The sequence below is a fragment of the Rhododendron vialii genome, chromosome 6a (assembly GCF_030253575.1).
Source record: "Rhododendron vialii isolate Sample 1 chromosome 6a, ASM3025357v1".
NCBI classification, from domain to species: domain Eukaryota; kingdom Viridiplantae; phylum Streptophyta; class Magnoliopsida; order Ericales; family Ericaceae; genus Rhododendron; species Rhododendron vialii.
The window spans coordinates 33,456,230-33,517,369 of record NC_080562.1 but is presented as its reverse complement, the minus strand read 5'-3'; the positions used below and the strand labels follow the sequence as shown (position 1 = coordinate 33,517,369).

Genomic DNA, 61,140 nt, shown 5'->3' with positions numbered 1-61,140 from the left:
GACCCTCCTAGCCACCCTATAATAGATATGTATGCTCATGGGGTTCGGGAATCCGGAACTGATATCGTCAACCGTAATCTTAAATGACAGAGTTCCTTCCAGAGCTATTTCAAACGCATGATTGTTCCTTAGTGAAAACGAGCAATGCTTGACCAAATTTTAAACTATTGTTTGGTTCTGAAAAGAGAGAATCCTTGGAGGGTTCTCATATTACAAAAATGGGGAAAAAAAACATACCAATACGTTTTCAAGGTTGATTTTTCAATACTTAAGCAACCACTACAAGTCTTCATCAGTACACCTCTGTTTTCGTAAAGGGGTCAATTTTGACAACTCCATAAATTCAAACAGATTTACTCACGTACGTTAAGTGTTGAATTCCTGTTCCTAAGGATTCTTAAAAATATAAGTACTTATTTATAATTTTCAAACTTAAAAATAATATATTTATAAAAATAAGTTTTTGATATTTTTTACACTGTTCAAAAGATCTGATCGAGATCTATCAAATAAGATTTATACTGAACAAATAAAATATTTCAATAAGTCCACTATTTTTAAAGTTAAAAATTGCAAATAAGTATTTATTTTTTAAGAACCCTTAGAGGAACTGGGCTGACCGTTTTGCTAACTAAATTAAGTACTTATTTTAAAATAAATACTTATTTTTTTGAATAAAATGTGATATATTGTGAAAAAATGACATGTTCGTAAAGGGAAAAATAAGTACTTAAAAAATAAGAATATTAGCGGAACGAGGCTACTATTTTTATCTACAAAAATAAAATCTCATTAATCATAAATATCAAAAGATGAAATCATTACGATAGGTACATTAAGTTCATTCAAACTCAAATCACTTTATGTATTAGATGGGTCATGATAGATCATAATCTAGTGTGAATCATTTCAAATACTCCTTCCGTCCTATTTTGTTGTATCCTTATTACTTTTGGAATGTTCCAAAATAATGTGCTTTTTTCGAAAAATTTCAATTTTGGATGTCCATATTACCATTTTACCCTTCATTTCTCCCTCCCAAATTCAAATCTTGAACTTGATTTGAAAGGAAAGTGAAGCAAATTAATGACATGACAAAAAAAGTTGACAAAAAATCATAAGTTGCAAAGGGGTAAAATGATAAAATTGACACAAAGTCAATGTAATTATGATCTTTCTTTAAATAACGTGAAAGTCAAAATAGGCGCAACAAATTGAGACGGAAGGAGTAAATCTTAATTCTCAAGTATGAGAATTAAATGAGTAATCAAGTAATCACTAAGTCAGACCACATTAAGTAATCACCAAGTCAGCCCACATTATTACACCACATTATTGGACTATCGTACGATTAATTCGTACCCAAAATCCACTTATGTCACGCTAAATTACTAATGCCACACCAAAATTTGCTAGTGCTGCACTAAAACTTACTAAAGGACATGTTGACAACTTTGTGAATACAAGAAGGGCATCAAAGCTAGCTAGAAAGCTTCTATTGAATATTCAGTAGCTACTCATTTGTATACAACAAAACAAAGCAGAACAAGAATGGGCAGTGGGAGAGCCTCTTGCTTACTGCTTTTGCAGCCATCCCTCTCCTCTCTACTAAAATGGAGAAGGTTTGCTTAGCGAGGCCTCCCTCTCTCCTCGATTCCCACCGTGTCGGTATCGTATTTGTGCTCTATCCTACAGCAATGCAAAACATAAAAACATGTATAACATCCCATAAGTTACGATCCTTCCTGAGTTTGGAAGAAATGAAGGTGGTTTTTCCTCAAAAGGAAGCCGACCAAATAGCATTCTCGCCTTCCCCACACCGCCTATGGACTTCCTTAATCCTCTCAACCGATCGACAAATCCCACTGCAGCTCCAGTCGAACGAAGCGACGCATATATTCCCCGCCTGAGCCCTCCACTCGCAATCTGCAGCAACAAAATTTTGCTCTTACCCACATATATTTTGCTCCCACACATAACAAAACTGAATTATTATTTGATAAAGCACTTGTAGATATTTGTTGATTCATCAGATGACATTGAGTGTGGTTCTTGAAATTGAAAGCCCTGTATTACTAGATACAGGATTACTTTCCATTGCAACTCTTGATTAATCAGTATAGAATTTGTGGTCCACTAATAGATACGGAATTTTTTCATATTTTCGCTTTTACTTAGGTGACCTCAATGGTATTTGTATCAAAACTTTACCGGGTGGAGTTCCACAACATAGTCTCCTGTCATCTACATGATGCACATCAAGTCCGATGAACCAAGATCCAAGCGAAACATCCTCATTCGCATACTTGTGCAGTACGTGCCTGAAATAATTACGGACAGTAAACATCAGAAATACATCAAGATAAAGTGTTAGAAAAACCTCTCAAATCTGCATATTGGTTTTCTGATGTTGCACTTTTAACCCCTAGTGAGAGTGGAACTTAACTGGTTCATTGAGATATAAGTAGCCAGATCTTTTGAAATGGCATATAGTTGTCCTGTAGCATGACGAAAATACTTGTTTCCGGTCTCCCCAAATTTCCAATACTCGGGTTCATGGTACCTCACGCCCCTGCTCCAAAGAGTGCACTATTAAGAAACTGAAAGATCAAACAGTTTCTGAACATCAAGTTAATTGCAAGAACTTCAGAACAAAATGTTGGCTTACTTTTGAGCAAGGACAGGACCAGATTTCATACATCCAATATACAACCGTGGCTTTTTCCGGTATCTCGCCAATGTTTCTCCTAGTGTTGCTGGAAAAACAACATGATATTAACCGATGTAATCATGTAACAGTACAAAATGAATTACCGGTGAACCAGCGAACCATCAACTAAGGTTAGTTACTAGTTAGACATAATATCATTCTCATGCTTTCATATCAAGCGCTAAATTACCTATATTTACATGAACGTCATCATCAACTTTGACGTAAAAATCTGCATCCCATAGAGCAACAGCTGCAGCAAAATACGTCTTCGTCTTGGCAGAAAGTTCGAGGTAGCCCTCAATGTGATCCTGCTCACATGATAACAGGAGTAAATGAGAGAAGTATATCCTTAAAAGTAAGCGTAGTTGTGCTGAAGAACAGGCAACAATAAAGTTACAAGAGAGTTGAAGAGACGAAGCATCACCAGCCTCAACAAATCACCATGCTTTCTGTCCTCTGCTTCGATAGCTCTGTCCAGTATACCTCCAACCGTGGCACTGATAATGGAGAAGCAGCAAACTATATCATTCAGCATGTTTTAAAACTAAACTATATCCAATGTTGAATAGCCAAACTTTTAAGCCGAATTGGACTATCTTCCAAATAATCCCTGCTTGTCCAATGTTAGGTAGTGGGATAGGAGGGTGGCAATCCATGCCGTGGCCACTGGCCAGCATTGCCGGTTGCCATGGCTATTTGAACAAAAAGCAGGCTAGTCCCACACCTTATCCCGATTACAAACAAAAGGCACAATGAATGTGCATTATGCATGGAATCGGGAGGAGTCGCAGTGTTAAAACTATATCATCGTAACTAGTAAGTCAAATATGCAATTTCATCCTAAAATGGGGAACAAGTTATTAAATTCAAAGAGTTGTTTATTGTCATCAAAATGGCTTACTAATGTGCATTGACGACTGCATTATACATATAACTAGGCAACACAGGCTTCTCTGCCCCAACAGGAGTACTCAATTCTATCTAACATAATTCAAAATTGGCAGAAGCTTGGCTACCTTAACCCAGATAAAGTCTTAAAGATATTCAAGAATAAAAACGACGTCTAAAGACAACTAGACCCCTACCTATGACCAATGACAAAGCGCATAATCACACCCTTCTCTTCCTCCAACTTCTTTCTCCTTTCACCTATTTTCGAAATGAAATACATCAGATATCACTTCCAAAGAAGCAATCAAATAGGACAATAGAATGCAGAACTTAGAAGGAAACAAAAGAACGAAACTAATTCATGAACCTTGTGGCATCCAAGTCGCACGAACTGAATCTCTTCTTTTCCGGCTGCTAAAGGCCGTATTTATTCCAACCACCATAAAATATCTTCTTTTCCCAGATAATTCAATGTCCTTCAACTCTTCCATAGGAGAGCCAGTGAGAATCGACTCCTGTGCTGCCCTTGCAGCAGCTAATTCCATCTCCAAATTTGAGATAGTTTTATCCAGTGTTCTACATTCAGTTAATGTGGGACTATATCAGGTCTAATTCAAGATCCGCTAAAAATCAGGTCGAAGTATATGACCAAAGGAAAACTCAAATCAAAATAAATAAACAAGCAGTAGCAGAACTCACTGTATATCATGATGTGTCTTTGATACTTCCCCATTCATGTCCTTGGATACACGCCTTACAACCTTCATATCCAACTACAAGGAACCCAATGAGATCAACACAGTCTTAACTAAGAATCAAAATGAACACAATTGTATTTAGTTCGATCAGATGTCGTTATATAGGTTTTTGTTCATTTTTTGTCTTCCTTTTGGCTTGTAACCTTTACCCTTAAACCCTTTTGTACATTTATATTATTGAAATTAAGTTCCCCTTATCCCAAAAATAAAAAGAATCAAAATGAACACAATCATAGATAGTATAGCAAGTGATGCACAATGAAGTGCTGAACACAGGAATTGAAGTACTTACTGATTTTGGATCACAACCCTCTGAAACTAACTTTAGTTCTTCAGCTTCAACTGCAGTTGTCCTTGAAATACTTCTAGACTCGGGCGCTGCCCACATTCTGTTGCCATTTTTTAATCAATCAGAGACATAATTAGACCCCAAACCACCATGACTCACATCTTGCATTTCAGGTGTAAACTATGATATTGGTACTAATCGAAGCAAAATAGTGACGATTAGATGATTATTGCACGGCAGGGTTTTAAATCGCGGTATCAGGAAACAAAATAGTATCGGTGAACTTGTAAGTAAATAACGGTGTCGGAGGTCCAAAATCCCGTTACGTAATGGAGGATACGACACATAATGGCCTTCACATAAAACCCAGTTGATGTACATTTAGTGAATACCCCAGATGATAACTATTACCTCCATCCCAAAATGTTTGTCTAGCCCGCAAAACGAGAACTTAAAAATAATGTATTTCTTTCAAGAAAAAATTCAAACTTTTTTCATAAATTAAAAGAACTCAACGATATCTAGTGAATTATGGAAAAAGTTTTAAATTTTTCTTGTAAAAATTGTATTATTTTTGCATCATCGTTTTACGGACCGGACAAACATTGAAGGACGGAGGGAGTACATGTCATGGGTGACTTATGGAAAAAGGTACCAAAGCACAATAAAAGTTTTGGAGTGTGGAAAAATTTAAGTGTGGTGGTTGTCAGGGGCGTTGCCGCCCATATAAATGAACATGGGCAGCAGAAGAGCATCGTGCAGTAATTAGTAATTTTCCATGGTCCACGAAAACAACTATCGAAGTCAGAAAATGAAATGGACCTTCAATAATGGGATGGTGATGGAAAATTGCAGGAGACCACCAACCACATTTAATTTAACTAGAGTTTTTTTTCCATCGATAACCAAATTTGGGTATCAAGAGGAAAACGGCATCTATTGGGTTTACTGTTCACCTCAAGGGGCTATTTGTTTGATGGAATTTGCGTATCGGATTGAACTATATATATCTATAAAAGAATTTACGAATTCGGTATTCGGTTAAAAAATTTATGACCTGAATCAAATACCTATCGAATACAAGGCGAGCTACGCGTCTGGGGTGTGATACTACTGAATCATTGCAAATCCGTCTCCACTACGTATCCTAAGTGATGATATATATAGTATTCTTTAACTGTTAGTCTCGGCAAACAAACAAAATCTATAGGATTGTGCAGCACATAGCTAGAATTCCAAATCATATCTATTTGTTATCATTTGCCGAAGGTATGAGAAAGCTCAGGAGGACCAGTAATATGGTGTGCAATAAAAATTCGAAAGCCTCGAATTCTAGAAAAATGAATCTACTAATGACCATCTTTTTCAAATTTTCTTCTTTTTTTTTTTGGAAAGAGATTATTGAACGATACAAGAGGGTGTAAAGATTACGGCGCGCAATAATTTAGGAAAATAAAGAAATGATGAGTGATTGGTGTCCGGGATTGTGCACACCTAGGACTAATCCATACAGTCCCTTCCACAACCCAACAACCGTTTCAAATGCGTAAACGTGAGGTGAGGTAGCCCAAGAGTTACTGAGAAGGAGAATAAAAAATACAAACTTGTTTTTGGTGTTTTCAAGAAAAGAATTACCTTAATTACACAATTCAATAAGACGTGAAAAAATTATACATCAGGTGAATTGAGATCTTAGAAAGAAAAATTCCCCAACAATTTATTGCTGAAAAAAGACATGAATTGTGGAAGATATATCTATACAGAAACTGAATTACACATACATATATAGAGAGAGAGATGAATATATACATACCTGCTGGTGAAGAGCATTCCAGCACAGAAACTGCCAATACAGAGCAAAAAGGTCCATTTCTTGCACAAAACATCTCTCGAAGATTGCTCTCCTCTGCTCTTGACCGACATTTTATTGCAAAAAGATCTCTTCAGAATCCAAGAACCAATTGTTTTTATCAGCAAAAATCCATATCCAAAACAGAGAACAGACCCAGGAGCAGAGGAAGCCCTTAAGTACTCCAGAATTCAGCAACAAGAATCAATCAAGAAACAGAGAGCTTTTTTGGAGCGAAATTTGAGGAAGATATGCTGTGAGAGCGAAAGGGGTAGAGAGAGAGAGAGAGAGAGAGAGAGAGAGAGAGAGGATTATGCCCTGTTTTTGTTCCCTTCTTTATCCTTTGCTTTTGTTCCTTGCTCTACTCTCTGCCTATAAGTTCCCTCTGTCTCCCTCTCTTTCTCTCTCTCTCTCTAGATTCTCTCTCTCACACTACACTTTGCAGGGAAGGGACTTCGAGCACCAGAAGTGAGTGAGAAGAAGACCCACTAACCGCCCTTGTCATATACCGAATTTACTAAGAGGTCCCTCGTCGGACCTTATTATAGCAATGATCCATTGCAACAGTTTGCCATACCATACCGACATGATTGCTCTTTACAACTTTACAATATATTGCTTTCCAAAAAAATCCTCGTAAACGTAGCATTGGAGATTACAAACTTTTAACTTAATACCAGTGAGTTTAAGACCTTAAACTTCTATGTAGGGTGAATTACGAATATTGATGTTCAACAAATTTTTTTTTTTTTTTGACATTATTTTTTTACTTTCCAATTTTGCTAGTCAGGTCAGGAAGAATACGTAATGTAAAAAATTGACACAGGTACATTAATATATATTACTATAAAAAAAAGAACAAAAGGACAGGACAATTAACGTAGTTTATGCCAAATTATCCTTCATTATGCTCTCTCTTTGCGTTGATGTTGCAAATAATTAATCTAGACTAGCCTTTAAAAAAACAAAAAAGAGAAAACGCGAGAAGATGGAAATTAAATCTCTGATCTCGCGTATTAAAGTACTCCGTTATCTAAGTTCGAATCACCAATGAGATACTTATATTTACTTACAAAGCTACTAATGATGACAGACTTTTATACTTGACCCTAATAGGATGAACTGTTAATGGTCGAAAATTCAATAAAATATTTCCAATGATGGGTGTGTGTGGATCTGTACCGTGTAAGCCCTAGAAGGGTTAGGTGAGCTGCAATGTGCTCTTTTTCTATTCCATTCCATTATTAGCTGACAAAATTTTGGGGGCTGGCAGTCAAATGGTTGTTATAATTAGGAGTAGTTTATAAGGAAAATCTTTTAGTGAGCTTAAATGTGGAAACAATAACAAGATTTAAACTTGATGACAGATCGAGTGCCCTTGGATTTGACACTTTTTCCATGTGTTGTGGCATAAAAGCGTTTTCTACTCCAGCTCAAGAAGCACAAAAAAGGATACAGTTATCACTCGTGGATAAAAAAAAAAAAAGCCTGTAACTACTCTAAAATAGTGCAATTTAACTTGGGATCCATTCTTGTAACTTAATTTTCTTTTTCTGTTTTTGTGTGTTTTTTGTTTTGTTTTTAAAATTTTTGTTAGATTCACGTCGTGTTTCTTGGATTAATTAATCATTCGTCTCGACTAAAAATGTCTAAAAAGTATAAAATTATGACGGAAAGCAAAAAAATATTTCACTAAAGACGAAAAAAGTATCAAACAGCTATCTTATTTATCTAAATTGCAGTCTTATTTGAATTTTTTCAACATCGGTTCATACTTTTATACTTTTTCGATTCGCCTCGTCGATACGAACGACGATTAACCCCAAAAATTACGATGAAAAGCTAAACAAAAAGTTGCAAAAAATTTTAAAAAATATATCAAAATAAGTTTTAGACTTACAAGTTTACATAAACTCAGCCTTAGTTATAAACTGCTCCATACTCCATAACTTACAATTGCCAAATGAGAAAAAGTTATATTCGGATCACCCGATATATATATATATCATTAATTTAACTAGTGTATGGGCAATCAATACGGTGAAGCCACGTCAGCCACCAAACGTAGATTACAGCTTTTGCACACATAGGATGTGGTGGAGTCGTGGAAAACGGTGTTGGACATCACGCGGCGTTGTCCCAAAATCACCAAATAATTTTTCGACATTGTTGATCAAAGGCACGAGAAAAATAGGCCATGAAATACTTCCATGAGGGGCACCTTACCTTGTTCAATAATCTATCAGTCTCCCATCTATCGATTCCATCCCCACATGGATGCTGCAAAAGTTTCTACATGATTGGGACCCCAGCTCATGAGCTATCCTGACACGTCCCATTATTCGGTGAACCCATTGGCTTAAAACTTTTTCATGATTCTTTTCTCACCAACTCGAAACGGACATCCCGTATCACATTTCACGCTGACGAGGGCATTTCAGTCATTTACCAAAAATGGTAGCTGGGAGCTGAATTCTCTCTCGTCTACAATTGTAACTGGACTCCAGTTAGGGATGGTAATCTCGCCAGAAACGTTGGTTACCTGAACCAAACCGAATTGATTGGTTCGGATTTTAACTGAATTTTTAGCTATGGTTTTGGTTTTATTTTTTGATTTTGAAAAACCGGCCCGTTGGGTTATGGTTTTGGTTTCATGTGATAACCAGCACCGAAAACCGAACCAAACCATAACCATAACCAAATTGCATCAAAATTATGCAAATACCCTTATATACATAGCTATATATAATGATATAGAGCTGGAAGATTCATGCCTAGCTTGCTCGCGAGATATTTTTCATTTGTCTTATATTAATTTGTGATATATAGTCTAAATATTATGTGTTGTTAACATAATTAAACTCTTTGCTTTTTGGTTAAATTTGATAGATATGAATATTAAAAATTGGAAGCTGGAATTTGATTATGTTGTGTATTAGTTTGTTGGAAATTTTATGTTACTTTTGTGTTGGATAATGGATATTTAGTTCTTTGAACCTATGGTGTATTATTTAGTTGGGTTTTTTGTGTTTTTAACTCTATTAAGAAAGGTTGACCACTGATTTTGGTGAAAAATCGAATCGAATAAGTAACTGTGGTTCTGGTTATGGTTTAGATAAAATGAAAATTGCCGGTTTCGGTTACGGTTTCGGTTTTAGGCTTATGTTTCGGTTATGGTTTTGATTTTGCCAACAACGTACATAACCGAACCGCACCATTGCTATCCCTAATTCCAGTCCAATTCACTCAATTTCGGGCTTTTAGTATTTTGGATCCGGCTGTGACCACATGGGTTGTTATAGTGTTGTACTACTATAACCTCTCGTTTTTAACTTTTAGACATTAGTACAAAAGTTTTTAATAATTTTTCTTGAGATAATCAAGTTTTGGTGTCCCGGCACTCTTATTCACCCCATATTTCGGTGAGGTTTATATCCTTAACCAAGTCCCACATAAATATGTGGTGCACCAAAACAACCCAATAATTTTTTTGTCGTTAATTTGGAGTGATAAGATGGATTAGATTACTGAATGTCGGCGAAAAAAGTTACTACAAAATCTGATCATTCCTGCAAACTAGGTTAGTAATCTAGATTAAGGCGAACCTAATTACTTTTAAGGTTCAGAATTCATATGCGCTCGAATTTCAAAAAATACTCATTAGTCATTCCTATATGAAGTACAACAAAATTAATGATATAATAATTGTACATGGCAGTATCACAGAATTAGCCGGACAAAAATACCCGGCCCTGACATTACGCTACCAACCAATTTGCTCTCACTTGGGTGAAATATAGTCTAGTAAAGAATGCAAGATTAAACTGATCAAGAACAGATTAAAAAAAAGTGCATGATATTTACACTTACAATGCAATGATTTTTTATTTTTATTTTTTTGAGGGGTGCAATATAGTTTCATAAAGAGTGCAAAATATCTACACTAATGGTGCAATCGTGTTTTATTGAGGGAGCAATGTTTATGTTTCCCCAAAACAAAAGGTGATTAAGACATTACACTGCCAATCCATTTGTCCTCACCTGGGTGCAATATATTGACACTCACGGTGTAATGATTTTTTCATTTAGAGAGCAATCTATACATGAAGAGGCCGGGCGACTGGAATGGGGTATATTCAACTTTTAACATACCCGGCCGGTTCCATGTATGCACAATTAATAGTCCTTCCCATGCCAAGCGCAATTCCATAAAAACCTCCCCATGCGTTCGCAATTCTTAACCCCAACTCCCCGTCTCCCACCTAAACCCAATTTCCACTTTTCCTAATGCCAACACCATCTTAGAATTAATCTTAATGGTTGGTACGTACATATGGTTGGTCAAACGTTTAATGGTTGGTACGTACATATGGTTAGGGGCGAATGTTTGTAGGGAAGATCGGAATTGGGAAGGTGGGGTAGAGAACCGCCGCCACCAGTAGTGTGGCTTTCTACTTTTGCTGCTCAAACATAGTTTTCGGGTTTTATTTTTCCCAACTTGGCATATATGATCAAAACCTAACACATTATGATTTCCAGATATAAAAAATTCAACTTCTCTTCCAGTTGGCCTTCTAGCCCAATCATTAGTACGGCTGCAGCGAAAATCGAAAGGACCGCTAAACCGGTCCAAACCAAACCAAACCGTTCATTTTGGTATGAATTAATCTATAGTCCTTGTTTAAAAAAGTTTGAGAACCCATGCTTTTTTGTTATGGAAACGGTGAATTAACCGAGCTAGACCATCCTTTTATATGTACATATGTATGTATATCTTATTGTTATCGACGTTGGTGCATCCCTAATTGTTGTACAGACTTATAATTAATTGCTAAATTGTCATCTATCCCATCACATTTTGTTAGACCCATTGCTTGAATGAGGAACGTGCCATGTTTCTTTAATGTGCTTGTGTAGAATGTTGTCATTAAAAAGGTTTTGTTTAGATCTTTATTTTGGAAATGGGGAAGGAAAAGAAGAAGTTGTTTTTAGTTGTTTGTTTATTACTAAAAGAAAATGTTTGATGGGTTAATTAACCTCTCTCAAGTTGTTATGTGGCATAGTTTTTAATATTTTTTCAGTCGTTCAAACCTTAAGTTGAAACCGTAGAATCGAATCTGAATTGCAGATTAGTTTGGTTTGGTCCACAGGACTTTGGGTTGGGACACGATTTTTCAATTTTTTGAAATTGTTAGTAACGGTTCGATTCTCGAATTACTTCGGAACAAACCGATACAACCTCTCTATTCGTTAGGGTTACAAAAAGGTGCTCACCAGCTTAAGAGAAATCCTAACGCCCCTTCCAACCCCTAAATAATGCTTTAAATGATCATACACAAGAAGTAAATGAATATCAATTCCGTTCAAAATCACGCTTAATTAAAATGAAAGTAAAAAAATTAAACCAATCTAATCCAAAGAAAGAAAATGCAATCCATGCATCAACGGGTGGATGGATAGAAAAGTAATTTTAAAATTTAAATAGGTTGTTGGATATACCTTACTTGTGGTTCGGCTGTGCGAGTGAGTCAGGCTGGCTAGTCACTTTAAGTACATCACAAGTTCAGGCGTTGTGTTATCAAGGCTTCAAGCAAACACAAAAAGCTGCCAAATGCACTTAACGGTTGCTTGTGTCCCACACCCGGGGGCGGACACAAGAGGTTGCCCGGGTGCCCGGCCCTTCCACAACTCGGAAGAATCCCAATTACTAATTTTATATATATACAAAACTTCATATAAGGGTGTTCTTAACTTGTTAAGTTAAGGACGTCCCTTTTTCCGACCAATTTGCGATGATTCAAGCCGATCAATATGTTCAGAACGTGATTTTAAGGGTAATTGTGAGAAATCAGTAAGAAAAAAGACCGGGAATGGCTTGATCCGAGTAGTTTTTGTTTGTTTTTTATCGAACTGTTCAAATAAAAACTGCTCAAATCAAACCCTTCCCGGTCTTTCTTTTTTCTGATTTCTCACGGGTACCCTTAAAATCATGTTCTGAACACATTGAGTGGCTCGGATCATCGAAATTTGAACGGAAAAGGAGATAAAAGAGGACGTCCGCATTTTATTTAAAACGAGGGCACCCTTACCTGAAACTTACTGTGTATATATATACATATATATATATATATATGTATGTATATACACATAGCTTCTACGTACTAAGGGCTTCCTTAACTTGTTAAGTTAAGAACTTTATCTTTCCCGATCAATTTTTGATAATCCGAATCGTTCAATATGTGCAGAACGCAAGAAATCAGAAAAAAATATGATCAGAAAAGACTTGATTCGAACAGTTTTATATATATATATATATATATAGTTTTTTAGGATAATTTCAAAAAGCTCTATACGATCAGCCTCTGCTCTTTTGAGTGAAAAAAAAAGTTCATATGTGTGCAAAAATCCCCTAAAATTTCATATTATAATTCAATTTTTAGTTGTGGGTACAATATAAAATAGAGGTTACATATATACACACAATCTCGTCTTCTTCTCAAAACTAGCAAGTAGCAATATATATTACTCCTACGTCCGCCACCGCGCACACCATACGCAATTAACAATGGAAGGGGTATTTGGTATTGGAGGAGGCAGGCAATTAATGGGACATCAACACACATGACTGTTATAAAATTGAGACAGATATAAAAGGAACTCGCATAAACGTGAATAAATATTGGACACAATATGTATATCAAATAGTTCTTGAAGAACTATTGAGATCAATATTCCAGATTGATCATATTCTGATTACCTTTCCGTGAGTTTCTTTTCTTTCCTTTTCTTTTTGTTTCTCTTTCTCTTTCTTCTATTCTAAAAAATTTGTACATTACTTGTAAACCAATTGCCATTTATATAGGCAAACTATAAGGGAACAAAGCAATAACTATTTAGACTATTACAACCATAATCTTTGTTCACTCATAACTTATTTCTTGACTTTGTCATTCACATGCATTTTTCATATCACTCCCCATTGGATGACAATACATTAAGAATCTGCCTCATTAAAACCTTGCCAAGAAAAACCCAGTGGGAAAAACAAAGACGAAGGAAAAAGAATAAAATATTCTTGTGTCATTTAAATGTCTTCAGATTGCCTCATTAAAACCTTGCTAGGGAAAATCCAGTGGGATAATACCTTAGTCTGAGAAAAAAGAGTACAACCTACCTTTCGAAATAAAGTTCCTTACTCCCCCTCAATGTTGCATAACAAATACTTGAGCTAACGCATTCCAATATTGTGGATCAACTTCTTGAATGTTGATTTTGGCAATGCCTTAGTGAATAAATCTGCCAGATTATCACTTGAACGTATTTGCTGGACATCAATATCTCCACTTTTTTTAAGGAAATGTGTATAGAAGAATTTTGGAGAAATGTGTTTAGTTCTGTCACCTTTGATGTAACCTCCCTTGATCTGAGTGATACACACAGCATTGTCTTCATATAAAATTGTTGAGCTATCTTTGATTGAAGATAATCCACTTCGTTCTCGAATGAGTTGGATCATCGACCTCAACCAAACACATTCTCGACTCGCCTCATGAATTGCAAGAATCTCAGAGTGATTAGAAGAAGTGGATGTTAATGTTTGCTTCACGGAATGCCATGATATGGCAGTTTCACCATAAGTGAATACATATCCTGTTTGTGATCGAGCTTTATGTGGGTCAGATAGATAACTAGCATCTGCATAGCCGATTAATTTTAACTTTGGACTGTTTGAGTAGAATAGACCTAGGTCTGTCGTGCCTCAAAGATATCATAATATATGTTTAATTCCATTCCAATGTCTTCGAGTTGGAGCCGAGCTATATCTTGCTAACAAATTGACAGAAAATGCAATGTTGGGTCGGGTTCAATTAGCAAGGTACATAAGAGCACCAATTGCACTTAGATATGAAAATTCAGGACCAAGAAATTCTTCACCATCTTCTTGAGGATGATATGGATCTTTGCTTACGTCAAGGAACGAACAACCATAGGAGTACTCAAGGGATGTGCTTTATCCATGTAAAAGTGTTTGAGAACTTTTTCTGTATAAGTTGACTGATGAACTAGGATTCCAATTGACAAATGGTCAATCTGCAGACCTAAGCAAAATTTGGTTTTGCCAAAATCTTTCATCTCAAATTCCTTTTTCAGATAATCTGCAGTTTTTATTAGTTCTGCTGGAGTTCCTACAAGATTCAAATCATCGACATATACAACAATAATAGCAAATCCATAATTCAATTTCTTTATAAATACACATGGACAAATAGGATTATTTTCATATCCTTCTTTAAACAGATATTCACTGAGTCAATTGTACCACATACGACTATATTGCTTAAGACCGTATAAAGATTTTTGCAGTTTAAGAGAATAAACAGTTCTTGGCTTTGAGTTATATGCCTCAGGCATTTTGTATCCTTCAGGAATTTTCATGTATATATCACTATCTAGTGATCCATATAAATATGCCGTAACTACATCCATTAGACGCATATCCAAACATTCATTAACTGCCAAGCTAATCAAAAATCTAAATGTAACAGTATTCATAACTGACAAGTATGACTCCTCATAATCAATTCCAGGTCTCTGTGAGAAACCTTACGCAACGAGTCGTACTTTATCTCTCACGATCTCATTTTTCTCATTTCGTTTGCGCATAAATACCCATTTGTAGCCAACAGGCTATATCTCTTCAAGGGTTTGAACTATTGGTCCGAATACTTTCCTTTTTGCAAGTGAGTTCAATTCTGCTTGAATTGCTTTTTCTATTTCGACCAATCATTTCGACGTCGACATTCTTCGACGGTTTGTGGTTCAATTTCTTCATTACTTCTGGAAATGTCAAAGGTGACGTTAAATGAAAACACGTCATTCACAATAATTTTTGTCCTATCCCATATTTCTTCGTGATTAATTGAGATCTCATTATTATTACGTACGTGTTCCTCTTCAGGAGATTTCTCTTCAAGAGATTGTTCTTCAGGAAATTCCTCTTCGGGGAAGTTAATAGAAGAAATCTTGGATGAACTAATTACATGCCCATCAGTATTTTTCCCCTTCATGGGTATACCCTCTTCGGGAGCACTAATTTCTTTACCTTTAATATTTCTCTTCCGGAGAACTTTATCTTTTGCACCAACAGGTATCCCACGCTTTTGTCGTGACATAGATTCCTTTGCTGAACTCCCAGTGGATTGTCTAGCTGGGACACTAATCTTTGCTGGAGTATTAGCAACTGGAATATGAGACTTTGTAGCTTTATTTGTATTGGTAAATGCATCTGACAATTGATTTGCAATACTTTGTACGTGAATGATCCTTTGAACTTCTAGTTTACATTGGTTAGTACGAGGATCAAGATAAGATATAAGTTGAGGCATTCCAAGTAATTTTTTGTCGAGTTTCTAGCTGTGACTTTTCTCCCCCTAATGGTGGGAATATTGTTTCATCAAAATGGCAATTCTGAAAACATGCCTTAAAGATATCACCTGTTACAGGTTCAAGATATCTAATAATAGATGGAGAATCAAATCTAACATAAATACCAAGTCTACGTTGAGGACCCATTTTAGTGCGTTGAGGAGGTGCAATAGGAACATACACATCACAACCAAAAACTCTAAGGTGAAGAATATTTGGTTGTTGGCCAAGCACAAGTTGAGATGGTGAAAACTTATGATATGCTATTGGTCTAATACGAATTAGAGATGCAACATGTAATATAGCATGTCCCCAAGCAGAAATAGGAAGTTTTGTTTTCATAAGAAGAGGTCGAGCAATTAACTGAAGTCTTTTAATAAAAGACTCTGCTAAGCCATTTTGAATATGAGTGTGTGCAACAGGATGCTCAACATCTACTCGAATGGATATACAATACTCATTAAATGACTTAGATGTAAACTCACCAGCATTGTCAAGGCGAATTGCCTTGATTGGGTAATCTGGGAACTGTGATTGTAACCTGATAATTTGACTAAGAATCTTAGCAAATGCACTATTTCTTGTGGATAGTAAACACACATGTGACCACCTAGTTGAAGCATCTCCTAAAACCATGAAGTAACGAAATGGTCCAGATGGTGGGTATATTAGGCCACAAATATCCTCTTGAACCCTTTGCAAAAAGGATGGTGATTCAAGAACCACTTTAGTAGGAGATGGTTGAATAATCAGTTTTCCTTGTGAACAAGCATTACATGGATAATCACTAGGGAAAAGAATTTTCTGGTTCTTTAGTGGATGTCCACTTGAATTTTTTATAATTCGACGCATCATTATTGATCCCGGATGCCCAAGACAATCATGCCATAACATAAACACTTTTGGGTTAGAACACTTCTGGTGTATCACAGCATGTGATTCAATAGATCTTATCGTTGTATAATATAACTCAGATGACAAAGCAGAAAGTTTTTCTAATATCAGCTTTTGACCAGACTTCATTGAAGTAATATAAAAATATTATTTACTGTCTTCAGTTGTGGTTTCCACATGATAACCATTACGGTGTATATCTTTAAAATTTAGCAGATTTCTTTTGGATCTGGTAAAATATAAAGTATCATCAATACATAATTTTGTTCCGTTAGGAAACAGAATAATAGCTCTTCCGGAGCCTTCAATAAGATTTGCAGAACCTGAAATTGTATTGACGTTAGCTTTTGTCATTACTAAATGTGTAAAATATTTTGTGTTCTGAAGAATAGTGTGAGTTGTTGCGCTATCTGTCAAACAAGGATCTACATCATTCATCTTCGAATTGGACAAAGCATCTATAGTATCCATGCAGCTACAAATAAATATGATGAAGATTTAGTATTATCAAATCAACAACTTGATATTATAGAAATCCAAATAACTTCATAATTATTTTTATAGGAAACTCACTTAGATAGAAGGAACCAAACATACTTGCACATAAAAGAAAACACACTGACATAGTGATAAAAGAACTAATTTAACCAGTGTGGTCATGTCCATCACCAATTAGAAAATCAAATGACTCTTCTGGCTCAATAATAAAATTCTCAATATCCAGAAAAGTATTGTCAAAAGATTCATTCTGATCTGCGAAATTCACTTCAATTCCCTTACCCTTCTTAACAGATACTTGATATAGATCAGCCAAATATCTGGGCGTATGACATGTACGCGACCAGTGACCACTCATCTCACAACGGAAACATTTATCTTCCCTTTGGAGGACTCAGGGTCATTGGACCCTGTTTGGTGAGTAGTTTTGACATATCGGTGGGATGGTTCTAGATTGATATTCCAGTTTTGGTGAGATGGTTGTGCATTTCTATTGGATGGTTTTTGAATGTAGCCCCCACGGTTTTGTCGATACAAATTTCGACCACGTCCCGGTGCATATCCACGATTGTATCCCTGACCGCGACCTCGAAAAGAAACTCTATTTGCCTCAGGGACTAGTGTGGCACCAGTAGGGCGAATTTGGTGATTTTTAAGTAAAATTTTATTATTTTTCTAAGCCACGATAAGACAAGTAATTAATTCAAAAAACTTTGTAAAACCACCCTTTTTGTATAGTTGTTGAAGAGTAATATTATTTGGGTGCATAGTGGAATACGTTTTTTCTAGCAAATTCTTTTCAGTGATTGTCTCGCCACACAATCTTATTGTTGAAACAATTTTAAATAGAGCAGAATAATATTCTTGAACTGTTTGAAAATCTTGCACTCTTATGTGTGTCCAATCAAAAAGAGCTTTTGGGAGGATTACCGATTTCTGATGTTCAAATCTATCTTTGAAATCATTCCATAAAATCTTTGGGTCTCTGACCGTTAGATACTCAGATTTGAGATCCTCGTGGATATGGCGACAGATAAAAATCATTGCCTTAGCTGTATCTTCCAGTGATGCACTATTATTTTCTTCAAGGGTGTGACCAAGATTCATACCATCTAGATGAATTTCAATATCATAAACCCAAGGAAGGTAGTTTCTTCCCGAAACATCTAGGTAGTAAATTCCAGATTTTTTATGTTCCTCATATTCTATAAAACAACAGAACATTTAATAAGGAACAATCAAATTAATGACATATGTTTTAAAAAGAACTAAAGTTTAAAGGATGCATAAGATTTTAGGGGATAAGTGTGTATGACATTAATTATAAGTCAACAAAAGACAACTATGAAAAATCTCCCTTTTTCTTTCTTTGATCAGCCAAAAGACTTCGGACACTTCAAAAGGCAAATAGACAACATCCATTAACTCCCTGCCCAAGTGAAGAATTCAAATAATATTTTATGCAAAATAGTATTTGATGACAATAATCATTTATTTTTCACAGTAGAGTTGGTTTCATTTCATTGGTTGTACTTACATGTTTTCCAAGACCCACCAACGCTTATTGCATATATAAATAGATATGTAATAGATAAATCAACCATTAGGGTAGCTTGGCGGCCAAACTCAACACTTTCCTTAAGGAGGTCGTGGGTTCGAGAGTGCGTGGCGAATTCAGTATTGAAGACCCACCAACTCTTGTCTCCTTTTTTTCTAAGTTTTTACTGAGAATATTTACTGTGATTTTTTATCTAAACAATATAAACTGATAAAATGAAATCAATAGTAAAAGAAGTAATTGATAACTACTAATTCTTCTGGAAAATACTTCGAGTATATTTTAATGAATATACTTCAGGTATTCATTTTTTTTCTTGGCATAAATTACTTCAAGTATCTAGCAATACTTCAGGTATTTTCTCTTTATAGATAATTAAAATACTTATGGAATTAGGAGTAATAAAGTATTGCACATTTCTCTAAATTATAAATACTTCAGGTACTTGATAAATACAATACTTCAAGTATTAGGGGTACACTACTTCCGGTAGGACACCCTTTTTGGTTAGAGCTTCGTACTGATAACGTGTTATAAAATTGAGACAGATATAAAAGGAACTCACATAAACGTAAATAAATATTGGACACAATATGTATATCAAATAGTTCTTGAAGAACTATTGAGATCAATATTCCTGATTGATCATATTCTGATTACCTTTCTGTCGGTTTCTTTTCTTTCCTTTCATTTTTGTTTCTCTTTCTCTTTCGTCTATTCTAAAAAATATGTACATTACTTGTAAACCAATTGCCATTTATATAGGCAAACTATAAGGGAACAAAGTAATAACTATTTAGACTATTACAACCATAATCACTGTTCACTCATAACTTCTTTCTTGACTTTGACATCCACATGCATTATTCATAACAATGACAACTTTAATATAGACCATGTGCATGAGAGTGACCACGTTTAATTCTATGGGATGGCAATATTGATCAGATAAGCAGAATTCAAAAGCATCAAAATTGATATGATGCTTCTTAAAATTAGCTTTTAAACAGTAGTTCCGACATTTTTTAGGCTAATTTCTTACACCAAGCAGAATTCCAATTCGAGCGGGAGCGTGAGAGAAGGGAATCGGTCTTGAGCTGTGAACTCCTTAAAAAACTTGCTTCTATTTTCGATCACGGTTGGCAATAGAGAACGAGATTAAAGAGAGAAATTACGATCACGTTTTTTTAGTAACCGTGATGATAAAATATCCAGCCTGCATCTCAGTTTATTAGTAAAAGTGTGATTAAAAGTTCTCTAGCAATTTCTTTATCGCGCTTTTGTAAAAACCATGATCTTTCCAAATCCGTCATACGGCCACGCGAAATTTAGGTTCTAAAAATTCGCGCTCGCTACTCCTTTATCTCGTTTTTTTCTAGAGGTGGCTTTCACTAATCATTTATATCGGGTTTTTTTTTTTTTTCCAAAAAGACGCACGAATGATGTAAGCTTTTTATCTCGGTTTCACTCAACAAATTCTAATAAAGACTTTATCAGTATCCGATTGAGCTAATTTTTTGTCAAGAGCCTGTAACAAAATTTTAAGAATAATGAGCGATTTAGATCATTTTCGTGGGACACCTACAAAAAACGTATATGCATAATATATGTGCACACATCTTTATTAGATGCTACATGCACAACTTTAAAACAAATATGGAAATGAAATTAGCATGTCTACACGAAGTTGAATAAATAACACTTTGTTGTTTGTTTTGTAGCCAAGAAAACTTACCATTTTTTTTATTTTTTTAAAACGAAGACAGCTTACCATTTGGACTTTTTTACCCCATTTTTTTTAGGAAGAATGCTACGTGAACAACTTTAAAACACAATTGTGTCTAGAACCGTTGGATTCACATGGGTTCACATGCATTCAACGGTTTCGGACAAAATCGTGTCCAGAGTTGTGTTTTAAAATTGTGTTACTAGACTTTTTGTTTTTTTAAATGAAAAGGCCGAATAAACGAAGTTTGACTTTTAGTAGTTTTGGGAAAATGACGTCCAAGGACGTGTTTAGATGATTAATACCTTCCAAAGACAAGCTAAGAATATTTGTTAATGCTGAAAATGTTCTTGCCGGGTATTAATTATCCAAACACGTCATGGGCCGTCATTTTCCCTTTCTGGAATGGTTCTTTACCCAATGGGCCGAGTCAAACGACTAGCCAATCTACGTTCTCACTAAAGGTTTTGTTTGGATAATTAATATCCGCTAAGGACATTTTCAGCATTAACAAATATTCTTAACTTGTCCTTGGAGGGTATTAATTATCCAAACACGTCATTGGCCGTCATTTTCCCTTCCGGTAATAGACAGCAGAAGAATTAGGGCCTTAGGCCCAACCCAACAGGACCACAAAGTAACCGCCTTTCAGTTTTCAAAAGTTGGTTATCTTTTTCCTCCTCTGCTATTCTCCCAAACCAAATAATTCACTGCAAAATCGAATGGAATGGATCCACTCAAGCCGCGACCGGAAGAAACTGAAATCAGTCCAGAAGCCACGGAATCCATCACCCTTTCCGTCCCACCGGAAGTCGTATGTACCGACCGTCCCGTAAATGGCGACAAAAACGAAGTCGAAACTCATGTTGTCGAAGGGAAGAGCAACATTTTGGTTTCCTTGCGGGAAAGTCTAGTCGGAGCCAAAAAAGTTGTTCAGGAAAGATGGCTAAAATGTTTCTCGAGTGGCCGCTCGGATAGAACAAGAGCATACCAAGTTTGGCAGGGAAACAATGTAGTAATTTTTTTCGTCTCTTATCTGTTCCATTGATGAATCAACTTTAATAACACAATTTCCTTTTCTTTTTCTTACCGAAGCAATTTGTCGAAATTTGTTTGGTTTTTTGCAACTTTCAGGTGTTTTTTTGTAGAGGAAGACTCATATGCGGCCCGGATCCAAGAGGATTGCTCTTGACTGCCGTTTCCATTAGTCTGTCAAGTTGGATTTTCACAGTTTATATAGCACGCGATTTCCCGAATCGACCCAGTCTCATAATCGCATTTTCCGTTACTTTAACCCTAATGGTTAGTCCGTACACTAAACTCAAATTCATGTTTCTTGCCATGGTTAATTATTCGGTGTCCTGGGGGACTAACATTTTTGAATTCTGAAAAAAAATGCAGGTTATTGTCAACTTGATAGCAGTTAGTGCGATCGATCCGGGCATTATTCCAAGGAACAATCAATCAGATGTTGAAGAAATTGGCACCGGTGATAGAACAAGGAGAAAGAGGGTAACTGTCAATGGGATGGTTGTAAAATTGAAGTACTGTCGGACTTGTAAGATTTATCGACCACCGAGAAGTTGCCACTGCGCCACATGCGACAACTGTGTCGAGAAATTCGATCACCATTGCCCCTGGATTGGTCAATGCATTGGATTGGTACGTACAAAAACGCTAGGCACACAACACGAAAAAAGTGAATTAAGCGCTCCAATTTATTTTCTGTAGAGTCCACAGGTAACATAGGATGAATCAGTGTCACAAATGGTGGTACTTTTTTCCCAATATGAATCAGTGTCACAAATGGTGGTACTTTTTTCCCAATATGTTTAAATACTTTTGCATCAGTAGATTCGGTACTAAACAAATTGCTGTGTGGGCAGAGGAATTATCGGTTTTACTTGACATTTTTAGTCGCGGCCTTGGTATTCTTCACCTTCAATTTCGCCTTCTGCTTTTGGCGAATCCACCAAAGACTGTTCGTAGCAAACACCGGATTACTCGGCTTGCTAAGGAACTGCCCCGAAACAGTGGCATTAGCATCATTCAGTTTTGTTGCTATCGGACTCCTCGGTTGCCTTGCTTCTTACCAGGTGTACCTGATTGCAATAAACCAGGTTGTTGCTTAACATGTTCAAATTTTGATTAGCTACCACATTTCATGGCTTTCGGATCGTGGAATACAACTGATTTCTTTTTCTTCTGCACTTTGCCAGACATTTTATGAGAATTTCCGGCAACGCTACGCGGGCTCTCGAAACCCCTACGACAAAGGCATTTTGAGGAACATTAAGGAGGCCCTACTTGTTCAATTGCCGCCTTCTAGAGTCAATTTCTGCGCAGAAGTGACACCGAGGGAGTGGTTTGTACGCAGCAATAGTAATGTGGGTTGAATTTTTTATTTTTGCTAAGAGTACTGTGGGTGATCTAAATGTGTTCATGAGTTTTGACCATAGCTTCGTGCAAGAAAGTACAATATAATCAATCGTACCTAGTTTTCTTGACTTGTGGTCTCTTGTACAAGTGGATCTGCTACTTCTGTGTCTGTTTTGGAGCCTAAAACAATTTCAAAAGCTAATTTTAAGAAGCATCATATCAAATTTTGATGCTTTTGAATTCTGCTTTTCTGATCAATTCCTTCAAATCTAGAAGTTGTGAAAACACCCTTTCAATATTGTTGTCATGTGTGTTGATGTCCCCTTGCCTGCCTCCTCCAATACCAAATACCCCATTCCTTGTTTACTACGTAATTTTGTTTGCTGTGGGACACAAGCAACCGTTTAGGTGCATTTGGCAGTCTTTGTGTTGCTTAAAGCATCGAAAACATAAGGTATGAACTTGTGATGTACTACTAAAGTGACTAGCTAGACTCATTGGCACAGCCAAACTGCAAAAAAAAATTCAGGTCGATCGGAAATAGGTAACTAGTTGATCGATGAGCATTTAACTTACAGTTTTGCAAAAAAAAAAAAAAATACCTACAACTGTTTCTTTAATTGTTTTATTTTGAAAAAAAAAATGCATTATGAAAACATAGTTACCGATGTCCGATCAACGTAAATTTTTTCGTGGACTACGTACCCGACTCGACGAACAAAATAGACGGTTTAGATCAGGGACGGATTCAGAAATGTTGTTTAGTAGGGGCACCTTGTTAATCATAGTGGCGAAAATTTATTTTTCTAGTTAACCACAATAAGATCGTTACATAATTTAGGCATGCAATGCAAACTACAAAAATATATAACACATACTTTCACTTAAATTATGTAAATAAGCATAAAATCTCAGACAAAATTTGAGAGTATGTTTTCCATGTATATCGACAAATTTTAGAATAATCGATATAGTTTTATTAATGATATTATTTTAAAATATTACTCTTAGACGGTTAAAAATAAGTACAATTAAGAAAGAATCAATCCAAGTAGACAAATAGTTCGAAAATCAACAAGTATAAATGCACCGTATGACGAAATTGAAACACAAAACTAGTTTTATATATATATATATATTTTCAAGATACATGCACTTGTTTATGTGTAGTAGCACACTTAATTTCATAATTATGCAAAATATACAAAAATATAACAAAATTATTTTAGTTTCGAACAGGGGCACGTGCCTCCACGTGCCCCCTTTCCCTCCGTCCCTAGTTTAGATCAAGCAATGGTACCTAGGGTGGGCCTCATATCGACTGCGCAACATACGTGCTTTGCATAGGTGCACATGACGCACCCTCTCCAATATAGGCTGCATGCTCAACGGTTATTAATTTATTGTAAGTTGCATGTTCTGCAGGTTAAGGCCGATCACTTCTCATTTTTTAAGTATGAAAACCAACCTCGCTTGCATTTATAAAAAATAATAATGAAAAGTGAACTATCTTGACTTATATACTTTATTTAAATTTAAACGAGTTCGGACGAGCCAAAATTAAGCAAAGCTCGACAGGAGCTCAAGCTATTTGCTTTTCCAAGCTCGAGCCTAGCTAAAGCTAAAGTTATTTGGTTTGTTTTAAGGGAAAATTTCAAAATACCCCCCAATCTTCACCAAAATTCAATTAGACTCTCAACCTTTCAAAAACTTCAATTTTACTCCAAACGTTATCTTCTGTTAATCAAAACGCCTCATTCCGTCCGAATGACTAACGGATTTCCTTAAAAGCTCCGTTAGATGCCGTCCCGATCAAATTTTGATGATCAAATCTGCTCAATGTGTTCAAAACGTGATTTTAAGGTTACTTACTAAAAGTTAGCAAAAAAAATGAACTGGAAGGGCTTCATCTGAACAGTTTTTTATTGAATAGTTCAATAAAAAACTGTTCAGATGAAGCCCTTCCAGTTCATTTTTTTTGCTGATTTCTCATGAGTAACCTTAAAATCACGTTTTAAACACATTGAGCGGTTCAAATCATCGAAATTCGATCGGGAAAGGGAAGATGTGGATCGATCCGTATTTTGTTCAAGTCCGAACGTCCGGATTTTGCTTTGGTCTACACCTCCTCTTTTTCGATCAAATTTCAATGATCCGAGCTGCTCAATGTAATTAGACGTGATTTTTAGGGTACCCACAAAAAATCAACAAAAAAAATGACCGGGAAGGGCTTCATCTGAACAGTTTTTTATTGAATAGTTCAATAAAAAATTGTTCAGATGAAGCCATTCCCGGTCATTTTTTTTGCTGATTTCATAATGATACCTTTAAAATCACGTTTTGAACACATTGAGCGGCTTGGATCATCAAAATTCGATCGGGACGATATTTAACGGAGCCTTTAACGGAATCCATTAGTTATTTGGACGAAAGGGGGCAATTTGATTAACGGAAGATAACGTTGGAGTAAAATTAATTTTTTTAAAAAATTGAGAGTCTAATTGAATTTTTGCTGTAAATAATGGGGGTATTTTGAATTTTTCCCTTCTTTTACTAGCCCTACCAATCGTAGCTCCATCTACCCGAAAACCTCTCACATGGGCACTTAGCCGTTGGATTTGGGTCATATGACTGTGGGCCAAACAGCCCATAATTTTAGTTTTAGCTACCCAAACACGGATTGGGAGGTGCTGTCAAACGGGGTGCTTGGCTACGGTGTCAAGTAGCCGATCGACCATTTATCTCGGGAATTGACAGTTTGAATGTTAACCGAGTAATGGGCGATTCAAATTTGTATATGCTCAGATTTAATCCAAATCGTCCGTGTCGAGATGAATAGCGGCTCAGCACCTGCTTGGCAGTATCCCGGATCTAACCAAACACAGCCTAAACCGTGCCGCCACAAAACCATCTTCCCTCTTCTTCTTCCTCACTGAGTTTTCATTCAATTTTCTTCAATCGAAGACCAAGCCAGCAAGAAAGAGCTTCGAAAAACCAGAGAAAACAAATATATACAAAACCGAAACAGAAAAATGGAATACAGGGAGAAAATCAAACTCGGATTCACTATCGCTTGCCTTACAGTCATCTCCATCTTCCTCACCACGCAGTACCGAAAGCACCGAAAACAAAAACGACAATCTCAAACCACTACCTGTTACCTGAAAACAGAACCAAAGCCTCAGAACTCTTTCAAGCGAGTCTTGGCCGACAACTCCTACTCCCCATTCAAGCACCTCAACAACAAAGGTAAACACATTTCCTCTTAAAAGCCTGCGTTTTACGATATTCGTAAACCCTAGCTGAATTTTGCTGTTTTTTTTTCTTGGCAGAGTGTAATGGACATCCGTATAAGACGGAAATCGAGGCTTTGTTGAGGAGTCCTCGAGTCGAATTTGACGAAGGAAATGTGGACTTGGAGTTGAAGGAGTCGTATGTTTGGATTGAGACTGAGTTTCAGTTGGAGGAACTGGTTGGTGTGTTGAGTAAAGAAAGAGTTTTTGCTGTTGATACTGAGCAGCATAGCTTGCGGTCATTCTTAGGGTTTACTGCTCTTATACAAGTAACAACCTTTTAAATTATTTATGTTATTGGATTATGCAGATATGTATATATCATATATGTGATTGTGTCTGGTTTGTGTTTGTACTGATAGAATGGGTTTTGGATAGATATCGACTCGGGGAGAGGATTATCTGGTGGACACAATAGCTCTGCACGATGTTATGGGAATTCTTCGTTCCATTTTTGCCAATTCTGCAATTTGCAAGGTAGTTTCGTACCATATGATATAGTTTGTGGATTTGAATGACATGTGTGCTGCCTCTTTGAAGTTGCGGGGCTTGTAAATTATGTTATATACCATAACGATGCAGAAGACAATGTTAAATAGCATATGAGAGTATATTCAACAGTATGTTAATTTGAAGGCAATGCAGCAGAAGTTGATTGTAGAGTCTGCTGTTGTTAGCTGTAAAACTATGTACTTGTAACGGGCTTTGTTTTAATGTAACACAATGCAGCAGAAGTTGATTGTCAACTGCTGTTTTTAAATGTAAAACTACATATTCCAAACTGAAATTATTTAGATTAGGTCTTCTTACTGGAGCTTCAATGTGATCAGGGGTAATATTACTGTTTTGGAAGTCATTTGCAATTGTATTGATGCCAAATTACAGTCTTATCTCTTTTTGGTTATGATTATTTGGTGAGTAGTGGAACAAATTTTGTGGCGTAGGTGTTTCATGGGGCAGACAATGATGTTCTCTGGCTGCAAAGAGATTTCCATATTTATGTGGTTAATCTATTTGATACTGCAAAGGTGAGGAGTTAGTGCTCAGTTATGCTTGATCGTTTGGTATGCATCTGTACTCATTTTGGTTATTTGGAGTTTCTTCTGATTCAACTGTTAACATGGTAATTATGGGCCATGCCATGGTATTTCACTGCTCATGTGATTATGTTGCAGGCTTGTGAGGTGTTATCAAAGCCCCAAAAGTCCTTGGCTTACCTACTCGAAACCTACTGTGGTGTTGCCACAAACAAACAGTTACAGGTTTGGACTTTGGTTTACTACCATTATTCTACTTGCCATGTTATTAAAATGCATTATTTTCTTAGCTTGTTCACTTTTCTGAGGGAAAGGGTAGTAATTGTGGTGTAGAGAGCAAAAATGTGTGAATAAGGACAGGAATCAGGGGAACACATCAAAAATAAACAAAGAACTTCTTCATTTTTGCCATTAGGTAGAAGGACGGGATAGAAAGATGCAATTTGCCGCAATGAGACTTGAAGCCAGGCGTCATGGTACCATGTGGTCTTTAAACACAGAGCTTATGTAAGGCAAGCAATGAAATGGGACACTAGCACATTGCCACAATGCATGACAATAAACCAAAATTTGGGCCGTTATGGAACTATTCAGAACCACATCAAGCAAAAGTACTTTCCTTTCAATTTGTACATCTATTGTTGGAAGTCCAAATATGTAATCTATAGAAACTATATTCTTGGAAGAAATTGGAAATGCTAGACATTAAGATTGGTCATATTAAACTACTGAAGTAGGACTGTAGGAGAGATTACATAGGTTTGAATTCATGTCTTGTTCTTTTTAACATTTGCTTCTAAGTCTGTTTCTTCAAAGGTCAAACTTTGCAGTATGTTTCTTTTGTGTCATAGCGATGGCCACATTTGCTATTCTGACAAGATTAAACTACAATAGGACATGTTTAGGCTCGTGTTTATTACTTTTCGGTGCATGTCACGGCTGGCATTGTTTGACACCTCTTTGATGCAGGCATGGCTTCTTCTTAAACAGTCCGGTCTCTGTGCTTCTAAGATTAATCATCCATTTGTCTTATTTTTTCGATATCATGCTCTTATCTTTGTGTGCCCTTGTCCTCATTGAACGCTCTCACTTGTTTGAGAGAGTTACACATTTTTAAAAAGGAACAGTTGGACACCGGTTGGTTGTACCATGTTAGTGAGCCGTTAGACATTGCTCCTGCTGAGACACTTGTGCTTCATAAGTCTCAGTGTCTCACAATTAGTTGCTATTAGGCATGCATTAACATCTTAGGTACTTTCTGCTTGCTATATATGAAGAAATACATTTGAATCATCAAACTTTATGAATATCACTGCTTTAAGAAACGTTTTTTCTTGCTTATATGTCTTTCTTCAAAATGTAGCGTGAAGACTGGAGGCAGCGTCCTCTGCCAGTAGAAATGGTGCAATATGCTCGAACAGATGCACATTTTTTGTTAGATATCGCACGTTGTCTTGCTTCCGAGCTAATGCAACAGGACAGTGGTATGTCTTTGTCTCACATATACGTTTTTTTTATTTATTTTTTGATAAGTAAAAGATCATATTACCAAAAAGGCAATTAGGGAATGCCGCCCATATACAAATGAAGGCCACAAGACAAAAAGGCCCTATACACTTGCACTCCTATTCGATTGAAAATGCTCAAACCAATCTAAAAATTGGTCAAGAGATGGAGAACAATCATACTTGTCCAACTATACAAGCTATTTAACAAAAAACTTTTAATTCTATATAAAGGCTTTTCAACCCCTTCAAAGCATCTCAAATTTCTTTCACGCCAAATCACCCACATCAAACAAAGAGGGATCATTGCCCAAACACGCTTCCTTCTTTTTCCCACTTTGGCCCCATTCCAAGCAATTAAGAGTTCCATGACACTACTTGAAACAACCCACTGTATCCCAAACCAAGAGAAAATCAAGGACCAAAGCTCCCACGCCACCGTGCAATGAAGGAGGAGGTGATTGACCGTCTCCGCATCCCTTTTGCACATACAACACCAATTTACCAAGATTCTCCTTCTTCGAATCAAATTATCGATAGTAAGAATCTTGCCTTGTGCCGTGCACCAAACAAAAAAACTCACTCTCAGCGGAGCCGCTGTTTTCCAAATAGCTTGCCAAGGAAAAGAGGGATTACCTCTCCGACATAAAGCATGATAAAAGGAATTCACCCGAAAGGCTCCAGGTGAGGATAGATTCCACCGCATCTCATCCTCCCCTTCTCCTAACCCCCGTACATCATACACTCTAGAGAGCAACACCATCAAAGCCGCCTCCTCCTGTACACACACATCTCTACGCAAGCGGATATCCCAAACAGTAACTCCATTGTGGACATGGAGGTAATCACAAAGTTTCGCATCTCTGTTGCAAGCTAAAAGATAAATATCCGGAAAAGTTTCCTTCAAACATGCATGCCCACACCATACATGCTCCCAAAACTTCACTCTATGCCCATCACCAACCGCCATACGAGTATTCTTACCAAAAGCCTCCCACCCATTCATAATGCACCTCCAAAGCGCCACACCATAAAGGGTCCTCACATCAAGGGAAACCCACTCTCTCCATCCACATCCATACTGTGCCACTATTATCTTTCTCCACCATCTTTTCCTTTCACAAGCAAATCTCCAAAGCCATTTGCCCAACAAGGCTTGATTGAACAACTTTAACCTCCTCACACCCAAACTGCCCTCTCTCATGGGAGCACAAACCTTGTCCCACTCAACTAGATGGTATTTAAACTCTTCCCCTACACCACTCCACAGAAAGTCTCTTTGTATTTTCTCTAATCTCTTAGCCACAAAAGCCGGAATGACAAAAAGAGACATAAAATAAATGGGCAAGCTAGAAAACGTATTTTTGATTAAGGTCACTCGACCACCTTTTGGAATGTATTGCCGCTTCCAACTTGCCAACCTCTTCTGAAATCTTTCTTCAACTAAATCCCACACTGCCTTTGCTTAGTAAGAACCCAACGGCAATTCCAAATACGACACCGGAAGTACCGCCACCTTACAGCCCAACACCTGAGCAATATCCCCTATGTCTTCAACCACACCAATCGGAATCATATCCGATTTGCCCAAATTCACCTAGAGACCGGAAACAGCCTTGAAGCATAATAGGACACACCGAAGTTATCCCACCTGCGTCAAATCTGCATCACAAAACAACAAAGTATCATCGGCGTAGAGAATATGGGAGACCATCAACCTCATACCATTGACCTGATCCACCTCAAAACCATGTAAGAATCCACCCTCAACTGCTTTCTGAATTAACCGACTGAACACTTCCATGACTAAAATAAAAAGAAGCGGGGAGAGAGGATCACCCTGAATCAACAACTTGTAAGCTCCACTGAGTAAACTGATAGGTCTACAATCCCACATATACGTTTATACTCCTTCCATCCCAAAATTTTGGACCCTTTTCAGGAATCCAACTTTTTTAGGGAGCATCCCAATTGCTCTCTAGAATTTATAGGTTTCTAAAACGTATACGTATAAATAAATATATACACACACACACACACACATTTATACTCCCTCCATCCCAAAATTATGGACCCTTTTCGGGAATCCCACTTTTTTAGGGAGCATCCCAATTGCTCTCTAGAATTTATAGGTTTCCAAAACTGCCCTTTGACATTGCAATTGTCAAAATTGGAGTCGGAAATTTGGCGCTAAAGCTGTGCATCACTTCGCTTGTGGAATATGAGTGGTTTAGCTCCAAATACAAAGAAAAATCAATTGCCCTCCATTTAGTTGGGAATATCTATATTATAAAATAGAGCGGTTTTCCACCAAAATATCTATGCATACAAACAGAGCAACCTCTACAATCGTTCGATCGTACTTCCTGTTAACTTTGTAGTCGTCGGATCGAGTGAATATTTCCTAATGTATAAACCTACAATAATGTAAGTTTTTGCTAGTATTAAATAGGATTTCCTTTTAAGATTTACACAATTTAAACATACTCCTTCCTTTTCCAATTGATTTTGATTGATTTAATTTTGTTCCCCTTTCCGAAACCTGATTCAATATTAATTTTATATCCTATGTATATGACTTCCTACATAAGTTTAAGTTCAAATTTTATTGGTCAAGGAAATGCCATAATTGATTCCATGGTTTGGGCATCTATATTATAGAGTATGTAACAATTGATTCCAAATTGACCAAAGTATTTATAAAGAGCATTCCTCTCTCTCTCTCTTTTTTTTTTTTTTTGATCGGCAAAAGGAAGATACCCGTTCGTGTTTACCAATGTTGGCTATTCCACACCGGAGCCGCTGACCACCACTTTGAATGAACAGTAAATACTGTGGTATCTATTGCATATTCGACTTATTCGTTGAATCTCATGTTCTCTCTATTTATCTCACTAGCTATTTGGGAAGGTTACAGTCAATAGAGCGAGAATTCTTGGTTATGTAAGCTTAAGGAAACTCTTATGTTAAGCAAGAATTCTTGATTTATGTTAGCTTACGAAAAGTCTTATGTTAGGCCCCGTTTTGATAAGTTTCTTATTTTTCTATACCCGGATGCAACTAATGAAATTACACCGGTTTGATAACACATGTTGTGTTAGACTATTCTATGAATTTGAAATTTCGATAAGTAGATTTTGTTGGGAGGAGGGAAAAATTTTCACTTAACGGTTATTTATAACCTCCTCTCACATGGGATGGGATATACACATACACGGAACTCACCCCATGTGAGATGGAGTTAAAAATAACCGTTATATCCACACACAAAAAAATCATAAAAGTGTAATTTGATACTTTATTTCGACTGTGTTTAGAATACGTTGCGCCGTGCCTTCAGGCACGGGCATCCACTAGTTAGTATTTAAAATGCGATGACGATTGCTACAGAATCCAATGCATTTGTTTGTGTGCTTAAATTATTGCATATGGGTAGGAAGGGAGTATGATGAGCACTTGTATCAGCATGGTATTCACTACTTTTGAAGGATTAATATTTGTTTGACGAGTGAAATATGAAAGGAAAATTTATACCAAAGAATGAGCTAAAAGTGCAACAACGATGCCTTTGTTTTTGCCAATCATATAGTCATAAAGAAGTTGACTTCAACTAATACACTAAATTGAAGGCACAATATAGCTTGGTCAGTTTAGGACTTTCGGTTTTTGTGGTACAAACTTGGGATCAAATCTTGCCTAATTTAGGCTTTGGTGGGTTTTGTCAGGTGTTTCACATTTTTGTTGTTTTTATGTGTGTGATGAGTATGCATTTGTGGGTGTCGGGGTTGGGGGGTAGATTTATTGGCTGGGCTGTACTAAACCCAATTGGGTAACCTGTCGGCTGTCACCATTAAGACAAAAGGTAGTATTGCAAATTATTTTCTTCCATATTTACGCTGTCTGTTTTCTAGTTGCTATACGTATAAATGGTATTAATCTTCAATCAATTAATAATGGGCTTATTAGTCTACAAATCTATATTTATTCTCGAAATCATTGGGAGCTAACATTAGCTCTAGATAGAACGTGATAATGACATTGGACTGCTTTCAAAGTTCGAAAAATAGGGAATTATTCGCCCGAAGAAACGGATAATTAAAACAGTGGAAGCTGGTGTTTGACCTGTTACTTGGTATTTTGGTAACTCTCGGTAGGGTCAGAATTCTAAACATGTTAGTTTACCAGAAAATTCAGCTTGTCCCGATGACAAATTCCGTTTTGTTCTCGAGGCCAGCCGGCGCTCAAATGCAATCTGTCTGCAACTTTTCTCCAAAGAGATTGAAGCTTTTCCAGGGGAGTCTGCTGCTTCATCAATTATGTCGCGTAATTTGAATGATCAAGGAGGTCTTTCACCACACTGTCAGGACAAGCAGGTGTGCTTTGTAATATTCTCTATGATGCCATAAAAGCTAGCCTCCCTCAAAGTGTATAAGCTTTCAATGATTTTTTTCATTCAGTTTCAGGATCTTGTGCAACGGTTGTGCGCCTGGAGGGATCTAATGGTTTGTGTCATTTTTGCCTTTCTCTGACATCCTTAATTCCTCTTAATTAGAATTTCTTCTTTATGCAACATTTTTACTACTCCCTCCGTCCCGATTTGTTTGTCCACTTTTTGACTTTTAAAGTGTCTCAAAATGTTTGTCCAATTGACTTATAATTTAATCAATTTTCCCTTTTTGCCCTTTCTTTAGTTGAATAAAGTAACTTTTGTAAAAAAGTTGAGGGTAAATGTGGAAAGTTGTATCTTTTTAGGTGTAATGATTGTGTTCCCTAAAAAAGTTGGATTTTTGAGATTGGACAAACAAATTGGGACGGAGGGAGTATATCCTTAGGCGTCCAGTATTTGGTGGATAGTGCCTCTTGTTATTTTACTTCTTTGGGGAGAGCAGAAGTTCATTTCTGAGTTGGGCTCACTTTTTGTCTGTACTTCATTTCAGGCGCGCATGCATGACGAGAGCTTGAGATGTGTGTTATCAGACCATGCTATTGTTGCTCTTGCACACAGAGTACCCACAGCTGAGACAGAAATATATGACACCATATCCCAAGCTGATCTAGACAATGATTCCTTGAATCTCCAATCTCCATCATCTGTGATTTGCAGTCATTTGGAAGACTTTGATTATTTGTTCCATGACGATATGAACAACTTGGAGGATCTTTTTCTGCTGATTCTTCAAAAGCACTTGGGTCCAAATGGGAGCTGCCCTCTGTCTGTTTATAATTATGCTCTGTTATCGAGAACTAACCTTAAATTAACAAATATGTTGGTTTCAAAGAAAAATGGATTTGCCAGAGCAAAACAAGCTGGTAAGAAGGCATCTCGACAACTATTTGTTCAGAAATTTTCCTGCAAAGCTCCCGTTTATCATAACTGTAGGATCTATGCAAATGATGGACGTTTACTATGCTACTGTGATCGCAGAAAGCTTGAGTGGTTAGTGGTTCTTTTTCTCTCTATTAAGCTAAATTAGTTTGTGTGCATTCAGTTATATATTCAAGAATACAATTAGACTAATAGAGCCCGTGTGTTTGTTGGGATTAGAGTGTCAGAGTGGACTATAAATGCAACGAGACCACATATCTGAGTTTGGTAGAAAATTTTGCTGTCAGGATTAACTATCCATCTGATCTTGCCAATCAAAAAAAAAAAACTATCCATCTGATCTTATACCCCCTAAAGACATGGGACATGAGCTATACCATGGGGGCTATGGTATTGTTAATCCTTAACTACTAGTCCAATGGGATTATCTACAGCTTCACCCTTAGTCTGATCCAAAAACAGGGCCACATGGTTCAATTACATCAATTAACTTTTATATGAGCCATTGAACATAGAATTTGCTGGATCGGTATTTATGAAAATAGAAACCTACCTGCTCAGGTATCTTCACAGAGATCTTGCAAAACTTGTTGAGGAGGATCCACCTGCCATAATGCTTCTATTTGAACCTAAAGGTCGTCCAGAAGATGAGGGCAATGACTTCTACATCCAGGGCAAGAAAAATATATGTGTTGGGTGTGGTGAAGGAAATCACTATTTGCGCTACAGAATAATCCCATCTTGTTATAGAATGCACTTTCCGGAGCATTTGAAAAGTCATCGTTCTCATGATATTGTATTACTTTGTGTGGACTGTCATGAAGTTGCCCATGCTGCTGCTGAGAAGTATAAGAGACAGATTGCTACAGAATTTGGAATACCACTTTTTGTTCGTAAAGTAGTTGATTATACACAAGAACAAGATGTTTTTGGGTCATCTGCTACCGTTGAGGAGGCAGGTGTTTCTCCTCTGCAGTTGCGAACAGCTGCTATGGCTCTCCTTCGCCATGGCCCAAGAATGCCATCCGAACGCCGCGAGGAATTGATGCAGGTGTGAAAGCATGCATAGTTTATTTTTTCTTATCATATTTTTGTATAGAAATGACAAACTAGTAACTGATTTCTGTTGTTGGATACTTGGCAATTGGTAAAACTAAATAGCATCTCCTGCAATTTCTCTCGAGTCTCTCGACATCTGCACGTAATGATTCATTTTCCAACCTGGGGTCTTTTGAGCTCATGATAATTAAGATTGTTGACCTTATGCTGAATTTTTTTTATTCTTATCATTGCCTGGTTTTTCTGTTTCATTGTCTTGTCTTCTCTGTAATTGGTTTAGTCATGGAAGACCCATTTTCCGTTTTTCTTTTCTATTTTCTCCATGCAAAGTAATTTCTTCTATTTTCTTCCTTCTGTGTGTACCTTCCTAATTTGTCCTGTAATGACACCGGTTGGCTTTTGGGTTTAATTCTGTTCTAGTGACAAGTCTTGAATCATGTGGATTATTGCACTATGGAGCGAGGCACACTATATGCATTCCATGACATTTTTTTGCGAATCTTTATTTGTTCATCCATTGGTCATTAGGACTCTAATTTGCCTGATAACAATCGGGAGCTTGTCATTTTTGTTAGCTTGTTGGCTTGGCCACTCATTGGTGTCATTTTTGTTACCAAACTTTTGGCGAGTTATCTGGTTGCAATTATTTTCGTCATTTATCGAGTCTGGTTGAAATTATTTTAAGGCTACTTTGCAGATTGTATCAAAGTATTATGGAGGGAAGGAAATATCCAAGGAAGATCTGGAAAAAGCTTTGCTAGTTGGAATGAGTCCTCATGAGAGGAGACGACTTCGGAAAAAGAAGGGGTTGGCATTAAAGGAGACTAATGGGGATGTTTTTCCGGAGGAGGATAGTCGTGGTGACATGGTAATGTGTGCCACTGTAGATGTATCAAACACATATACTATAATCGGTCCACATGCTTATACTGGAGAAAATTGTAGCAAAGAAGGCAGTAACCTTATGATGGCTGAGGATTTGGATGTAAGCGGCCTCTCCTTGCGTCCTGATTCAGAGGTTAATGGAGAAATATTGAATGCCGATAATGGTGACATAAACCTTGATGGAACTAGAGTTTCTGAAAGTAAATGCGTATCCATTATGGATGCTTATTTCAATGAAAGTGGCGGTCCATCAAGTGGGACAGTAGATTTAGTCCACCATAGAACTGAAGGAACTATCTTACCTAAACACAGCTCAAAGCTTTCACTACTGGGACATGGACCACATGGAAAACAAGTAGTGGATCATCTGCTGAAAGAATATGGGGAAGATGGAATTCGACAGTTTTGCCAGAAATGGAGACAAGTTTTTGTTGAAGCCATTCATCCCCGTTTTTTACCTGCTGGCTGGGATGTAATGCACAGGTATGCTGCTTCTTGACACTTCATCTGTTTTATATGTGATTGAAAATTGTAATCATGTAAGATGCATAACAATGCTATGCTCTTTAGGATAAGTTATGGTCAAACTAGGTTTTTGTGATGGTTCAGACTTCAGAGATACGTATGATCATCTAAATGCTCGCTAATTTCATCTTTGTCCATTTTTGCGAAGGATTTGATTTGAGACAATTTTTGCCAGTGGTAGAAGAGACTTCGGTGATTTCAGTGTATACAATCCTGCCAAGAGAGCTTCAGCTGCTGCTACGAATTAGAGCAAAGAATCAAGATACTACAAACAGATCCGCTCAAACATGGAAAGCCCGATCAGTCAACTTCCACACCTCAAGCATCCGAGTAGCAGCCAAGTTCAAAGCTCCTAGCAAGTTGTTTTGCTTGTTTTTGATTTGCTTGGGGAGAAATTTGAGTCTAAGGCTCCCTTTTTGTTGTGTGATATTCGTTTGTTTTTTCTCATAGTTTTGCATCATGTGAGAAGGTGAACAATCTGTGACCTTGACACGAAGGTGGCTCATCCATATGCATTTAACTCCAGTTAAAAAGCTGTAATTGCAATTCCCATTGGATTGATTACTTTTACAACTAAGAAAAACGTTTGCTGAATATTACAAGGCAGCAAGTTGGCAAACCACCAACATACAACATTGGCACCCCAGATTTTTGAAGTCACTCTTCGGGACTTTTATTAACTCTGGCCGCATGAAACTATACTTTAATGTTATCATGTTACTATGTTAGTATTAGTCCTCCAATTTTTGCACTTTGTTCTTTCTAAGCTCTGTTTGGATCAAGAATTTATGCAATGAGATGATAAAATACCAAGGATGCAATGGTCAGATCCTTCAATTTAAAATTCCATTTTCTTTCTCCTTGGTCCTTGCACGAATTCCCAATGCTGATACAGCCTAAAAAAAGTCAACTGATATGAACTTCAGCTAATATACAGAATCAGAGAGGGCTCTCAGGTTCCTAATAAACAGCAAATTATGTGAAGGTCTGTGGGATCGTTTTGGTAACCAAATGCTCAAATAAGGGAGCCATTAGAAACATCATGGAACTGACAACCTCCATTTCTGATAATACAACTGAGCATGAATCCAACAGCATTAAGAAAGAAAAACTCATTAGGAAGCGGTTTGTAGCGGTCACTGTGACCAACTATAAACCAAACTCCGCTTAGTGAGTAATTTCAGTAATCGCTGCAAACTAACCCTGCTTTAGAGGGGTTCCACATCACCAAATGAAAAAGAAGAGAGTTGCAAACAATCATCTGCACTACAATTTAATTAAACCAACTCATTTAAAGTCTCAGGAAATTATGATCTGGATCTAGATAACAATCTTTAATCTCACAGTGCTCCTCATAATTACAAAATCTTCCACAGGAGCACCTAACCTGCCACGACTCTCGATCAAAAAGGCATATGCTATCATTCGTATATCATTTGCATTTCCAAGAGAAGGTAATTTCCCACAAAATTGATCCGCCCATCCAAACAGAAATGAATATCTGTCTGTTTCAGTTGTTCGTGACTGATTTGTAATGCAGCAAAAGTGGTGGTGCTATAAAGCACTTCAAAGTTTAATACCCCTTATAGTGACAACAATTGAGACTTGTGGTCAATGCCGTTGAAGATGAACGTTCCGGACATTGGAACAAATTGCCTTGTGATCAGCTGTAATGAAGATGTCAACGAACAGGATCTTAGATAGCGATCGGAAACAATAAGGACCAACTTCTTGTGCCAATACAAACATGTAGTCAATGAATTGAGAAAAACATACGCAGATCTTCTTTTTGTTTCTTTTTTTGAAAAACATGCGCAGATCCATGAACCAGAAATATGAAAATTTTGCAAATGAGCTTAATCTGAACTATAAGACGGACTTACAAACCTTTATAACTTCCTGCGATGCGATTCCCCCAACGAAGGCAGCCACTGCATGGAGCTCTGCAGCACCATATCTGCACATTTCATTGATAAGGTCCTCTGTCAGCGTCGAGCCATTGCAACCTAAGTCGCTAAGCAGGCCAACAGTGGAAGTCTTCAGTCGAGATATCTCCTCATCCATCTCTCTGGAGATTAGTAAGCATTTGGTTCATGAGAGTCAAGCCGAATAACTTTAACAGAAAAAATGCGGCAAATTGAGACAGGTATCGGGTGTTACCCATCAAATTGGCCAGGAAAACTGTTATAGTTCGAGGCAAACCGGTCAACAGCTCGAAGCAGAATATAGAACCCTACAGCGATACTGCCAAATAAAGCAGAACACAGAACGCTTAGATAGAATTCGCCAAATAAAGCAGATATTATCCAAGTGTATTCATCTTTTTTTCTGTTCTCTAGTGTAAAACCTTCTCTAATACAATTTAATCTCTCTCAAAAAAACTGTTAAGAAATTGTGCTTTGTTCGAGGAGAATCGAGGAAAACCAATCAGGAAAACAAGGTTCCTATAAGTGAACAATACATCAGTAGTACTAGTACCTCTGAATTTCCTGGAACAAATGAAGAAATTGATAGTAGGAAACAACCCATTGAGCAACAGAAGTGGTTACCCATGTAGACAAGCTATGCGTGCGTGCAGCACAGTTCATCCAGTCTCCTATCTCCTACCTCAAGTTCTTAATGAAAGACAATTGAAATTTGGTTTATTCGCTAAGGAGTATAACCCAGAAGTGTGGTTCACAACTTTTAGCTTGTGTGGACAGGAGAGGCCTCATAGTTTGTGAGCAAAATATGACACCAATATTTAAGGACTAAAAACTGCTAATATTGTGGATCTCCACTGCAATTCAATGGTTCCTTTTCTGAGAACAGACTATTGGAATTTGGAGTCTATCAAATATTGCAATTCAATGGTTCCTTTCTGAGAACAGACTCTTGAGTACCCAATGGCTAATGCTTCTCACACCAGGAAGCTTCCTACATCTTAAAAGCCTACACGTCAAGCCACAATGACAATGCAAATAAACATCATAAATTACTTCTAGGATCCGCAGTCTAATTATAATCGATTTCAAGAGTCATGCAACATCGCATAACATGCCTGTAGTCTTCATCTGTTAGATACTTCTGCAACTCTGGTAGGACTGGAGAGTTGAATTCATCCTCCAGGGGACGATATCTGCATACCTAGAAAGTAGAAGTCATAATTCCTTATCAAGAGCCTGCAGCTTAATATCAGGCAAGAATAGTACTTGCATCAACAGAAGTACATAACCTATCAGAAGATATCTACTGGATGCTTTTAAAACGGTATATGGCAATATTGGGTCGGTGTAAGTCAAAGGTTTACTGCAAAAAATTATCAAAAAAAACAGTTCACTGCAAAAACATGCCTTGCTTGCTAATATTGGACAATGGGATTTACTGACAAGATAACTTTTAGCCACAAAATTGAAAAAAATTAATGATTTCTCGGACTAGATCATCATAAACATGGAGGACCACCAGCATAAGGACTACCTCCATCAAGTGTCGAGATCCTAAAACTTAAATGCCAGTAAAATCACAGGGTACAGAAATAATTTGGTTGTAAGAAGAAAAACCTGGAATCAAGCTACGACAAAAACTTCGTCTAAAAAGGAAGGGATGTATGAAGTATTAATGTGGAAATATGATAAAGTGAGAGATGAATTGCCCATAGTGCTGCCAAGATATAACTACACCTTTACCTTCAACATTAAACAGTCTCTTCAGAGAAGGGTACACAATCCTATTATTCTTTTACCTTAACATGTTACCATAGGATAAATCTGTTTGGATTTGTGAAAACATCGAGTATGGGGACAATTAGTTTGCTATACAAAAACCAGTGGAAAAAAGCTGGTTACACAGGGTGAAAAAGGGATCTAGAACTGTTTCAACCATATTCGATAGGGACTCTGCTACTAGAACGAAAGTCAAGCCCTGCTCGTGGCAGCCTTTCGACTAGTCCACTTCATGTGCTTTATCGGCCAGCAGGTAACACCTTACTTAACTGAACAAACTTACTGTGAGTTTCCTGGCATTTTTGCAGAAGCTTTTTACAACTGCCTTTGAGATACTATCAGGATCTCTACCAATTTTCTTTAAAATATCACCAACATTTTGCTCAATAGCGAAAAAATCAGCCTCAGCCTTGGCTTGGTAGATCTTCTGCAGGGTAACATATAACCTGCAAGAGGCATTAAACAAACCTCAAGCATCACCAAATCATATTTTCTTTCTCAAAAATTTGAAAAGAGGGGGGAAAAAGAACAGGAAGTTGCGGGAGAAGAAATGTATGTCGCTTACTCAGTAGAAGATGTCATATCCGGTATTGATCCCTCAAGAGGTGCCTCCCCCTCGCGGTCTATAAAATCCTGCAATGCAAGGAAATAAAATGACTTTTTGCTACAAGGAATGGTAGGGGGAAAAAAGATCCGATCAAAAAATAGGGGAAAAAAAAGAAAAAATGTCATTAGAATTCCGAAAGAAAGCAACTTCTTGTCCATGGGTACAAGGCTGGTGTATACAAATAAACAAACAAGACAAGCATATTGATACTGATATACACTAGATACTTTTGTAACTTGCCATCTGTAGATCATCAGCATGCACGAGTCATCGTCAGGGTACGAGCCTTGTTCTAAAGCTTAGGCTCATGTATATATATGTGCTTTTGCAGTCAAGAAAGATAGAGACAATAACAAAAACAAGCACACACGCAGGAAGACGAAAGGAGGACTGTGCGGAAGATTGAGATCCAATCTTCACGAGAACATAAATGGATCATAGTATCACACAAAGTCCATCAAAAGAAAGTCCACCAAGTTAAGAGAAATGATAAATACTGTCACCATCAAAAGTACTGATTGCCCACTCAAATCCTTCTTCCGTTGTAGGAGTAACAAGACAAACAAAAGACACTTCCCATTAATGTACAAGTGATCAGCTGTCAAGGATACTGTCTAAAAAGTTGGGCATATCATAAGATAAGGATTCCATGAAACACCCAAGAGCTGAAGTAGTTAAGAAAGGAAAAACATGACAACATCATTCAGAGACTAGAAGCAGCCTCCCAAATAAGGAAGGCTACCATATTAAGAAATCATAGCTGTTGGGAGTATGATGGCTGATGGGGGCAGCCAAAGCTGTCAAGATTTCTCTGGAGCCATCTTGAGTTTCCCAAACATCCCTCAGAGCTTATTAATCTAAATATGAATTAATATCAAAGCTCACTTTTACAAAATAAAAGCAGACATCACTCATCAGTAGCTTAAAATTCCTTTTACATGTCAACAGTTAAAACTTGATCCTTAAAGTCAGTTCATTCTCAGTAAGATACTGGCATTTGTTGAGACTAAAACTAGTGAAAGTACCCCTCTCTAACAGCTTAAGCTTTTACATGAGTTGTGATTCATACAAATGTTGAACACAAGTCCTTGCTTTACTTGTAAGTTCATTATGGGAAAAAATCGAAGGAGATACCTTTAGAGCTGCCACCATCACCCAAAAATCAGATGAATTCGAATCAACATCAGCACAACTATCGCTAAGTATCCGTTGTAGATTTGAACCTGAGAGGCCAAACATGAGATGAAGTAACCATCTATATTGCAACAGTTACGATTCACAGAAAATTGCAGTATGCGGGAACTCCATAAGTCACATAGACCAACTACTACAAATGAGCCTTCAGATTCCACAAAATACACCTTGGCATAACCAATTCACCAATAAAACAGACACGCACAAGCAGGAAGATGCTCATTGAACACGGAATTTAAATAGAAGAAAGGTCTTGATTGAGTATGGCATCTCTAGAACCGTGAATCAATGCATAGACTTCATAAACCAACTGGACAAACCATGGCTGAAAAATATTTTTATGCAAAGGCATGCAAAAAGTGCAAGCACTCAAGGTAAAAATCAACAGATTATTGCAAAAAGTACAATTATCGATACTCCTCCATATTCAATGAATCCAAGATCCCAGAACATTGAGTGGACCAACCCACAATAGGATTGGAGTCACTCCCAAGAGAGAGTCACTGATGGTAGCTCACATGCTCATGCACGCAAACAAGGGATCCATGCTATAGTTGTGTACTTACTAATTCCACGAGCAGCAAAGACTTTAAATGAGGCATCCATCGCTTCTTTATAATTGTCTTCATCAAATGCTCTCATCCTGGCTCTAATTAGTTCCTAAGATGTTTAACATGCCAACCAAGCCACACTAATCAGACAACACTTAAAAACAATAAAGAAAGACAAATTGCGAGACTAATGTGCAAACCTTGAACTCTTTTTTCTCTTCTCTGGTTGATGGAAGTCTTCCACCATGTGTTTGGGCCCACTCAGCTGCCATCTTGACAAGAATGACAACATATGGTGTGTGCTTATGGACAACAGGATCAGGCACGTCCAAGTCAATTGTTTCTGCAAAACTATCATTGGTAAATATGCAATCAGCATCTCACTAAAGATGTAAACTGTCTTTTTTTTTTTTGATAAGTTGATAAGTTTACATCTCACTAAAGATGTAAACTGTTTAGGTGCACAAGAGAAGAAGAAAAAGAAACACCATTAGCTTATACATATCTGCAACCAAGTGCCACAATAGAAACCACCAAAGTCAGTCAGAGAGAGAGAGGGAGAGAGCAGTTTTCATAGGACCATACCTCCTCAGCTCAGGCCAGGGGTTGTTTAGCCGGAGATCATCTAGAAAGTGATCAGGCTTTGACTCAATGACTGTATGTTCCTGCCTCAAAAATGAAAAGCAACATAAGCACCAGCAACCATAGAAAAACTACAAGTCCTGTATTATTTTAGAATTTTGCATTGCTTTCAATTCAACAATGTTGACACACATCCCACCAGGCCCTTGAAGAGCAACAAAATTTCTGAACTACGTTTTGATAACACCATAAAAAAAATATTAGCACCTGGGGTTGTTCAACCTATAAAAAGACAAAATACAATAAAAACTGGAGAGGGAATCAATATGCAGTCGTCCTTGTTATACCTAGGATTTCTATGACATAGCCACTATCATCCTCATCCGAATTGCGAACTGTAAAAAATGCCAAGCCAATAATTAAACAAAAATGGTATTTTTAAGGCCCATTACCTTAACACAAATACGAATAAACCCAGTGAGGCCATATGAGCGTGCGAATATCAACATGACATTTGCTTCACGACAGATTCTTTCCAATTTCACCACTGAATCCTCCACTAGCTGAGAGATCAATAAGAGCATACCATTAAAGATGAAAGTTTAAGAGCACAAAAGAAAGAAAAAAAACACAAACAAAACCTTGTATGATGGGTGGGGAAAGGCATCAAACCACCAAAACACAATGTACCAACAATTACACAGCGGGTCTGAATTCAAATAGAGATTACCCTATAAATGGGGAAAAACAAAACACCCAACCTCCACTTGAAATGTATTTCTTTTCACAACACAAATGCAAAAAATGATAGGAAGTAATAGTTTCCATAAGCTATGTTTAAATGCAAAGATGTTTTTGAAAAGGGCAGAGAAAAACTCATTTATTCCCGACATTAACAGAACTAAGTCACAGATCACTAAACTATGACTACCTAAGCCATATGAAAAATCAGAACTTTTAGTACAACATAAAGGTCAGCAACATATCGACCCTCATCATATTACATACTACTAGCAAACCTTAAAAGAAAATCGTAGGAGTTATGAGCAAGCATGTATAGGGTAGCATGCAACAATAAAAAATTTGCATTTGTAGCACGTTGTATGGGCATTACAATTTTTTTTTTTCATCGAAGAGCTAATAATAGCATCTCAGTTTGTATGCCACGTTTCTTTTTTTGCAAATACAATGTCAATCCACTGGTTAAAACTTACAACCTGTGCAATATTAGCAAGGACACTGCATACTACAGGCAACACATTGAACCAAACAAATACGACAGATTTCAGCATTCAGGATCCAAAGAAATAATTCTCAATGTAGTCTCGCACCTACAAACAATGATGCCAAAATCCATACCTGGGTGGCTACCACCAAGGTAAACTGTGAAAAGAATGATGGATTCGTCTCAATTAATGCCTTTGGATACTCTTCTATAAATTTCGCTTTTACTGCATCATTTAGCTCCTGAAGAAAGGTGCACACAGTTTTTGCCTTTGATTCCCCAACACTTGATTCGTCCACTACCAACACAAGCGAAACATAAGAACAAATTTTATGAAGCTAATAAGATGCCATATTGAAGGTGCATACCCATAAAGTTATTTCCAAGGTCGCCCACTTCAACTTTAGAACCATCGACAACAGTGATACTTCCAATCCCGCCAAGAACAAGATTTTTTAATGTTTCAGAACCAGTAGGACCACAGTTGAGCAAACATATACTTGCTTTCTCAAGGGCAGCCTGTCCTTGCTCACCCCAGATCCTGCAATAAATCTAATAACTTTAGTTCTTCTTACTCGAGTAATTATTCACAGTAGAAAATTTGTATTCTCACTTTTTCTCTTCTTTAGTCCGTTCCCTGCCCCATACCTAAACCCCCCAACCATACAAAAAACTTCATAAAATAAAATAGAAAAAAAATTACATACTGTATGGTCAACAGAGTCAGCATCTATAGACCGATCAATTACAAAAACAAGTCAATGGAGCACTAAAATCTTACTACAAAATATGTAAATGCAAATCACTGTCGAAGTCTTGCCTGTATGAACACAATAAGGACAACCAAACCATACTTATGTGGCATTGTTGCCAGCTAACAAACAAAACATGTGCTCAATGAGAATCTATATTTAGGGTTGACAACAAGTTGAGTTTTATTCACCATCCACTTAAGAGGGTGAACATTACCCTCTTTCCTATTGGTTGAAATGGTGTGGATCCCACCACAAAGTGTGTGAATCCCATCACCAAATGATGTCATGCTTACCAAAAAGTGTATTGCACGAGTGAGACCTACATCATTTTAACTAATAAGAGGGAAGGTAATGTTCACCTCTTTTAAGGAGGGTGAACAAAATTGAACTCGTTGTCAACAAGCCCAGTCAAGTGAGTAGTGTGTTTTTCAAGCTTTGTAAACTTAACAAGCTTTAAAAATGTGTGATAGTTACTTAACTCCTTGAGTTGAGCCAAGCTTTAATAGAGCCGATCACGAATTGAGCTCGAGTAAACTTGGTTTTTCTACACCATATAAGCTTCTTAATCCAGCGGTATGTTGATCACGTTCGATATTAGCTATACATCCTCCTTGGATTTATGTCGGATTCCTTTCAAAATCTAACGAGCTTAAAAAACGTGCCCAAGCTTGGTTTATTTACGGAACAAGTTGATCCAGCTTGTAATGAACCAAACAAAAGTAACTTGAGAACTGTAACAGTGCCCAATCTTCCTTATTCATTTTATACCCCACTAAAAACCTTTCACCTTAAAATGAAAACAACAAGAAGTGGTAAGAACTCATAAACTCATTTACACAAATCTAGGGGTGATAAACCAGCCGAGCAGGTGGTTGATCAAGCTTGGTTTGAAAACATAACGAGGTTTAAAAATATGTTCGAGCTTAGGTTGTTGATGAGACGAACCAAACGAGCTTAGGTTGTTTATGAGACAAACCGCACGAGCTTAGGTTGTTTATGAGACGAACCGAACCCAAATGAACTTCGATCAATTCAAGCCAAACCCAAGTAGCTTGAATTTTTATACATCATAATTCAAGCATTAACAAAAATTCAAGCTCCGTTGGTTTATGAGACAAACCGATCGTGAACAAGCTCTTACCGGACGAACTCGAGTGGCTAGGTTCGTTCAGCAGCTCTACACAAATCACAGAGAAAAAAATAAAAATAAAAACGCCACGCCTAATGACTACTAGGGCTTCATCACTTGGTTAACAAAAAACGAAAAACGGACCTCCAACGAAGCCAGTAACTTCTATTCGTCTAAGTGGAGCGAATAAAGGACGTTACATCGGGTCCCGGAGTAATTTTCTTATTTGGTTTCCGATGCTTTCTCGGGAACCAAACGGAAAACAATGCGAAAGCGATTAGGAGAGTGGAAAGTTTTGATTGTTAGGGCAAGGGGGGGGGGGGGGGGGGGGGTGTGTGATGGTGAGAGATTTTGGAAATAGGAACAATGTTGAAGGGCCAAACGGTCAACGCGAGAGAGAGGAGAGAGAGTACCTGAGCTGACGATCGTACTTGGTTTTGGCCTCCACCATTGTTGTTGCTGTTGTTGGGGTTCGGCTTACTCCCTACGCAGTGATGAGAGACGTATGTGGAAGAGAGTCAGTATGAGAGTAGAAATAGAAAGAAGGGGGCCGAAGGGGAAAGAAAGTTCTAAAAAAAAAACTATATATATAAGATCCCGTTCCGCTAGGTTTTTATTTTTTATATATACGTATTTTTGTTTTGCGATATAAGTCTCTCTTTTTTTAATACATTATTTTTAATTCAAAAAATAAATACTTTTTTTTTTTTTGAAATGAAATAAGTACTTATTTTAGTTAAGTAGAAAACACTTCACTTCTATAAATGCATTCCAAAATTCTGTCATTTAGTGCTATAAGATTTAACACAACACAAGCACAAAAAGACAAAGTTTAGAGTGCATTTACATGTAATAAATAAATAAAAAGTGGAGAGCTAAAATTATTTTTCAAATAAAATTATCAGAAAAAAAAATAAAGATAGATCTTGCAAGTTGCAATAACCCTTTTTGCAAGGCAAATGTATTTGAAATTGACCGATAAACAAGAGTCTTATACATTAAATGTGGAGTTCATACACATGAATATGTTTGTATTTAAATTTGTGCATATTTATCTATGTCCGTAGTGCTTTGAGGAAGTAGTAGTACAGTAGTATTTAATAAGACAAGGAGATTCTCGGAAACAATTTGACATGGTTTTCATAATCAAATTTCACTAATTTGATGGGTTAGCCACATATATTAGCTAATCACAAAAATTGTTTGGTCATTTAACTGACCCAATCAAGACCCACTTTTTAGTTACTCCATAAATGAGTTAGATGACTTTTGACTCATTGTATTGGGTTTGTTCTCGTGGTTAATGAGTGAGTTTGCCAAGCGAGTTTGCCGAGCGAATTTGCCATTGGGTTTGCCGATTTGGGTCCAATTTGTCATCCTACGTCTCCACCATAACTTGGTTTTCTAGCAGATATTGCCATTTCGCTTGCTAATGCTAAAGACTTGCTTTTGCTTTCTAATAGATTTGCTTTTGCTATCTTTTTCTTTAGCTACTGAGATGTACACCAGCCTTCCTATATCGGTGTCCGCACGTTAAAGTGAGGACGTCCCCTTACACAAAGCTTACTGCAGAGATGTACTACATTGTCGTGCCTGTGGACTTATTGACATTGGAACCAAATTTTTAAGCTTAGCCTGTAGCTACTGTCGTTCACAAGATCACGATTGATGAGCTGCTGCCCTTCTACGAACAAAGAAGAGGAAGACATCATGCTCATATGATACAGTCGTGCAGAAGTATATATAAAATTGATTGGCCTGTGCAACACATTCACTTTCTCCAAGTTGTTGGTAAGGGAAAATACAACAGCCACAAAAATGTTGGAAATTTCTTTTTGACACATCAGCTCAACTGACGGCTAGACGCATGCTAGATACTCCCTCCGTCCCTTTTTTATAGTCCTGTATTCCATTTTGGGCTGTCCCTTAATAAGTGTCCATTTTGTAAAGTTAGTGGGTAAAAGTTGGTGCATTGTCTATTTTATCCCTAAAAGTAGATTTCTTTTTGAAAAGTAAGTGAGTAAAAGTGTAATGATGATGGGTAAGTAGGGAAAGTGGAGGAAAAAGTTGATGTGAAAGGTATAATGATGATGTTTTTTTAATAAGTTGAAATTACGAAGCAGAACACTTAAAAAGGAACGGAGGGAGTATATAATTTAAGCGAAATGCCATTATATGAGTGATTTAGACGCCATCTTAGAATGAATAACTAACAATAGAATAAGAGAACATAGGAATAGCGAGAGCACCATAGCAGATAAAGGGCTTGTTTGCAAAATAAAGGGCTACAACTAGAATGACTCAAAAAGCACCATGATGCCACATTCAACAAGTATAAATCCTCGTAGGAAGCCTTGCATCCTAGAAGTTAAGTTGGATGGCTAGAGCATTTTGATCAACAGGAGACAGAAACGTACGTTCCTATTATCAAGAGTCACGACTTAATAAATATGCCAAACGCAGCTCTAACACTTTATGCAGATTCACCATCGCACATGGACCAAAGACAAATGCCCCCAAAGCTTGAATATTACTAGAAAGTACCAAACTTGGATCATCCAAACACTATCCAAAATGGTAACTGTATCTACACATCAGTTTCCTAAAGCGAATACCAAGTGCAAGTCATTGAAAGTCCATCAAATCAGCAGCATAATGGCAGTTCTTAAAAGGCCAATATCCTATAGAATATTACCATGTTCTCTAACACTTTATTTCTAATAAAGCAACCTCCACAATGAATCATTAGCATTGACCAAGTAAAACAATTTCCAATTAGGATATACTTAACTTTAAATTCACCAACGGAACATTAGCTCTCGAATATATCACATTCATAGTCAAAACAACAGCACAAAACAAGTGAAACTATATAAAGTAGAGGAAACAAGTACCAAAGCTATGTAACAATCACCTCAATATTTTGACATGCCGTTTTAGGAGGGACACGACACTTTGAAAAAGCCATTAAAGAGAAACTCAACATACTGTCAGAAACCAATCTACAAGCAAAATACTGTTAGCAAGTAACAGAGCAGCAGCCAAATACTGTTAGCGAGTTACCAACAGAGCCCACAAAAATAGCAGCAGCCAAATACTGGCAGCCCTCTATTCAGTGTTCTTGCTGAAGGTTAGGCGGTTGATCTACTAAGAACAAGTTTGCATATTACCACATGGATACCCCTCTACTTTGATTACTGTCAATGCATAAGTTGTGACACCATCTTGTTTTCCGGTTATTGCCATTGCGGTTGCTGTTGCTAAAGATTCACTTTTGCTTTATTTTCCAATAGCTACTGAGATATTTCACAATGTTGTGCCTGAGTAACCAGTTAGTAGACAAACATCTTGGGAACCAAAGTTATAAGCTTAGTTCGTTGCTAGTTCAGTGGACCAACTTACAGATGATTGCTTGGTGCCCTTCCACAGACATGGAAGAGAAAGACATTATGCTCTATAATATGATATGGTTAAGCAGACCCGTATATTGCCCATCCATTGGCCTTTGCAACTGACTCACTTCTCCAACTTGTTTGCATTAGTGTATTACGACTAGACAAGAATAGGTAAGATACATGAAGGGGTAGTAATAGCTTTAAGTTGCTTAGAATGGTCAAGACTCGAGAAAGATGCACCAGTACTTATTATGCGAGGAAATAAAAACGCAACAGCCTCAATAAAGTTAGAAATTTCTTTTTTACTCATCAAATGACTTGGACATACGCTTGTTATAATTTTAATTGAAACATCAACACGCCATGAATGATTTAGATGCCATCTTAGCATGAATAACTAGGAATAAAGTAAGAGAACCTCACAATAGCTTGACCACCGGAGCAGATACAAGAAAATAAAAAATTGCTTCCGACTGCATCACTTGCAGAACGCTTCTGAGCAATTCTATAGATTGTTTGCAAAATAAATGACTACATCAACTAGAAGGGTTTCAAAACCAACTTGATGCTATATTTTACTTGTATCCAACCAGACAGACACAGAGGCTAAAATCATCCAAAGCCCTATTAAGAAGCATTTCGTCCTACAAGTTTGGACAGCTAGAGCATTTTGATCAACAACGGACAGATAGCTATCAAGTAACCTAGATGTTGAACAGAATTCCCATTCATACTCGAGTAACCTAGACGATGAACTGAATTCCAATTTTTTATATCCTAAGCGTAAGTACTTTGGGGCAGGTGGTTGTCCCTACTTTCCTATTATCAAGACCCAAAATGCGCCAAACAGGTCTCAAATATAGTTTCATTATTGTACATGGACCATGAAAAATGCCCCCGAAGTAAAGATTGGATGTGAAAACTACTAAACTAGCATCATCTCAAGCTTATCCAAAATGCTGACAACTCTACTCATCAGTTTCCTAAAGTTAGTAACAAGTGCAAGTCATAAAAATACCAACAAATTAGCAGCATAATGGCAGCTCTTAAGATGCCTATATCCTGCAAGATTATTAGTGTGTTCTCTACCGGTATCTTTTCTAATAATGCGTTTCCACAATGAACCATTATCATAGACTAAGTAAAACAACTTCCATTTAGTACATAGTTGAACACACTTAAACTCATAAGCAGAACATTAGCTTTTGAATACGTCACATTTATCGGTCAAAACCACAGCACACAGCCAATAAAACTGTATGAAGTAAAGCAAACAAGTAACAAATCACAATAAAACTGACTTCTACACTCTACATGCCATTTTAGGAGGGACAGAACTCTTTGAAAAAGCCATTAATGACAAACTCGACATTCAGCAACGATGAACAGGACAGCCTAATGACAAGCTGTGATGATTTTAACATTGCCAAACAAAACAATCTAGGAGAAATCGGAGAATATGCCAAGCCACTCTATCAGTGGAATACAGCCGAGACCTATATCGTTTAACTTATCCAAAAGATGACAAACAGAACCCACTCATCAGTTCCAGACAATGAAACCATTGCAACTAATTAGGGTCCATGAACTTAGTGGTTACTTAAATGGTAATCCTTATCAACCCCGTATATCCAGCAAGAAAACTTCCACGTCAAATTTCTTTCTCAAGAAGGCAAATCCATAGCTAACCATTAGTATTGACAAGGCAAAACAAGTTCCAACAAGGACATAGTTAAACAACTGAACTCGAAGTGAAAGCAGCTATAATGCATCACAAAACATGAGCTTTTACTTCAAATAGAAAGTTGGCACATATTGGTCGAATCTGAACAAGCTTATCCTTCTCAATTTATCTTGTCCATTAGACTTACTTACACGTAGGGTGCAAACGAACGCTCGTGGCTCAGCTTGGCTTGTTTACCAAACGAGCAAAGCTCGAGTTTTAGGCTCATTTACTAAACGAGCCAAGCTCAACACTTAAGGGCTCGGCTTGATTACAAGCAAGCCAAGCTCGAGCCAATTTTGAACACTACAAAGCTTGGCTCGGCTCTTTTGCAGCCCTACTTGCACGTTTGGGCAACAAGATCTAAAATTCAACTATTAAATACAAACAAAATCCCCACTCAAAACGAAATCCAAAGCGAAATCAGCCATGAGAATCAGAAACCGCATATAAGGGATCTTTAAAGCGACGCTTTTATTATCAATTTGTTGGCCCTAAGTACCAGTTTTCACATATTTTCCCATGTAGGAACTACGAAAATTGCCATAAAACTACAGATAAAAGAAACAAATCTACAACAGGAAAAAAGTTCAACCACATGCTACCAAACTAAGAGTCACCATCAATCAATGTGCCACAAGCATATCATTACTACTGCCGAACAAATCAATGACGGAATCGGGCGGATTCGAGGTGGGGCTGGAGGGGTTGAAGAACACGGGCCTGGCCGCCACAAGCCTCTTCCTCTGGGGGAAGCGCGGGCCGTGGACTCGAGCGGAGAAGAAGCAAGGGTAGCCGTCGATCTGGGAGGGGGAAGGAGGGGAGGGGGTGCGGGAGAGTAGGATCTGGTGCTGGAAGTGGGAGTAGTCGGTTGAGCGGTGGGATCTGGCGCTGATTTTGGAGTCTCGTAGCTGGGCTAGGGCTCCGGGCTTGAGGTAGCGGAGGTAGCGTTCTTCTGGGGAGAGGCTGTGAGGGGAGGGGCGGCGTAGGCGGCGGTTCATGGTGGGGGACGGGGAGGGGAGAGAGAGAGAGAGAGAGAGAGAGAGAGAGAGAGAGAATTCGGGGGATGAGAGAGAGATAGAGATTAGGGTTAGAGGGGGAGGGGGAGGGGGAGGGGGAGGGAGATTGTGGGGGGAAAGGCGGGATTTAAGAGGGGAGAAGATGGGTGGGGGGCGGGAAGATAATGGAGGGAAGTAGGGTTGAAAAATGAAAATGGTGTGTGGTGTGTTTCAAATAGGGATGAGGCGCGGGGTTCCTGCCCGTGACGACGCACTCTCTCTCCTCTCTCCTCTCTCTCTAGTGTGTTTTGTACACTTTTTTTTTTTTTTCATAAGCTGTTTTGTACACTCTGTTACGTGTGGTTTTACGATAATGATCATTTCACATAGACTATGCAGATACATTTTTCAGGGCTCATCTCAGATTCTCAAGTCCTACAAAAATATCAAAATGGCTCATTTTTTTAAAATATTTTTTTGAGAACTTTTGAAAAAGAAATCAACTTCAACGGATATCGGTAAGGACTTTTTCAGAAATTTTAGGATGAATCATTCTATTTTGCCCTATAATTTCTGAAAAAGTTCTTATCAATATCTGTTGGAGCTAATTTTTTACATAAACTCTCAAAACAATATTTTAAGAAAGATGAGCAGTTCGGATCATCTTTATAAGATCCGATATGAGTCCCACAAAAATATATGTGCCCAAAAATCTGTGCACGTAGCACAACTTGTGGTTTCATTCGGGTAAATGATATTGGCATTCCAAAACCAGTGAAATTCCAAAGCCGTCTTTTTTTATTTTTTGGAGTGTCTCTATTAATTTTTAGAATGTCAATATCACTTTTCATTCGAGTAAATGTGCACAAGCTCATACAAATGTGTGAGAAATAAAGGTTGGGCACCACGTGCCTTTTTTCCTAGGTCACTTAATAACCTCTCCTATACCATAGACGGAATTCGGGTTAATTTCACCAACATTACAAATGAAATTCGTGTGTGTATGCAAGAGCTCATACAAATGCGTGGAGAAAATTGAAGCGGGAACACAATGCCTTTGTTCTAGGCACTTAGGCCTATTTTGGCCAAATAATCTATTTGGTTTTTGCATTTGTTAGTTTTTCGTCATTTTTTTGCAAATTATTACTTTGTCATGATGAGAGAAATATAAAAAGTAAAAAAATTACTATCAAAATTCAACTTTTTTTAATAAAGATAAAAAAAAATTTGGCTTATTTATGTCTTTATTAAAAAAATGGGTTTTAATCATAATTTTTTTCCTTTTAGATTTTTCTAAAGATGAATCAATAATCTGCAAAGAAAAAATGCTGAAAAAATAACAAATGCAACAAAAAAAAATAGAATAAGAACAAAAAAATCAGCCAAATAGGTTATTTGGCCAAAATAGGCCTTAATAATCTCTCCTACGCTAGGGACGGAATTCAGGTTAATTTCACCAAAACCCAGAGCCGGCTATAGGGGGAGGCCAAAGAAGCAGCCACTTTCGGCTTCCAACCCTGGTGCCAAAAAAAGGACCCGATTTTTGTTTTGGCAATGTATTAGGTACAATTGTTTTAATTAAATTCAATTTTTGTTAGCTCGTATTGGATTTTAGTTTAAGAGAGAATTATAAACAGAAAGCTCAATACAACTCGATCCCCTTGAAGACCCGAGGATATTTTTCTGAGATTTGAAATCTCCATCAACAACGCCACCATTGTGATCTTTAGCAATAACAGTTGTCCTAGCATCGCTACCATTTATATTGACCGCAACGTCACAATTGAACTTTAGTAGAACCAGAACAAGGCTCACTGCATGCCATAATGTTTCTACACACTTTCTACGAAAGATTACGGAATTTATAAGGGGAACGGCCGGCTTCCATATGCATTTCCAAAGGTGATCGTTGGGCTTGGAGGAGGATTCCGGTTTTTCCTTTCTCGAATGATGAAAAAATTGGAGTGCGCCATGATAACCAACAGACTTGACCATATACGAGTAGTGAGAATTTAAAGTGAATTTAAGACAAACAAATAAAGTGGATTAAACATTTATAGTGACAAACAAATAAAAATACTAATAATTACAGTACTTTTAAAAAAGAATGCCTAGAGAGAGAGAGAGTGAGAGCGAGACAGAGAAGAAGGGTGGTGGCTGGATACCGGTGATCAATAGTCATAGAAGCCAGGCTGTAAGGCTATCGAAGAACATGGAGTCAGAGATAACGGAGAGATTCACTCTGTTCGTGGACAACATTCCGGAGGAAAGGGATCAGACTTGGTTGCAGAGAACTTTCAATAAATTTGGGGTAGTTAAGGATGCCTTCATACCAAGGAAAAGGAGTAAACGTACTGGCAGTAAATTTGGTTTTGTAAGATATGATTGCCATGTGTCGGCTTGGATGGTTGTGGCTAGGATGAATGGGGTCTGGGTGGACAACAACAAATTATTTGTTAAGGAAGCTAGCTTTGGTCACTGTGATGCTAACTCAAAACAAAGGGTACCCATTTTTCACAAACCCTGTGTGCAGGTGACCAAGCTAAAATCCTCGGGGCAAAAGGAGACAAATATGGGCAAGTATGGGTTGACAAGATCTTTTGTACATGTTCTAAAAGGGGAATCTTCTAAACCCCTTGTAGAACAGAGTTTATCTTTACAGGCCAAAGCTGTTGGTAATGGAAGTTTGTTTCGAAGTGCTGTGGCTATCATGCATAGAGTTGTTTCCATGAAGACTTTGAAAGCAAGCTTAGTTGTGAATCCGACAGAGTGACCCAGTTCAGGGTTTTGGGAGGAAGATCAGTCCTTATTACTTTTCAAAGTCAAGAAGCAAGGGACTCGCTTATTAAGGATCTGTGGATGAATCGTTGGTTCGAAGTGGTAAAACCGTGGAATGGCGAACCCGCCAGCTTTGAACGTTTTGTTTGGTTGGGGTGTCAAGGAATTCCTTTAAATGCTTGGAATGCTCAAATGTTCAGACAGCTTGGTGAGATTTGGGGTTATTTTATTTCAATGGATGAGGATACCTTGAAAGCATTATCTTTTGTCAAGGGGAGGGTGTTGATAGCTACGGGAGAAAGCCAAAAAATTGACAGATGGATAAAAATTGTGGTCCAAGGGATGGAATATGATGTCAAAGTTACTGAGGAATCCACTTTTAACAATCCAGATGAAGTGGAAGCTTGTATTCCAATGGTTAATATCAGTAGTGATGGTCTCCAGCAGCCAAAGTTTACTCCGGTGGATGCTGGTTTGAAACCTCAAACCAGAGATGGAGTGGAAGGTGACGATGACGTGGAATTTTTTGCAGACCCAGCAACCGATAGAAAAGACGAGGTTGGTGAGAGTGACGTTGGGATTGTAGGCTCACTTGGGGCAGACAAAAGGCATGGTAGGGGGGCGGGAACTCAGCAAGAGGGTGCAAGCAAGCATTTAATGCTTGATCAGTCTGGTTCACAAGCAACATCAGGGGATTTTGAATCCCTGGTTGAGGACTTGTTTGATATGAACGAGACTAAAGATGCCGAGTTAGATAATGTGGGCCCAGTTGAGGAAGCCCAGTTGGTTGTTGCAGAGGCCCAAGATAAAGGTGGGCTATTGGTACATTGTAATCCAGTGGGCTAAGATAAAGGTGGGGCTGTAAAATCCCAATCTAGTGGGCCAAGTGAGTGTGTTGCTGACTCATTTAGTCCTCTTCCGAAACAGAGGCAAGGCCAGGAGGAAGCACCAGAGCTTAATTTGGGTGGGGGTTATTCTGGAGAGCAAACCCACTTAGCAAGATGCTCTCAGCTCCCTTGTATTAATCTGTTGGTCGATCTTAATGATGCCGAATGCAGGAGAAGGAGAAGGCGCCAGCTATCAAACCTTGGGCTCATTCAAGAGATGGTGAACAGAGATCGAGCTCAGGTGGAGAAGTTTGTATCTTCTGCTGAGGTCTCTCCTCAGAGTGACTCAAGGGTGATGCGAGAGGTCAGAGCAACAATGGCGATTGGAGGTGAGTTGGGCATTAATTTCCAACCTAATGATGAGATGATTTTACGTTCTATGATTGAGCTTGAATCTCGGGAATACTCTCTCATGCTTGAGAGAGAAGCGGGGGTTTAAGGTTTGCAACCTTGTTTTGGTGTGAATTTGGGGCTATCTCAGTTTTATGCAGCTGTTGTCTTGGAATATAAGAGGGTTAGGGAGTTCGACTAAAAAAAGATTTTTGTTTAAGCTTATCAAAAATCAAAAACCTGATATGTTGCTCGTTCAAGAATCAAAATTGGAATCGTTGGAGAGATTATCTGTCCAAAAAATGTGGGGTAATGCTGATTTTGAGTTTGTCTGTTCTAATGCAATCGGGGCATCCGGGGGATTGCTATGTATTTGGAATAGAGATTTTTTTAAAGTTGATAGTGTTATCATACAGAGGTCGTTTATTCAGGTGCAAGGGGTGATTAACAATATATTCCCTTGTGTGGTGGTGAACGTTTATGCTCCGAATGAGGTAGTACAGCGTAAACTTTTATGGGAGGAATTACTGAACGTTAAGGCTAGTTCTTCTATTCCTTGGTGTGTGGGGGGAGACTTTAATGAGATTCAAGATGTGAATGAAAGGGTGGGATGTTTGAGAATTGAGAGGGGAATGAGGGACTTCGTTGATTTCCGTAATAACATGGAACTCATTGATCTCCCTATGTTGGGGAGAAATTTTACTTGGACAAATTTTCAAGATCGTGCCATTCATAGTCGGTTAGACAGATTTTTGGTCTCAATTCAGTGGATGGAAAATTTTAAATTGCTTCAATGGGGATTGCCTAGACCTATATCTGATCATTGCCCCATTGTGCTTTCAGAGGATGGTAGGGATTGGGGTCCAAGACCCTTCAAATTTATGGACATCTGGCTGTCAAATCCGAGTTGTATGAAGTTGGCCAAGTCAACGTGGAATGAATGTCAGGTCACTGGTTGGGCAGGCTTCATAATCATGCAGAAATTGAAGGCAGTGAAACATAAGCTGAAAGTATGGAATAAAGAAGTTTTTGGTGATGTCACCTTAGCCTTACAAAAAACTGAGTCAGCTCTCCACCAATTTGAGCTTCTAGAGGAAGAGAGACAGCTAAATGAGGATGAAAATGCTGCAAGGTGCAAAACCAAATCTGAGTTCTGGAGACTTTCTCGCTTAACTGAGTCTATGTGGAGATAGAAGTCTAGAATCAAATGGTTGAAATTGGGGGATAAAAATACGAGGTTTTTCCAAGCAATGGCAAACAACAGATTCGGAAGGAATATGGTGGGTGTGATCAAGGCTAATGGAAGAATGTTGGACAGTCCAAAAGAGATTAAAGGGGCGGCTATGGAATATTTCAGCACCAACTTCAAAGAAGAAAGAGCCGGTAGACCAGTGTTGGGGGGGTTGTTTAGCAGAAAACTTACTCCAGTGGATGCCTCTTTTTTGGAAAATCAGTTTGGGGAGGGAGAGATTCTTGTAGCCCTGAAGGATTGCAGCAATTTCAAGGCACCAGGCTCGGATGGTTTCAATTTTTCTTTTGTTAAGAAAGGTTGGGATTTTATGAAGGTGTTGATACTCCAGTTCTTCTCAGATTTTCATGCCAATGGAAAGCTTACAAAAGGTATCAACTCTACATTTGTGTCTTTGATCCCTAAGGTTGATTGCCCTACTTCGTTCAAAGAGTTTAGACCTATTAGTATGGTGGGGTGGGTTTATAAGTTACTCTCCAAAGTATTGGCCAACAGAATTAAATTGCTTCTCCCTTCTATCATTGGGGAGTCCCAAGCTGCGTTTATTGGGGGAAAACAGATTTTGGATGGAGTTCTTATAGCAAATGAGGTGATTCACAGTTGGAAGAACAATCGTTATGGGGGTCTCATTCTCAAAATAGACTTTGAGAGAGCTTATGATTGTGTTCACTGGGGTTTTTTGTTGGACTTGCTTTCGAAGTTGGGTTTCGGGGAAAAATTGTGTGGGTGGATTAAAGAATGTATCTCATCTGTAACAATGTCTATCCTTATTAATGGTTCTGCCACTCAGGAATTTCACACTCAGATAGGCCTCAGGCAAGGAGATCCCTTATCCCCCTTCCTTTTCAACATTGTGGTGGAAGCTCTGAATATTTTGTTGAAAAGAGCTCGGGATTTAAACATTATCAAGGGTATAAAGATTGGGGCTAATGGAGTAATTCTGTCTCATTTACAGTTTGCAGATGATACGATACTATTTTGCAATAATGATAGACTGGAGCTGGCTAATATAAAAAGGATTTTGAGATGTTTTCAGCTTATGTCTGGCCTGAAAATAAATTTCTCAAAGAGCTCTTTGTGTGGAGTTAAGATCGGCCAGCAAGATGTTACTGCTCTTGCTCAAGTGATGGGATGCAAAGTAGAGACCTTGCCAATCAAATACTTGGGGTTGCCTTTGGGTGCAAATCCGAATAGAATTAAGACATGGGAACCAGTTTTGGAAAGAATGGGTAAAAAGCTAAGCATTTGGAGAAGTAGATTCAACTCAACGGGAGGTCGACTTACTCTTCTAAATTCTAATTTTGGTCATCTGCCCATTTATTTTTTGTCCCTTTTTAAACTACCAATAGCTGTTGCCAAGGCCATAGAGAAGTTGCAGAAACAATTTTTTTGGGGTAACTCTGTTGATAAGAAGAAGCTCCATTTGGTGAGATGGAGTAAGGTTGCCAAGAAAAAAGAGAATGGAGGTTTGGGAGTGAAAAATCTGAAGATCCAAAACCTAGCTTTTCTTGCTAAATGGTGGTGGCGGTTTAGTAAGGATAAAGATGCCCTTTGGGTCAAGGTCATTAGAGGGAAGTATAATTTGACCCAGAGTTGTTGGCTTCCTCATCTCCCCAATTCTGGACAGGTCACAAATATATGGAGAGATATCTGTTCCATAGGCAATGCAGCTTCATGTATCGGTACTATAATTCAAGAGGGCTTCAAAGTTCTTGTGGGGTCGGGTCAAGATACGTTATTTTGGAACCATATTTGGTTGGGGGACAAGGCTCTCAAGGATGTTTACCCCAGGCTATTCCGAATTTCTACTAAGAAGGACCTGGTTATTAGTGCTATTAAGGAAGGGGCTGGCGGAGATAGTTGGAACCTACTTTTTGGTAGACGTTTGTATGAATGGGAAAAGCTCCAAAAGGTGGAGTTACAACAAAGATTAAATAGTGTAGCTCTAGACTTTTCCAAAAAGGATGTATTGCAATGGAATTGGTCTACAGACAAGAATTTCTCGGTGAAATCAGTTTATCGCCAATGGGAGCAGCAGGTGCAGGCCCGAGATGAAGTTTTGGGGTCCGTATGGAAGAACCTCAGTCCGCCTAAGGTAGAAATTTTCTCGTGGCTAGCTTTACAAGGAAGGGTGGCGTCCAGATCGATGCTCGTGAGCAAGAATATGATTCAGGTGGGTCCAATGTCAAAGTGCCCATTTTGTGCTTCCTTCGAGGAAACTCCTGAACACCTATTTTTGCATTGTCAGTTTTCGTGGAATACTTGGTCGCTTATTATGGTGTGGTGGCTAATGTTTTGGGTTTGTCCACCCTCTTTGGCGGACTTAGCTAATTGGTGGTTTGGCACAAGGTTTAGAAATATGGAAAGGCACACTTGGGAGGTGACATTCTTTGCTACCTTATGGTCACTGTGGCTTGCAAGGAACGATCTTATTTTCAACAATACCTCAAGGTCAGCTAGCGAGGTAGGGGACCAGATTAAGACTAGGATGGCAATGTGGATGAAAGCAAAGTTCGATATCAAGGTGTACTCAGTGGAGGATTTTAAATGTTTTCTTCAAGGTATTCGTAAGCTGAAGTTCTAATTATGGGTTTGAGGTGTATCACATCCAACCCCCGGCTGGATGGTGTATTTTTAACCTTTGTGTTTCCTTTTTATCGGTTGAGCAAGTTCGCTCTTCCTTCTTTTCCCCTCGATGTACCCCTTTCGAGATTTATAAAAGTGTTTCGTTTGCCGAGCAAAAAAAAAATAATAATAATAATAATAATAATTACAGTACTTTTACGGTTGAGCCCTGCTATCCGCAGAGACGATTTGCAGAGAACCACACAAAGAAAAACGCGTTTGGCCCCATTTCGTGTCCCGAAAAAATCTAGAAAAATATCCATAAATTTTTGAATATTATTTTATGGGGCCCTATAAAAAATCAGCTCCAGCGGATATCGGTAAGTATTACTTTTGGATTCGTAGGGGCGAACATCGGGACCCGCAATGAGGCCAAACGCGTTTTTCTCTGCATGGTTCTTTGCAAATTGTCTTTGCTGTTAGAATTTTTGTTTACGGTTAGTGATTAGGCCTAATTACGTATTCCTCTGTGGTTCAAAGAAGTCAATGGACAAGAAAGTCATGGCATGCATCTCAAAGTTGCCCACTACATATTGGAGGTCAGCATATTTTCTTACATTTTCAAGGTCGAGAAAGGATCCTTCCACCAGACACACTCTTACTTTGTTCCTCATGTGATGTAAAATAGAACTTGACGGTTCAAGTCATTTGTTTCGTTGGTCTTGACTTGTTTATCATTCAAGCTGTCAAGCAAAAGATCAATTAGGTATTAGTAGGTGATATAGGCCCTCAGATGCAAAATAGAGCCTGACGATTTAAGACTTTCATTTTGTTGTTCTCGATGTGTTTATCATTCA

General features: G+C 37.8%; 6 protein-coding genes across 8 annotated transcripts; 3 read left to right on the top strand and 3 right to left on the bottom strand.

Annotated features, from left to right (window-relative positions):
• Positions 1-1,453: 1,453 nt before the first annotated feature.
• Positions 1,454-6,985, bottom strand: LOC131330675 (probable beta-1,3-galactosyltransferase 2). Its single transcript, XM_058364349.1, has 11 exons — positions 6,465-6,985; positions 4,655-4,751; positions 4,304-4,377; positions 3,972-4,180; positions 3,799-3,862; positions 3,138-3,210; positions 2,901-3,021; positions 2,669-2,756; positions 2,447-2,572; positions 2,212-2,321; positions 1,454-1,926 (listed from the first exon to the last, which is right to left on the bottom strand). The coding sequence occupies exons 1-11, from the start codon at positions 6,572-6,574 to the stop codon at positions 1,778-1,780; spliced, it is 1,221 nt and encodes a 406-aa protein (XP_058220332.1). The 5' UTR covers positions 6,575-6,985; the 3' UTR covers positions 1,454-1,777.
• A 14,261-nt stretch (positions 6,986-21,246) lies between these two features.
• Positions 21,247-23,054, top strand: LOC131330682 (probable protein S-acyltransferase 7). Its single transcript, XM_058364354.1, has 5 exons — positions 21,247-21,614; positions 21,737-21,904; positions 22,004-22,264; positions 22,489-22,722; positions 22,822-23,054. Exons 1-5 carry the CDS (start codon positions 21,330-21,332, stop codon positions 22,996-22,998), a joined length of 1,125 nt encoding a protein of 374 aa, XP_058220337.1. The 5' UTR covers positions 21,247-21,329; the 3' UTR covers positions 22,999-23,054.
• Positions 23,055-25,849: 2,795 nt separating this feature from the next.
• Positions 25,850-37,239, top strand: LOC131330650 (protein RRP6-like 3). Of its 3 annotated transcripts, none has more exons than XM_058364306.1 (12): positions 25,850-26,230; positions 26,314-26,543; positions 26,653-26,751; positions 27,219-27,302; positions 27,450-27,536; positions 28,675-28,795; positions 33,002-33,189; positions 33,274-33,318; positions 33,754-34,253; positions 34,704-35,193; positions 35,899-36,569; positions 36,787-37,239. In XM_058364306.1, exons 1-12 carry the CDS (start codon positions 26,014-26,016, stop codon positions 36,857-36,859), a joined length of 2,805 nt encoding a protein of 934 aa, XP_058220289.1. In that variant the 5' UTR covers positions 25,850-26,013; the 3' UTR covers positions 36,860-37,239. The 3 variants fall into 3 exon arrangements, with proteins under 3 accessions (XP_058220289.1, XP_058220290.1, XP_058220291.1); XM_058364307.1 differs by having other exon boundaries at positions 36,760-37,239; XM_058364308.1 differs by lacking the exon at positions 27,219-27,302.
• A 619-nt stretch (positions 37,240-37,858) lies between these two features.
• On the bottom strand, positions 37,859-46,917 carry LOC131330662 (NEDD8-activating enzyme E1 regulatory subunit AXR1-like). The gene is made up of 14 exons (XM_058364327.1): positions 46,772-46,917; positions 44,843-45,015; positions 44,609-44,772; positions 43,702-43,812; positions 43,253-43,332; positions 42,868-43,018; positions 42,683-42,776; positions 42,057-42,145; positions 40,881-40,948; positions 40,599-40,761; positions 39,652-39,737; positions 38,772-38,855; positions 38,499-38,679; positions 37,859-38,278 (listed from the first exon to the last, which is right to left on the bottom strand). The coding sequence occupies exons 1-14, from the start codon at positions 46,807-46,809 to the stop codon at positions 38,195-38,197; spliced, it is 1,566 nt and encodes a 521-aa protein (XP_058220310.1). The 5' UTR covers positions 46,810-46,917; the 3' UTR covers positions 37,859-38,194.
• A 5,009-nt stretch (positions 46,918-51,926) lies between these two features.
• Positions 51,927-52,673, bottom strand: LOC131330705 (uncharacterized). The gene has a single exon (XM_058364382.1). It carries the CDS (start codon positions 52,475-52,477, stop codon positions 52,103-52,105), a length of 375 nt encoding a protein of 124 aa, XP_058220365.1. The 5' UTR covers positions 52,478-52,673; the 3' UTR covers positions 51,927-52,102.
• A 4,041-nt stretch (positions 52,674-56,714) lies between these two features.
• LOC131328649 (uncharacterized) lies at positions 56,715-57,662 on the top strand. The gene has a single exon (XM_058361566.1). The coding sequence runs from the start codon at positions 56,715-56,717 to the stop codon at positions 57,660-57,662; it is 948 nt and encodes a 315-aa protein (XP_058217549.1).
• Positions 57,663-61,140: the final 3,478 nt, after the last annotated feature.

What these genes read in the sequence shown, in the direction of transcription:
- LOC131330650 (XM_058364306.1), top strand. Translation starts at nt 26,014, where the DNA reads ATGGAATACAGGGAGAAAATCAAACTCGGATTCACTATCGCTTGCCTT. An exon ending in GCCGCGAGGAATTGATGCAG is followed by an intron (nt 35,194 to 35,898) that starts GTGTGAAAGCAT and finishes GCTACTTTGCAG; the next exon opens with ATTGTATCAAAGTATTATGG. An exon ending in GGCTGGGATGTAATGCACAG is followed by an intron (nt 36,570 to 36,786) that starts GTATGCTGCTTC and finishes AATTTTTGCCAG; the next exon opens with TGGTAGAAGAGACTTCGGTG.
- LOC131330675 (XM_058364349.1), bottom strand. Translation starts at nt 6,574, where the DNA reads ATGTCGGTCAAGAGCAGAGGAGAGCAATCTTCGAGAGATGTTTTGTGC. An exon ending in TGCGACTTGGATGCCACAAG is followed by an intron (nt 3,863 to 3,971) that starts GTTCATGAATTA and finishes TTTCGAAAATAG; the next exon opens with GTGAAAGGAGAAAGAAGTTG. An exon ending in ACTTATATCTCAATGAACCA is followed by an intron (nt 2,322 to 2,446) that starts GTTAAGTTCCAC and finishes TAATTATTTCAG; the next exon opens with GCACGTACTGCACAAGTATG.
- LOC131328649 (XM_058361566.1), top strand. Translation starts at nt 56,715, where the DNA reads ATGTTGCTCGTTCAAGAATCAAAATTGGAATCGTTGGAGAGATTATCT.
- LOC131330705 (XM_058364382.1), bottom strand. Translation starts at nt 52,477, where the DNA reads ATGAACCGCCGCCTACGCCGCCCCTCCCCTCACAGCCTCTCCCCAGAA.
- LOC131330662 (XM_058364327.1), bottom strand. Translation starts at nt 46,809, where the DNA reads ATGGTGGAGGCCAAAACCAAGTACGATCGTCAGCTCAG. An exon ending in AAGTACGATCGTCAGCTCAG is followed by an intron (nt 45,016 to 46,771) that starts GTACTCTCTCTC and finishes GATTTATTGCAG; the next exon opens with GATCTGGGGTGAGCAAGGAC. An exon ending in CCCTGGCCTGAGCTGAGGAG is followed by an intron (nt 43,019 to 43,252) that starts GTATGGTCCTAT and finishes TACCAATGATAG; the next exon opens with TTTTGCAGAAACAATTGACT.
- LOC131330682 (XM_058364354.1), top strand. Translation starts at nt 21,330, where the DNA reads ATGGATCCACTCAAGCCGCGACCGGAAGAAACTGAAATCAGTCCAGAA. An exon ending in AAGTTTGGCAGGGAAACAAT is followed by an intron (nt 21,615 to 21,736) that starts GTAGTAATTTTT and finishes TGCAACTTTCAG; the next exon opens with GTGTTTTTTTGTAGAGGAAG. An exon ending in TTGGTCAATGCATTGGATTG is followed by an intron (nt 22,265 to 22,488) that starts GTACGTACAAAA and finishes CTGTGTGGGCAG; the next exon opens with AGGAATTATCGGTTTTACTT.